A 60948-nucleotide genomic window follows, 5' to 3' on the forward strand; every position below is an offset into this window, starting at 1 on the left:
TTGAAAAATAACAAACATACCTTCCTTCCTGAAACACAAACAGAAAAGCATTATCAATTTAATTTCTTGGATAATTAGACCATGAAAACGTTTTACAATATCTTCCCTTATCAAAAAAGAACATTGAATTATTATTAATCAATCACCCTTCCTGCTAATGATACTTAAATATCCTAATTACAAACCAATAACTCATCACCCTTTCCAAATCAAAGTATACATTGAAACATTATAAACCATCTTTCATATAGTAATACATCATTTTGTCTTACTTAAACAATACCCTGAGACAGCTAACCACCATTTTCAATCAAAAAGGACAATAGATCACTTACCTTTCTTATCTAAACAGTAATTATAACATTATTCACATTTCATAATGTAAGTACGTTAAAAACTTTGTTCTTGGAAATAACAATTGATGATGAAAACATAAAGCAATAGGAAATAAACAAAAGAATTAATAAATATACTCAAACTTCAGTATACTACAACCTAAACTGTGAGGAAAAATGCACAACTGAAATACAGAACAATAATGTATGGCATCATCCTCAGACCTTATTATAATACATGTATCAGAAACATGGTTACCCACACCCAAAACCAGTTCACAGGTTCGTGCTGCTGAAATAGCATCACTGAGGCTAATCAGAGAAGCTACAAGAATGGAAAATATAAGAAATACCAGGAGGGGAGGATTCATATGTTACACCTGCAACACAAACAACTAAAAAGAGTAAACAAAGATGGTACATACATGAACGAAGACTGGAAGACACGAGATATACCTGAGAGTATTTGAACAAGCAGGACCCCTGGAGGGAAGACGGTCACGCCCTAGAGTCACCTGGACTGATAACATAAAGAGCTTGTCTACAACAACAACAACAACAACAACAACAACAACAAGGGACACCGAGGAGATTGGTGGTACCGAGATCTGGCCTACAACAGGGAAGAGACCGGAGGTGACTGAAGAAAACAAGAGTACAGGACGAGTGACGAATGGAGGAGATGAGTGACTGGGGTGGTCGACTTAGCCTAGTTAGAAAGCACAACAAAACATTAGTTACGACTTTTTCTTTGTTTTAATTAGACATCGTCATCAAACACCTCTCTTGATTAAATAAAATAACATTCATAATGCCATTTTTCCAAATTATTTAGTACTCTGAGACGGTAATGTACTGGTTAACTTCAGACAAAAAAGTGGTTCATTATGTCTCCCTTCTGACCCAAAATGTAGTTTCTTCATTATACATCTTCCGAAATTGAATGTCTCTCAACGGATTTCTGTTTTTTTTTCAGGAAAAGTATTACTGGCTCAGCGATAATATTATTTCTGACCTCAAGTCGCTTGCGGCGGTTCTCGAGAGCCCGACCCCCTCTACCAGAGATAAAAAACGGAGGGTGGAACGCGGTTTGCCTTGCGCGCGGCCTTGCTGCCCCACGCCTGCTGCCTCAGATAACTGCCGTCCCCAACAGACGGCGGGCAAACTGTGATTAACAGCACAGCATGAATTATTCATCTTCTAATAACACAGTCACAACATTATTTACAAGTCAAACTTGACAAAACAAAATAGAAAAATCATAGTGAGTACCTTATCATTCCAGGTAATTGAAGTAAAAAAATTACCGTATCATGCATTAATATTTCATGATGAAAAAAAATATACATCGTTAACTTAACCTTTTAAAGTATCACTGGAACATAATGTAAACTGTTACAGACTGATTCTTCATTTAACCATATTATACATCATTATTCGCTTTTAATCAAAATATTTCCGCCAATCAGAAAATTTAAGAACTGAACAATAAACCTTACATTTACGTTAATACTTCATAACATGAGATGAAATATACTTCTTTGTAACTTTAATAATTTGCATTTTTATAATTTATTATGGCCTTAGTTAATACCTCTTAACATATATATTCATAATTTCTTCAACTTAAGTAATTTGCAATTTCTATAATCAGTGATAGCATTAATAAGGTTACTTACAATTTTCTATTTTTTGCTTTCAAATACAAATTTCATTTTTTACTCTACATGCACTGTATACTTAAAAGATAAAATTGGACATTCACGTTAACCAGTAATATATATATATATATATATATATATATATATATATATATATATATATATATATATATCATACTTTAGTGCCGTTCCTCGCGTTCGCGGGGTAGCGCCAGGAACAGAAAGGCAGCATCCGCTCACCGTTCTCTTGCTGTCAGGTGTAAGGCACCGAAACCATAGCTCCCTATCCACAATCAGGCCTTGCAGACTTTTCCATGGTCTACCTTACGCTTCAACTGCCCTGGTTCAGTCCAATGGCAGCATGTCGACCCTTGTGTACCACATAGTTCCAATTTACTCCATTCCGTGCACGTTTCAGCCTCCCGCATTTCAGGCCCCAATCGCTCAACATCATTTTCATTCCATCCTTCCATCTTCAATTAGTTCTCCCCGTTTTCGTTGTTCCCTTCACTTCTAAAACATATATCCTTTGTAAACCTTTCCTCTCTCATTTTCTCGTATGCCCAACCCGTTTCAACACACCCTCTTCTGCTCTCATGATTTACGTAATTCAGTAGCATAATGGCCAAGCTATTGAAAAAATAAATCAACTGTCAATATTACTTTTAGTGAAGTAATCATATCCTAGTAATTTAATCGCGCCTCACCGGCGTACCAACCTCTCCTTCAGGAAACAATGTCTTCTCACGGAGCGTAGACCCGCCATCAGGCTGGGTTGCCCATATGCTGCTAACTGATCATGCTCTACCCACAGTGCACTGCAAGGACTTTAAGATGCTGGCTGTCTCCTCCTTTAGAGGAATATAAATGTTATGTATTTCTTGTGGATTCCATCTCGTGTCGGTGTAACAGACGGTAAGACTACAGACCTTCTGGCTAGGGATACCTGAGGACTGGCCCTCCCCGATGCTTGGGAATACACCCTTCCCTCCTCTGTTGCCGCCAAGGGTTACTATCATCCGCTCTGCTCCATACAACCCATGGTAGGGATAATGAATGAGGACGAGAGGATATCCATCCAACACTATGATCACTTCTACCTTACAGGTCGATGTGAACCTGCGGTGAGCAGACTATAACGTCGTTGGGTGCCCTCGTTAGGTTAGGACACAAACCTGTCAGGCAAAGGATGATAACCTGCAGTTTCTCTAACTGTTCCAACGGTAATATCCTTCAACATTATTCCCTCGAGTGTCCCACTGCATGAGACTCATACCACAGGAAGAGTTACTAATTGCTTTTTGGTCACCATCTACTTCCACATGATAATTCAGATGCAATGCTCGAGCGCCACCCACGCTGTTCCATTGTCCTGAGCCTACCTCAAATACCTCCGCATCATGAGTCACATCGTGTCCTGCGAGACACGAGTCCTCATGTACTTAGCGGCTGGCCACATTGTTCCATGACTAGGCTTAACATCCCCCCTGGGGCGTATTTAATCAATTGAATTATATAAATAACATGGTCACAAAGGTGAATTTTAATTATTGGCCTGAAATACAAATAACCGTAAAATGTATATGCTACTGATGTCCTGTAAGTGAACGAAGTATAATGTACTACACTTAGTGTTGTCTTCTTCATAACAGATGGAGTCATAACTCTACACCTGTGTAAATATAAAGGTCCCCATATATTTCTCTGTTCTCGATCTCTTCTAATGTAATAAACAGCTTCCAATGGACCCTGTCTGTATCTTTGCATTCCCTCGTACGTAGAATAACTTCTCCTTTATATTCAAGGTGAATGTTGTGTACTTTGTTTTGAAAACTTGTATGATTCCCCATCACTACATTCTTTACAATTCAGGGAAATCACAATAAATGTAAGAGATGGGCCGTCTAGATGGCTCCATTAGCTTTTCAAAAAAAAACTAGATCGTCTCCTAACCTGAATTTCTCCCGGACTCTAAGTTTCCATTCTTCTTTTGTTCATTAGTTCAACCTCATACTTTTTCAGTATTAACTGAAGATACAAAGTGCGGATTCCATGTAATCTGATAACTGCCGCTTTATTACAATAATCCTCTGGTGATAAGAACTAGATTTTTTTCATACCATTAGCAATGACAAAGATTATAACAATAACATACCAAACCATGTAGTATAATAATAATGACAGAACAGGCAACATGATATCAGCACTAGCGATATAATGACCAAAAATATAATATTTGTGATACAAGTTTAATGTCGGGGACAGAATTCCTTATATCAATAATCATCATCAGTGCTGAAATGATATTTCACAGCTCACTTAGTCGACAATAAAGTCAAGGATAACCAAAAATAAAGTTAGAATCAAGTGCCATTCTTTTGCGTTTCATATTGAAATAGATGAAGCAACACTTTCGAGACATCTAAACTCCCACTCACATGACTGACACGGGTAAACAGCATATCAAACCTCCACTTTACAGGCAGGTCACCTGGAATGAGCAGACTTTATCTACAAAAAAAACTATCAGGATGACAGTATAAAATAGGCACCATCAAGCTATCTGTTCTTTGGCCATAACGTTATGGAAGCTAGACACCGTATCACCTGCAATTTATGTATGTTTGAAGTTCCAACAGCCAGTTCCTTAGTCAGAGGGAAGAATTCCTGTTTTCTCTTTTGTTACTTTGTACTGAATGCGTGCTTTGAAGAGTGACATCAAAGAAAGTCGACAGTGTGGTGGCCGCCATGCTGGGTAGGTGAAACTGGCGAGCAAATTATGCGCACCTTGTCCACATTAGTGTTGCCATCTGGAGCGCAGCCTGCTGCTCCTCTCCAGCTTTCAGTTCCCAGCTAAACCAACCACCTCGCCATGTGAAACGCTTCGTGCACCCCGAGAGTAAAGATGACATGTGATACGTTAAAGAAAATATATGAATAATAAAAGGAATTAACTCTGCTGACACCAGTGTTCCAGGTTAGAAGCAGACACAGTTATCAGCACTGTGAAAGCTTAAATGAAAAAGAAATACAAATAATACGTCATGCATTACACTAGCAGGGTAGGCAAGACCAGCAAGTTAGGCGCACTATGCAGAGAGGGCGAAGGGTGGCGCTGGGTTGAGTACGCATTATTGTCTTGGTGTGATGAGATGGGAAGATTTTCGATGCCCATGAAGATGACATAGATACTTTGTGATATGTGAATACAGATATAAATCTGAATACGCGATTACATGGAAAGTGGTCCACATGGCAATTATGCAAACCTTCATAAATAAGACGAAGATAATGGGTATTACATAACCAGCAGTCTTGCTTGTATCCTGACTGGCCGCGCCCCAGTAGACGACACAGGACCACGCGGATATATATTTGATACCTGTCTCATTTTATCATTAATAACAACTTACAATTCTAACCCACGTTTCTCTTTTTATCAAGCATACAAATGTTTCTTGATATTTTTAATGTGAAACATTTTGTAACATGTAAAGATCTAATTTGCATTACACTCTGCATATGTACAAAAAGCTAAGACTTAGCTGATGAGCCACAGACATTAATTTTAGTCATTCGGAGCGACGGTAAGATCGAAGAGCATGATGGTAGAACTCGTCAGTGAAGCATTACTAATAATGGTCATGAGATGATGGATGCTGTTGTAACCAACCTCAACCACAGTTTCATCGTTCATTAACGTATAGGAAACGAATTCATCCCCAAACCTTGCCTGTGTCACAGTAAGTGATAACTATAAATCACTATAAATAACTATAATCAACGCCTATCACATTCATCATTATTGCTCCAACCATTTTTCTCCACTCCCACTCCCATTTATATATATATATATATATATATATATATATATATATATATATATATATATATATATATATATATATATATATATATAAGTAAGATTATTAGTGAAAGAGAAGAGAGAGGCATTTGGACGATTTTTGCAGGGAAAAAATGCAATTGAATGGGAGATGTATAAAAGAAAAAGACAGGTCAAGAGAAAGGTGCAAGAGGTGAAAAAGAGGGCAAATGAGAGTTGGGGTGAGAGAGTATCATTAAATTTTAGGGAGAATAAAAAGATGTTCTGGAAGGAGGTAAATAAAGTGCGTAAGACAAGGGAGCAAATGGGAACTTCAGTGAAGGGCGCAAATGGGGAGGTGATAACAAGTAGTGGTGATGTGAGGAGATGGAGTGAGTATTTTGAAGGTTTGTTGAATGTGTTTGATGATATAGAGTGGCAGGTATAGGGTGTTTTGGTCGAGGTGGTGTGCAAAGTGAGAGGGTTAGGGAAAATGATTTGGTAAACAGAGAAGAGATAGTAAAAGCTTTGCGGAAGATGAAAGCCGGCAAGGCAGCAGGTTTGGATGGTATTGCAGTGGAATTTATTAAAAAAGGGGGTGACTGTATTATTGACTGGTTGGTAAGGTTATTTAATGTATGTATGACTCATGGTGAGGTGCCTGAGGATTGGCGGAATGCGTGCATACTGCCATTGTACAAAGGCAAAGGGGATAAGAGTGTCTGCTCAAATTACAGAGGTATAAGTTTGTTGAGTATTCCTGGTAAATTATATGGGAGGGTATTGACTGAGAGGGTGAAGGCATGTACAGAGCATCAGATTGGGGAAGAGCAGTGTGGTTTCAGAAGAGGTAGAGGATGTGTGGATCAGGTGTTTGCTTTGAAGAATGTATGTGAGAAATACTTAGAAAAACAAATGGATTTGTATGTAGCATTTATGGATCTGGAGAAGGCATATGATAGAGTTGATAGAGATGCTCTGTGGAAGGTATTAAGAATATATGGTGTGGGAGGCAAGTTGTTAGAAGCAGTGAAAAGTTTTTATCGAGGATGTAAGGCATGTGTACGTGTAGGAAGAGAGGAAAGTGATTGGTTCTCAGTGAATGTAGGTTTGCGGCAGGGGTGTGTGATGTCTCCATGGTTGTTTAATTTGTTTATGGATGGGGTTGTTAGGGAGGTGAATGCAAGAGTTTTGGAAAGAGGGGCAAGTATGCAGTCTGTTGGGGATGAGAGAACTTGGGAAGTGAGTCAGTTGTTGTTCGCTGATGATACAGCGCTGGTGGCTGATTCATATGAGAAACTGCAGAAGCTGGTGACTGAGTGTGGTAAAGTGTGTGAAAGAAGAAAGTTAAGAGTAAATGTGAATAAGAGCAAGGTTATTAGGTACAGTAGGGGTGAGGGTCAAGTCAAGTGGGAGGTAAGTTTGAATGGAGAAAAACTGGAGGAAGTAAAGTGTTTTAGATATCTGGGAGTGGATCTGGCAGCGGATGGAACCATGGAAGCGGAAGTGGATCATAGGGTGGGGGAGGGGGCGAAAATTCTGGGAGCCTTGAAGAATGTGTGGAAGTCGAGAACATTATCTCGGAAAGCAAAAATGGGTATGTTTGAAGGAATAGTGGTTCCAACAATGTTGTATGGTTGCGAGGCGTGGGCTATGGATAGAGTTGTGCGCAGGAGGATGGATGTGCTGGAAATGAGATGTTTGAGGACAATGTGTGGTGTGAGGTGGTTTGATCGAGTAAGTAACGTAAGGGTAAGAGGGATGTGTGGAAATAAAAAGAGCGTGGTTGAGAGAGCAGAAGAGGGTGTTTTGAAATGGTTTGGGCACATGGAGAGAATGAGTGAGGAAAGATTGACCAAGAGGATATATGTGTCGGAGGTGGAGGGAACGAGGAGAAGTGGGAGACCAAATTGGAGGTGGAAAGATGGAGTGAAAAAGATTTTGTGTGATCGGGGCCTGAACATGCAAGAGGGTGAAAGGAGGGCAAGGAATAGAGTGAATTGGATCGATGTGGTATACCGGGGTTGACGTGCTGTCAGTGAATTGAATCAGGGCATGTGAAGCGTCTGGGGTAAACCATGGAAAGCTGTATAGGTATGTATATTTGCGTGTGTGGACGTATGTATATACATGTGTATGGGGGTGGGTTGGGCCATTTCTTTCGTCTGTTTCCTTGCGCTACCTCGCAAACGCGGGAGACAGCGAAAAAAAAAGAAAAAAAAAAAAAAAAATATATATATATATATATATATATATATATATATATATATATATATATATGTGTGTGTGTGTGTGTGTGTGTGTGTGTGTGTGTGTGTGTGTGTGTGTGTAGATAGATAGATAGATAGATATAGATATACTTCTAACACTATCTATACATGTAACTCAGGCGTGTCGGAAAAGGCAACTAAGAGGAATGGAAGGGGGGCTGGAAATCCTTCCCTGCTGTATTATTGCTTTCCAAAAGAAGCATAAGAAGGGAAGGCAAGCGTGGATTTATCCTCTGAGATTCATTTGTCTATTCCTGACGCTACCTTGCTAAGGCGAGAAATGGTGAAGTAGGGCACAAAATATAATCATATGGACAAATGTGCGTACATACCCGTGTACGTTGTTCCCAATCATGTACATTTATCTTCTGCAAGGCAAAACATATCCAAACATGGTGGTGCCGGCGAGTCAGGTAACGCACTACAGATCAATATCTATGGCTAGAAATGAACGTTGCCCAGCACCTGAAGATGCACTGGCTACCATAGCCCCACCATGGGCTCCTCATGCACGTTTGGTGCTTTCACAGCTGGGAACACACATGACGAGCTGAGGCAAGGCGACATGTCCATGAGAAGCAGGGTGTTGCTATCAAATGAACGTTTATATATATATATATATATATATATATATATATATATATATATATATATATATATATATATATATATATATTATTTTCTTTATTATTTTGCACTGTCGCTGTCTCCCTGTTTGCGAGGTAGCGCAAGGAAACAGACGGAAATGGCCCAACCCACCCCCATACACATGTATATACATACACGTCCACAAACGCAAATATACATACCTATACATCTCAATGTACACATATATATATATATATATATATATATATATATATATATATATATATATATATATATATATATATATATATATATACACACACAGACATATACATAAATACATATGTACATAATTCATAGTCTGCCCTTATTTATTCCCATCGCCACCTCGCCACACACGGAATAACATATATATATATATATATATATATATATATATATATATATATATATATATATATATATATATGTACACCATAATCCCTTTCATATGGTACTTACAGAGAGAGCTTCCCGTGCGCGGAGCTAAAGTGTGCATCAGGCCGAGCCTATATCAAAGATCCTCTTTGGTCTATATGTACCTTTCTATGGAAATACTACAGCGCTCAGGAAGCCAGCCACGTCCACCGGGCGGGATCATCAATGTAGGAGATTGGCGATGCGTGTCTGCTTGGGTTAAGTGGAGAACAATTTAAATGTTCAGTGTCCTCAGTATGGCACTCGCATCGTGGGTGAGTGGGGACTTGTAACACGCTGAATCGGTGTTTGTAATGTTGTAGAGTTGGGTGGTATCAAGAGCAACAAGGAGAAAATGTTACTCATATGTAGTAGGATAAATTTACATAGAATTTTCAACATTTTCCTTGAGGGAAGATTGGAGACGGGGGAAGCGGTAGCAAGTCATGCTTTGGCCTCAGGCGAACAGCTCTAACTGTTTAGCGTTTACTTTACCTAATCCCACATAGGCATTTTTTTTCAGATTTCTTGCGATATTCAAATCCTGAATCATGAAGTGTTACCGCAGGAAGGAAATATCTTTATACAGGAACAGCACCACAGTTTAAGCCAACAATAAACAGGTTACGCTCTTAAGACAGGCAAAGGAATAAACCTGATAGTATGTGGGCTTGTGCCAGCTCATGGAATTTGTAACTCCAGGAGCCTCTTTCATTAACATCATTTTCAATATTTTCAGGCTGGGGGCACAGGTTTCTCTTTATATACTACAACTCCTTGTGAAACTTGAACCTGCTCAGGGAAACGTTGCCTAAGAGGCGGATTTGACTGGATTGGGTTTTCAAGTCCGCTATTTGTACTCCGCTCACCTTGGGTATAAAAATTTTGTGGTCTGACTTGTTCTGCAGGAATGTCGAGTTGCTCCCACTCGTCTGATCTCTGACGGGATTCATGATGGCTTGTGGCCTGCAGTGTTATCTGTAAATATTTGTCGCATAGGTTTGCCTCCGAGAATACAGACCAACTGTGCGGAATATCGATTTATCGCATCATACAACCCACACAACTCATTAATTTCATCGATTACTGTATTACATGCAACACTTGTAACAAAATGACATTCAAATCAATTATAAAACGAGTAAATATCAACAGATGATGTTTGGTCTAGTTACTTATAAATGACAGTAATCTGCATTAGTTGTAATTGAATTTCATAAAATTTTTCATTCGTAAATGATCTTATTCTATAAGTAATCAGATTCATAAAATCATGGTGGAGTTTCTACATGAAACCATAAAGCTATTAAATAACAAAATGATGAAACTGCATAGATAAACTTCAAATCATAAATTACCGACCTCAGAACGCCATAGACATGAAAATTTAGTTCAGGATAATAAAAGGTATGATATCTACAACAGTTTCGGATAATAAAAGGTATAAAATATACAAGAGTTTTGGATAATAAAGAAATGATATCAACAATAGTTTTGGATAATAAAGGGTATGATATCACATGCTTTCCTATGCGTCTCGGTGAGTGGTGTCAATCTCTAGCAGTAGAAAGGCCAAGAGCTATTGAGGACGGTGTGCCCTACCGATGAAGTTATGGCACGAATGTTTAGTGACATTATTATAATTACTGATTAGTCCGACAGCCATGACGACCACAGAGGTGCATGGCTCTCTCGTTAAACTGCATTTATTCTTCCATTACCGGTGAAAGTTTTTGCCATTAAAATGATTAATAGCTGTTACAATCCTCGTGTAAGAAATTATTTAAAAATCGCGTAACCGTTCACTATGTACGCAAACACATAGCAAACCATAGCTGCTTCGTACAGAGGATGGCTATAAGTTTGCGGAACCAAGTGTGATGTTGATTCAAATAACTTTGATAAGTAATGGCACCTGATGAGGTGGATTGTTTCCACGAAACATGTGCCATATGTACAGAAAAATTACGTTATATGAAATATTTTGAACTACTGAATCGCGATTTCACCATATATATATATATATATATATATATATATATATATATATATATATATATATATATATATATATATATATATATAATTCCACGCTATATATAAAAAAAAGTCAAGTGAACACAATGTAATAAATGTTAGTTTTATATTTCCAGACGTGATCAAAATATGTCGCCAAATCTAAACTTCATGAATTATCTTTAGCCTAACATAGTATCTGACTGGAAATAAATATTCGTGAACTATAACTTTCCCGGCCGAACATATTACGACCATATTAGCGGAAGGAAGTGATCCTCCTCGCTCTTAATACGCTGGCGACAATCTCAGCCATGACCAAGCCTTCTCGGTCGCCATAATATGCCATATATTCCTCACAAAGTCCAAACCTGCTGTGTCAAGAAAATATGAATGAGTAAAGACCTCTTCCCAGGCGCATGGCTAGAATATCCATTTCTCTGTTTGTGCACAGCATAAGCGATTATAAGTAATCAGTAACAAAACCTTATCAAATAAAATCAAAATTCTTGGCTGTCGTTTCTTCGACTTTTCAGGTTGGTGACGACGTAACCGTCATGTAATTAGGTATCACTCCTCAAAGGTCAGATAATAGTTGTTTTTTTTTTTTACCAATTGTGTAAACTATCTATTATAATCTCATGAACACAATAAGGCATTTTGCCACACAGGCAGAGGGAATAAAGTGGTTATCAGTGTCTCCACAGTAAGAGCGAAGCTATGAATATTATAGACTGATGCATCAATCAACCATGACAGTATGCAAGTTACCGAAGTAGTCCTTGAATGGCTACGCAATTCTTGACTAGCATTTTACTTCCTACACATAGATGTTCTTATGGTCAAAATCATGAAAAGAGTAATTTGTTGCGTTGGGGAAGTTCAGTGTGAGATCGCCCATCTTAATCCATGCTGAATTTTGCTGGCGGCTATATCATTCAAAAACAAAACCCTTAACTTAAAATATTCAAACTTGCTATACCCACATCAACAATCTTGATAGATGTTCTAGACCCGACTACGACAAACTACTGACTGAAAAGTTCACCAGCAGGTCTTTATTCACTGCTTTCATAACAAAGCCAAAATCATCACGAGCTAAATAATACATAAAACTGAATTAGCAATGATTGTATTTTTCTTCCCAAAGGAATGAAATTAGGCCACAGAAACATAAGCTATAACGGTAAGGCAGTTACATGTATGTCTATAATACATGTTTTATCAGCCTTTTAATCATCGAATGCTTAGCTAATAAATTTTCTAAAGATGTTACAAAACATTACCTGCCACTCACCTGCAGCGTACACTTTTCCCACCCGTCTCTTGGGCCTCTCATTCCAAGCTCTCTCGTTTTTCCCTTAACCCTCAACAATTTTTGAAGTATAGTCTGGCTCACAAACACATTAGAAAACACATCACAAAAAAAATATACGTTAACTAAACACAGATAAGCTATTTTAAGACAAACACAGAGCGTCTAGCCAGCAGCGTCACAAACAGGAGCAACAATGTACCATCGGAGCGGACACTGCCTGGCCCTAAAAGTAACATCTGGCAATGAGGAGTCTTCCTTGATTCGTCGTCAATAGATGGCGCAGCGATACGTCTTCTCTCAAAATCTTCATACTATGTGTGTGTGTGTGTATATATATATATATATATATATATATATATATATATATATATATATATATATATATATATATATATATATACATATATATATATATTTCTTTCTTTCATACTATTTGCCATTTCCCATATTAGCGAGGTAGCGTTAAGAACAGAGGACTGGGCCTTTAAGGGAATATCCTCACCTGGTATGTCATATTTATGCAATACTGAGAACCAAAGATGATTACATGCAATTTTTCAATTAACTTTTACACTTCAGAAGTTAACAACCTGATTATAAAGGGACTGTTATTACGTCAAGAAGCACTAGACAAAGTTAAAGGAATACAGTATTTTTCAAATCAATGCTTATATCATGTATATAAATTGAAATCATGACTAAATTTCCTTATACATATAGTTCAAAGAAGAGTTCCTCGTACAATCAATCATAACCCTCAGCCCTTATATAAGGTAAAGCACTATACAGATGGCTATCAACATGCTTCGGTTTCTATAATCGTTAGTTTCATGGCACCCAGCTTGATGGAACTGCACACACGACTCTCGGCACAATACTGTTTTTTAGCTTCACTTCCTTTACTTCTCTTGGTTTGCCAAAAAAGCGCGCCAAGACAGTAATTCAGACGTCTAGTACATGATACAAAAGCTAGTCAATCTAAACTCATTAAAAATTATCGACAGCAAATCTATTGTTTCACAAACTCGTAATTGATAGTCAGTTACAGAATGTAGCTTTTCTAATGATTTAGGAAAATACATACTGTACAGCAGTCTCACAACCATTACTGTACAGCAGCCTCACTACCATTACTGTACAGCAGCCTCACAACCATTACTGTACAGCAGCCTCACTACCATTACTGTACAGCAGCCTCACTACCATTACTGTACAGCAGCCTCACAACCATTACTGTACAGCAGTCTCACTACCATTACTGTACAGCAGCCTCACAACCATTACTGTACAGCAGTCTCACTACCATTACTGTACAGCAGCCTCTCAACCATTACTGTACAGCAGTCTCACTACCATTACTGTACAGCAGCCTCACAACCATTACTGTACAGCAGTCTCACTACCATTACTGTACAGCAGCCTCACAACCATTACTGTACAGCAGTCTCACTACCATTACTGTACAGCAGCCTCACAACCATTACTGTACAGCAGTCTCACTACCATTACTGTACAGCAGCCTCACAACCATTACTGTACAGCAGTCTCACTACCATTACTGTACAGCAGCCTCACAACCATTACTGTACAGCAGCCTCACTACCATTCCTGTACAGCAGCCTCACAACCATTACTGTACAGCAGCCTCACTACCACTACTGTACAGCAGCCTCACAACCATTACTGTACAGCAGTCTCACTACCATTACTGTACAGCAGCCTCACAACCATTACTGTACAGCAGTCTCACTACCATTACTGTACAGCAGCCTCACAACCATTACTGTACAGCAGTCTCACTACCATTACTGTACAGCAGCCTCACAACCATTACTGTACAGCAGTCTCATTACCATTATACGAATGCTTACAAAAACTCGTCTAAGCACAAAGTGAAAATATTCATGGCCCTCCATAATGGTTCTTTACCTCTTGAGTTTTAGCCCATCATTAAAGTATATAACCTTCTGGTCTAGTAAAAACTAATTACCACTATAACCCAATAACATTGGTAAGCAACTTACAATATAAACTCGCTTCTAGCTGTAAGGCCACTTAATGTGAAACTCACACTTTCACAGAATATAATTTCAATGTTTCCACATCCCCTTTCCAGTAGTATATTAATTAAGGTAGACCACAGTCCATCATCTGATAATCTCTCAAAGGGCCGATTAATCGATTCTGACGAGTGACAATGTTGTCGAAAAGAGAAATGGCATATATAACTGGTTGTCTGAACATGTTTTAATTTCAAGTTAGAGGTTAATGCCAGAGAACCATTACATGAAACACTTGCTAAACTATATATTACATTGTTCGTCCCAACTGAAGGATCACTCTAATGGTGCAGATACAAACCATGTTGAGGTTTGTGAGAGCACGGTTGGCACAATTTGAAGTGTCGACAATTATGGAGTGTTTGTTTACTTGTATCAAATAATGGGCTTATAATACCAAGTAGTGTTTACTTCCTGTCCACCAGCTACCCTGTCTAAAAAGGGGGGAGGGGATAAATTAGGCATAAAACTTACCTAAGAATTTCCCCAGGTGCATGAGTGACAATGAAGGAAATAAAACAAGATTTTCAAATCATGTATTCGATAAAAATTGGTAACAATCGTGTGTCGTGAGGTTGCAAAATCATCAAAGAAAAAACGAGTTCAGTTTCGCTGGTTAGTCTCACTCCAGAATATCATCATCTCCAAGTTTCTAAACTGAGTAAACCCTTACAGTTGAAGGAAGCTAAAACTAAAGTGTCCTGGGTATATATATATATATATATATATATATATATATATATATATATAAGATGACAAGTAGGATAAACATTTTCTAAACGAATTGTTAACAACACCATACTTACATGACCATGTTACCTTACAATCTGAAAAATATCTTTACAAATACCCTTCTTTCATCAGGAATACAGATGGTTGATAAGTTGAACATTACAGGTGGCTGGCAGGTTGAACATTACTGATGGGTGGCAGGTTGAACATTCCTGATGGTTGGCAGGTTGGACAATATCACAATTTCTTATAAATAATTAACAGCAAATGCTGAAATACTCCTGTAATTATTAGAAGTAAATAAACTTATTAAAAGTGATTTGGATCCTGTGATTCAGCCGCTAATCAAATTCGAGTACTCTAAGAGAGAGTTTCATGTCATACTGTGGACTGAGGCCTCAAGCAACGACCACTTTCAAAACTGTTCATAAATTCTACCATCTACATAAACTTACAAGCTATAAGCATAAATCAATGTAAAACTACCATATTGTCGTAAGCCTAATCACTCATTTCCTTGTTCCTAACTTTACCTGTTTGATTACAATATATTATACCAAATTGGTATATATGTGCATATCCAGAATGCTAGACACTGATTTCTTTTATATGTGCTGGAGAAACGTAAGTCACCGAGCCATGTAATATCTGTTTTTCCTGGTAACATTTGTGCTAGGATGTAGTGCAAGCTAACTACTGCACCTTACTTCACAGAAAGGAAGCTTATTATCTTCATACGGCTAAAGGGTTCCTGGATTTACAATGGTACTGTGGTATCTGTGATGATATTCATATGATCACCTGGATCCTGATTTGCAGTAAGAAATCGCTTGTATCGCGAAACTTACGCCAAACCGAGTCAGTTGTCCTTCCCGTCATCCATTCGTGTTGCGAACACCAACGAATCTGAGAACGCCGTGCCAGTCCTGCATGTACATCTATACCGGTTCGAGAACCAAGACCAGCCTTAAAACTAACTGCCACAAAACAGCTACAGTAGCAGCCTATCTCATACCTCCGACTTATACATAAGTTTTTTGTTTTTTTTTAAAAGCTAAACTAAATGAGGGCAAATTAAAGCTTGAAATACAAATATAAACTACGAAACAAAGACAGGCGAGAGGCCAGCTCCAGGCCAGCTGGGCTGACCACATCATAACTCCAGCGTCTTACTTGTCTGACACTACTGTCACAACATGACAGACGAAGAAATGAACGAGGTGGAAAGGTCAAATTTAATGTGGATAAATGAAATGCTTAGAACATCTCGCACCCTGAAAAGCTGACACAATCCTAGTTTCATCATATACAGAACGTCGTCAATATGAAATAAAAGCTTGCGAAAAGATGAAGTCAATAACCGACGTAAATCATTGCCATCTAATGCACCAGCAACTGCTGCTCAAGAAAGGTAATATCATACTGATGTCAAACGTTACTAGGTAGGAGTGATGTGTCAGACCTACAATGTACGTAATCTTTTTTTTTTTTTTTTCTAGTACATCAAAATATAAAAAAGAAACTTTTCACATGTTATCCCAAGTCTAGCAATACAGTGAATGTTCTGTACCTGTTCACGTCTACTACTGTAAATGTATTCGTCTTTTCGTTGTATCATTATAGAAAACTCGTCTACCTTCGTCCTGAAAAACACGGACCTCGTCAAAGTAACTCTCCTGGTCACTCTGACTTATAGCATCAAGAACAATGAACTCATCTTCCTTCTGTGCGATCGACTGTCGTAAGTCCTCTGCTCCTGTGTAGGGATTCAGCTCAGCTTCAATGTCTAACCCGTCTGGCCTAATAATAGGAACATGTAATTCCATGGCAGAGTTGCTGATGGGATTCTTCGTCCTAGATCTTCTACTCCTTAAATCCTTCGGTCTATAGGATTCTCTGTAGTACTCTGCAGGATACGAGGGATCATTAATGATTTCTTTAATCTCGTCGATATTGTCCGGGTAGTCATGAACGTCGCCATGGTTAGGTTTAAGAACTGGTGATGGGTTGTGATGGTGAAGAGGGGTCAACGCATGGCTACAGGCCACGTATGGCTGAGGGCCGGGAATGTAGACACGATCAACAGATCCCGATCGACCACTTCTACAAAGTCTGGGGCGACGGTGAGGCGGACTGGGTCTCCCTGAATGGCGGTGGAGGTAGTCCAGGGGTTCAGGTGTATACTTGGGCTGGTCGCTGGGGTAGTCTTGTCCAGTTGACCGTCAAGGTGTGGGGTGCTGACGACGAGCCAGTCTTCAGCAGATACGTCACTATGGTCAAGATGGTCAATACTGAAATGGCTTTCAATGTAATTTTCGTGGCTGTGGGGTGAGGGTGGCTGTGGTGGGCCTCCCTTGTGTAGTGGCGGGCTGCCATGGCGGACAGGTGGGTGGCTTGGGCCACTGTAGTGCATGGGTGGGATTGGATAGCCTCCGGTACGGGTGTGTGGATAGTGTGGGCCCCCATAATAGCTGGGAAGGGTGTGGCGCCTACTGTCAGCGTGGGTGTAGGGCGCGAGGAAGGCAGGTGGAGGGTCTTGGCCGTCAGGAAGGCGTCTGGCCAATACATTAGTGTCGATGCCCAGACCCACCACGGGAAGCAGACTGCCCGGGTACCTGGAAGACAAGTCGAAGCGTACGCCAAACTGAAATAAAAATAACAACTATGAACAAATAAGCGACAACTGTATCTACTGCATAACTACAGCATAGCTCCCTATACAGTCCCATTTTCATCCGCTGGGTTGGAGTACCAAGCACAAATGACTAACGAGGGAAACGGCAAAGCAAGCCGGCATCCGCTCACTACCATTTTCTTGCTGTCGTGTGTAATACATCGAAACCACAGCTCCCTATCCACAACCAGGCCCCACAGGCCTTTCCACGGTTTACCCTAGACATTTCACATGCTCGTCGACCCCTGTATATCACATCCTCCCAATTCACACTATCCCGTACACGCCTTTCACCCTCCTGCATGTTCAGGACCCGATCGCTCAAAAATCTTTTTCACTCCATCCCTTCCATCTCTAATCTGGTCTCCCCGCTCTCCTTGTTCCCTCCACTTTTGACACATATATCCTCTTTGTCAACATCTCACTTTCTCTCCGTATGTCCAAACCATTTCATCACACTCTCTTTAGCTCTCTCAACCATACTCTTTTTATTACCACAGATCTCTCTTACCCATTCATTACTAAGTCGATCAAACCACCTCACACCACATAATGTCCTCAAACATTTCATTTCTAACACATCCACCCTCCTCACAGCCTTATCTGTAGCCAATGCCTCGCATCCATATAATATCACTGAGACTACAATACCTTCAAACACCCATTTTTGCTCTCCTAGTTGATCTCTCTTTCCACATATTCTTCAGTACCCCGTCACCCACTCTATGACTCACTTCCCATTCCATGGTTCCATTCGCTGCCATGTCTACTCTTAGATATCTAAAACACCACTTCTAACTTTTCTTCATCCAAACTCACATCAAATCTATCCTGACCCTCAATCCTGCTAAACTTAATAATCTTGCTTTTATCCACAATTACTCTCAATTTCCTCCTTTCACACTCTTCCAAACTCAAGTCACTACTGCGGTTTCTCATTCGAATCAGCCACCAACGCTGTATCATCAGCAAACAACAACTGACTCTATTCGCAGGCCTTCTCATCCCTATAGACTGCGTAATCGCTACTCACCAAGACTTGCATTTACTTCCTTTATCACCCAAAGCATAAACAAATCAATCGTGTGTGTGTGTGTGTTTGAATCACAGGTATTGCCACTGGCATGTAATGAAAAAATAATGTATTGCGAAAATGTTTATCCTGCCTCAGCGAGGAAGCAGCAGTTAAAGACGAAAACGACCTCTTTTACTCTCATCCACTCTCTAACCGTCATATATAATGCATCAAAGTATAGGGTCCATCATTCATAGAAAAATCTTAAACTATTCCATGGTTTACCTTGACAACTTTATATATTATGACCTGAGCCTTATACTTCTGCATGGGGATCGGTGCCTGGTTGTGAAGTGGTAAAGAGTTAGAGCTGCTTCAAAGAACTGGGTGCCGAGCATGTTAAAGTCGGACTAATGAAAGTTGTTTTATTCGTTGTGCGGGTGTCAAATATTTGTAGTTGCTAATAAGCCTCGTACTTCAACAACTTCCATTCAAAGATTCCCCCCTCCCAAGCTACAACCACCACAATACACGACAAATTCACAATGAGCTAGTCAGACAAGCCCTAAACATACATCCTATAAACCAGTCTTATACCCCACTAGACAATCTGCCCAGACACGAACAAGTTATACCATCTCACGTCCGGTCTGGACACCGTCCATCTCTATATTTCAAACAAGTTACTAAATACAAACCAACTGACAATATACAACCCTCCAACTTAGTTCTTTTTATGTCACTTACATTACAGCCAAGTAAAAGTGCCATGTGTAGGGAATTTTGACTTCAGCCGTCCAAACACCAACCTGCTGGGCCCAAGGATGAACTCAACACCTGCATTCTAAGGGCCTTCCACCACAGATAAAGAACTTCATTTGTTCCTCAGCCGTCCACATCATATGAACTGAAATCTGAACTGTTCACTTTGCTGCATTTTTCCCAAAGGTTTCAATTTTCAATGGCTATTCATCTGTTTGTGGATTTTCAAAATTGTCCTTTTCTTAAAAAAAAAAGAATTAAATAACTTTTAAAACCACACCAAAGATTATACAAGTAACTGTACCTAAATTGTTACTCACAAATCATGAAAGGGAAAAAGCAATCCAGGAAAATTAAAAGTTCTACACAAAAAAAAAATGGTAATTTACCTATGTTAACACTTCCTATGTTAAAACTTCCTTCTGAGAACCTACCACATTTTCGACGTCACATATTTATCATTTGTTGCATGAAACACAGGCGTTGTGAGTCACGACCAAGTACAGGCACCACAACTTACTCCAACTGTAGACTACCCAGACTGCTCCGTCCGTGACCTGTGGCGACCACCACCACCACCACCATCCTCCGCCCAGTAGCCTAGCCTGTCAACCACACGGCGCGGCGACCTACCCTGTGCTGGGTGACATGATCCTCGTGGGGTACAGTAAGCTCCAGGCCGCTGGCGAAGGTGTGGGTCTCGTAGGAGGGAGGACCTTCAGCATGCTTAGACATCGCCTGCACCACAAGAGGAACCAAAATACAAGCAGGTTGTTAGTTTATTGCAAGGCTATATACACTTTGTCCCGGAATCAATCGAGAGTTGGCTTTGGTTAGGTTACGTAAGATAAGATCAAGTTAGATTATGTACAGTATTAGGTTAGGTGAAAGAGAATTGGGTTATTCATATTACATTAATTATATTATAGCTGGTTTAAATATCAGGCAAGATGTGGCTAGTTTGTGTAAGATAAAACGTAGTTGGCTTACGTATTGGGTCAGGTTAGTTAAAATTGTTTGATTATTTATGACATTAGGTTAGTTAATATGTGGTTGGACTATAAATTACATTTGGTTAGTTTAGGTTACAACCCCACAGGATGGACCTTATAGCCATGCTCCCAGGAAACAAGGGCTTCAGAAGTGCACATACTGGAGGAATCAGGGATCAGCAAGAAAAATGTGACGTCACACAGAGATCTTCGACCATCAGAAGCTGGTCATTAAGCAATACTACAAGAGTTACATCACTTCACAATGGTACACCCGCCGTTCACTTCCGGGATTACCAAATTTTGCAATAATGAAACATTCAACTGTTGTGTTATGGTGAAGGAATTCAGTGTTGGTTAAATTACATTACTTTTACAATTGGTGGGTTCTATTGTGATGATCATGCAATGCATGTGAACGACCAAAGAATGTATATACCTTAAGTGACAATGTCTGGCGTCATCCATAACAACACTGCTACTGTATATGGTCATTCTTACACTCACCAGCCAGTAATGTACCAATGAACTATACTGTCATGATATAAAGTGGCTGGTGCACAAGTTGGAAATATGACGTCTTCAGCGGCTATAACCATGTGTTGGGTATGAGATTGTGATCTACCTCGTTAAGCATTCTTTTCCTACCAGGCAGTTAATTCCATCAAAAAACACATGATTTTAATGGATATCTTATGAAATGTAAGCATATTCTCAAAATGAAATAAAAGATCTTAGGTTTCATGCTTGCTCAGTGAAAGGTAAGTTGTGCAATAATAATTCTTCAGTGCAAGTTATGTTAGGATACTATACGATCCTAGCTAGGCGTTGGAGTTCAAGTGGTGTTTGTGTTCATGCATGTGTGCGAGGCTGCGTAACTGTGGTTAGCGTCAGTGTTCTCTCCTGGGTTAAGATCTCGGCTGCATCCCAGCTATAACTTTGTCATGAGAGCTTCTCTCTCCTTCCATGTCCATTTCCTTCATAAAATCTTCCATTCAGAATATACAATCTGCCTCTGTGTTACAACGGCAACATCGTCCACACTATGCATCACCTGATCATCGTTCGAAAAGATGGTTCTTCACATGAATAAACGGGATCTCTAAATTGAACATCTCTGACAGATTACAGCATGAGGTTTACGTATTTAATACATACACAACTAACTCCAGCCACACTGACTGCTGGACGAAAGTTCGAGTTTTGTGATCTGGGGCAGAAATAAAGGAAAATCATAAAATTTGATATATGAAAAAGGACGAATGGAAGTAATAAATGATATAACTAAAATCTGTCGCCAAAACCATCAAAAGATTGCTACTGTCTTTGGAAAATGCTCTATATTTGTGAACACAAGCAAGAAGTGAGGTTAACTTTTATGTAAACTGGTCCACTGATCTTGGAGTAACATGCACGGGATGTAATGCAATGGTGTGGTGTGCTACCAAGGGTAGCATCAAGGATGTCGGAGTGGAAGGTGTGACCAGGGTGTGGTGTGGGTGTGGTAACAAAGCAGTGTCATGCATCTCACCTGGCCGAGGGCTTGGCCTGCCTGGCCAGCAGCCACAACACCCGCCCCCAGCAATTCGCCAGCCACCTGCCCCACCAGAGAGGCTCGAGCCGCCGCCCCGCCCACCAACCGTTTCAGCCTCTTCTGCACCTTCCGGCCCACACTGTCCAGCCCTAACGACCGCGGCAGCTTGTTCCTCAGTGTCTCTACAACACCAGGTCGACTACCTTTCCTAACAGCTCTGGAATGTTGTTTCGAGCTGTTTCGAACACCTTCCTGACCCCTGACCAGGTCTGAATGCGAGAACTCGATTATATCAGACTTCTCTACAAAGTCATGGATGAAACTAGGAACTTTGGTGAATTCTACGATGGAGGTGGGAGAGAGGTGGTTAATATCAAGAGCTTTTTCTCGACCCTCTTCCTTCCTCCTAGCTACCACTTCACCTGAGGACAAGGACGAGGTGTGGGCGACGTCATGCGATGGACGTCTGGAGGGGAGCACCCTAGCCTCTCCTGGCGGCTGCTGCACCTCAGGCCTGGCTGCTAATGGACTTCTAATCTGCCTGCTGTCCCGAGACGATGGTGCCTGGTGAAGGAGAAGACTGTTAGCTAGAGACATTGAATATGGTACAGTGAACAGGTAAGTCTATAAAAATCAAGAAGTGTATCAGCACAGATATGATACCCTTCCTCTACATCTCATGCCTTCCAAATATGTTGATGCGTCTATTACTATCTTATAACCTTATAGTCCTAAGTGTACATTCTTAATCATGAAGCATTTTACAGTATCATAATCACGTTATTACCAAGATCATCATCACATAACTATCAATCATTTCTGGAACAGCTTCTCTTCATGGACATTAAACAGCTCATCACCTGTGGCAGTCGAGGCCCTCTGAAATGGTTTCTTGTGCGATGAGGTGTTCTTCCCGGCCTCAAAGGACGGGTTCCCCGGAGCGGGCGCCTGAGGAGGACCTGGGGACCTAGAGGAGGACCCCTTGGGACACGAGGACCCCTTGGAATCCTATGAACTTGTGAACCCTGGGGTTGAGGAGCGGCCTGTGGGCCTTGGACAATCTGGAAGTTTTCAGGAGCCTGGAAAACTGAGGATACCTGGGGGGATGTCAGGCCTTCAGGAGGCTGGGGGGCTGTCAGACCCTCTGCCAGCTGGGGAGGTGAGACAACATGAAGGGCCTGAGTATCTGGGGGAACTCTGTGAGACTGGGAAGTTGCGAAACTGTGCGGAGCTCTGTGAGGTTGAAGTCCCTGGGGAGCTGAGGAAATCTGAGGTGCTCTTTCTCCCAAGATTGCTTGATGGGTACCTGGCAACTGGAGAGCCTGAGGACCCCGCTGAGTCTGGGAAACGTGTGGAGGCTGGGAACTGGACGGAGCCTGGGAGGCTGGGGTAAAGGAGGGCTCTGCTGAACACGGGAAGCTTGGAACTGTGGAGAAATCTGGGGTGGTGGGAGGGTAGTGGAAGCTCCCTGCTGAGGAGGAAATGGAGGGAAGGAATCAATGTAGGGAGGGAACCTCTCCCCTGGCCAGTCATTGGCTCCATCGTGGTCCTGCAAAGAGGATCAGACGTCTGGTAATGGTGAGCTAAGCCAAAAATCATTGTCAAAAGTGTGCAACAAAAATACAAACATATACACAGGGCAAACATAAACAAACTCGATTTCTTGAAGAGAATAAATAACCTATTAAAGGGAAAACGAAGAGTCCAAGTAAAACACTTTTACAGTATACATGTAACACATTTTGAGCTTCTGAACATACTATCTTCGAAGTGAAGGGTAAAGTAAATCTGAAGCGGTTCAAAACTAAGCTCGGTTACATACCCACAGTGACACGGAAGCGTGACTAAATACAAGACATACAAGATCTTATTGGCTGACACACAATCAGGTGTTATGAAGCATACCATATAAACCATACTCTTCATCTTTCAATGTGACCAGTTCTTAAATTATGGGAACACATATACATGTTGCTCCATCAGGTCATACAGACTAATGACAAGGCTGAGCTGTGGGCATTCAGGAAAGATGAAAATGGAAGAACTGAGAGTGAAAATGCCAGGAAAATAATCATCTCTACGAACACAACTTTTATCTAAATAAAAAAGTGCTGTTACTTCTAGAAATTCATTAAACTTTGAAGGTATGGACCAATTTCAAAGTCATCTGTTTTCCAAAAGAATTTCAACATCCAGGCGAGTTCAGGCCCGAGATGTCTCTGTTGAGTTATGAAGCAGCAGACGAAGCAACATCTCTTACTCCCGTGCAAGAAAGTGTATCATAAAAGCTCCCCTGCTACTGAATGTAATCCAGCCTTGAAGCTGCAGGAAACCACGGAAAAGTTCTTGGTGTCATATAATACCGATAATAATTATAAATAATAATAATAATGAAATAATTCTTAAGTAAACAAGTGATCACACACTGTGCATGTAAATATATATAAAGTTTAGGTGATCAAAACTTGACTTCAACCCAAAGCTTGACTTCCTCAACTTCTAGAATGACCAGGTTACTATCAGTTCTGTAGAAATATTACAACACGAGCAAGTCGCAGTCTGAGAATATAGCCTCTGGAGTAACACGTTACCACCCTTTAACACTGATGACTCGACCCTTGGACAGTGTGGTGGCGTGACCCAAGCTTGACCTGGTCCTTAAGAGTTACGTCATAGATCACGCCATCAACCATTAAGGGTCGTTTCGTCGTGTTCAAGGGGTACACATCTGCCAGCGACGACACAGCTGCTGCTAACTTTTCAAAGCAATACATGAGCCAGGCTCTGGTGGGGCTTCTCACCTCCAGCGGCTGCAGGGGGATAACGCTAATGTCTGGGTGGGAGGGTGTGAGCTGTGGGCGTGGCTGCTGCTGCTGCTGCTGCAGCTGCTGCTGAAGCTGCTGCTGAAGCTGCCGCTGGACGTCCTGATCCTCCCGCTGCTGCTGTGGCTGCTGCTGTCGAGCCCTAGATGGAAGTGTCCTCGAGCCATCAGGTGGTCGCGGACGACCTCGGCTTGCTTCACGACCTGGGACTCTGTCTTGCAGGGGTCGTGCAACACTGTCCTGGCGCTCCTGAAGCCCTGACCCCTGGCCGCCGGACGGCCGGTGCTGGGAGAAGTGATCGTCGAACTCGGAGACAAAGTTGTCGTGACTGCTGGGAACCAAGTCGTCCAGCGCCCCGTGCAGGAGGCCCGGCGGAGGCGATGTGTCAGGGTGGCTATAGTTGCCATCCACACCTGCGGGGACCACCAGCTCTAGCACCTGTACCGGGAAAAATACATCATTTACCACAAACGAACATCAAATCTACGCCCTGCACCACCCATGACTGATCCGTACCAGCTGCAATAATGACGTTACAAACTCTACTGTAAACCAGCTGTAGGTTTACCAAGTATGAATACCGTGTTCATCAATGGGTCTCCGCGAGTCCTAGGCTAGCTAAAATGTCTAATAATATCTGGCGGGAAACATATCCACAGTGCTTGCGTGCCCTGTTACACAAATTACGTAAAAAAAGTCATGATATACTGACCAGTCCCATACAAGGGCATGACATTCCCTATATAAACAACAAGCTTGACCAAACCTACATATACATGAACTCTGAGGCCCTTCGGGGCCACAGGAAAGTCTAGCCAAGTGAACATGGTGGCAACAATATCCCTCTGTCAACAATGTATAAGCGAACACTAAACTGAATTTATGTACACGTTTCTGAACTCAAAACCTCACGTACCTTGACCTCGTTGAGGCTGGAGGTGGGCAATCTGAAACACGAGATTTATCATATCATCAATGTTTTAAAAAACACTGGATATTACTTCTACCAATTTTGAGGTTAAAGGAATTTCAAATTTGGTTCAAAGTATCATCTGAATAAATGCATTCCATGGCTCACTAATAATAAAAAATGCACCGTGATAAATACTTACTCGTGAGATGTGTCTGGTGTTGCAAGTCCGGTGAAATCAGGTAAGATCATAGACCCTGGCGGTGTGTCTGGCTGCGGGTGGCTACCAGACACGATGCACAGCACCGCAGAAAACGGGAGAACTGCCGCCTGAGGCAACATCTGTAAAAAGGGAGACCATGACAATTTATTTCTACTGAGTGGACGAAAGACGAAAGATTATATCTATAATCACTTCTACGGAGTACGTGGAACAGGAGTCCGGACAGTCACGGGCACCGATCGAAACCACTGGTCCAGTACTGAGGTAATGTCGTGTATGTCTTTAATGCGGGAGGAAGACAAGTTAGGAAGAAATGTTAACGTCTTCAATATGAAAGCTGCATCTCGGACACGAAGGAATCTTGTGATGAGATGAATCGGTGTCCCTCTGCAACAACAAGTTACTAAACGAAACTGTACACATTTCTGTCCACTGGCGATGATACAGCCTTGCCGAAGATGACCTTATCGAGGCGGTAACCATTTGCAGGTGGAGTTGTGTAACACCTACCCATGTAAACATCTACCTAACAATTGTAATGGAAATCTGTAATTACCTGTTTGTACAGAACGGGTAGAGTGGCCCTATATCTTCTGAGCATTCTCTACATTAGTAACACTTTTACAACTTTTCTATGTGGTTCAAATTCATGATCTCAATTCACCCATTAAGCTTACTCTTTAAAAGAACTTTTTTAAATCTTTTCTAATAAGTTTGTTGTTTACCTGCACCTTAAGTTCTTTAACACTTCTAACACCGAATCTTTCTTCCACCTCAAGTGTAGAAAAACTGTATGGTCCTCACCTCTCACTCTTCTCTCTTTCGTGGTAAGAAATTTAAGGTCTTTGGCCTTTCCCTATAACGCTGTGTACGTGTATAAATATTGATCTGTATCTAACTATATGTACAGCACGGGATGTCTACAATCGAGAAGAACCAAGCGTATATGTTTCATTGTCTACCTACACTTACAAGACCTCATCTCTTGCAATTTATTATAAAACATTTGAACTTTCTGCATGTTGTCAATATTCACAATTTCATTTATCAGTTCATTTCAATCGTCTACCACTGGTATACTATAATTCTTTCTCATTAATAACAAGATTCCTGCTTTGGGATATTAGCACAGTTAAACTAAGAACTAGAGACGGAAAAAAAAAAAAATAGATTGGGAATTAAACTAAAAACTCCAGAGTTGACTTTCTCACCCACACACATCCATAGATCGTATCTACGAATGATGCATGTAACAAATCTTCCTCAAACATTTCATCCCGCCTCTGCATGTTTCACCCAGACCCACCAGCAAATCTACACTTATTCTTCACATGGTATTGGTTGGCCCCACTATATGCCTTGTGCCTGAGCTATAAACAGTCTACCATGCTGCAGTAAAAATAAATCGCAGCACTTCAACTAGTGTATAAATACATTATTCATATTTATTATACTTTGTCGCTGTCTCCCGCGTTAGCGAGGTAGCGCAAGGAAACAGACGAAAGAATGGCCCAACCCACCCATATAAACATGTATATACATACACACCCACACACGCACATATACATACATACACACTTACAATGCACACACACACACACACACACACACACACACACACACACACATATATATATATATATATATATATATATATATATATATATACATATATATATATATATATATATATATATATATATATATATATATATATATATATATATATATATATATATATATACATATATATATATATACATATATATATATATATATATATATATATATATATATATATATATATATATATATATATATATATATATATATATATATATATGTATTATCCCTGAGGATAGGGGATTAAGAATACTTCCCACGTATTCCCTGCGTGTCGTAGAAGGCGACTAAAAGGGGAGGGAGCGGGGGGCTGGAAATCCTCCCCTCTCTTTTTTTTTTTTTTTAATTTTCCAAAAGAAGGAACAGAGAGGGCCAGGTGAGGATATTCCAAAAAAGGCCCAGTCCTCTGTTCTTAACGCTACCTCGCTAACGCGGGAAATGGCGAATAGTTAAAAAAAAAGAAAATATACATATATATATATATATATATATATATATATATATATATATATATATATATATATATATATATATATATGTATCATTTATGGATCTGGAGAAGGCATATGATAGAGTTGATAGAGATGCTCTGTGGAAGGTATTAAGAATATATGGTGTGGGAGGCAAGTTGTTAGAAGCAGTGAAAAGTTTTTATCGAGGATGTAAGGCATGTGTACGTGTAGGAAGAGAGGAAAGTGATTGGTTCTCAGTGAATGTAGGTTTGCGGCAGGGGTGTGTGATGTCTCCATGGTTGTTTAATTTGTTTATGGATGGGGTTGTTAGGGAGGTGAATGTAAGAGTTTTGGAAAGAGGGGCAAGTATGAAGTCTGTTGGGGATGATAGAGCTTGGGAAGTGAGTCAGTTGTTGTTCGCTGATGATACATCGCTGGTGGCTGATTCATGTGAGAAACTGCAGAAGCTGGTGACTGAGTTTGGTAAAGTGTGTGAAAGAAGAAAGTTAAGAGTAAATGTGAATAAGAGCAAGGTTATTAGGTACAGTAGGGTTGAGGGTCAAGTCAATTGGGAGGTGAGTTTGAATGGAGAAAAACCGGAGGAAGTGAAGAGTTTTAGATATCTGGGAGTGGATCTGGCAGCGGATGGAACCATGGAAGCGGAAGTGGATCATAGGGTAGGGGAGGGGGCGAAAATTCTGGGAGCCTTGAAGAATGTGTGGAAGTCGAGAACATTATCTCGGAAAGCAAAAATGGGTATGTTTGAAGGAATAGTGGTTCCAACAATGTTGTATGGTTGCGAGGCGTGGGCTATGGATAGAGTTGTGTGCAGGAGGATGGATGTGCTGGAAATGAGATGTTTGAGGACAATGTGTGGTGTGAGGTGGTTTGATCGAGTAAGTAACGTAAGGGTAAGAGAGATGTGTGGAAATAAAAGAGCGTGGTTGAGAGAGCAGAAGAGGGTGTTTTGAAATGGTTTGGGCACATGGAGAGAATGAGTGAGGAAAGATTGACCAAGAGGATATATGTGTCGGAGGTGGAGGGAACGAGGAGAAGAGGGAGACCAAATTGGAGGTGGAAAGATGGAGTGAAAAAGATTTTGTGTGATCGGGGCCTGAACATGCAGGAGGGTGAAAGGAGGGCAAGGAATAGAGTGAATTGGAGCGATGTGGTATACCGGGGTTGACGTGCTGTCAGTGGATTGAATCAAGGCATGTGAAGCGTCTGGGGTAAACCATGGAAAGCTGTGTAGGTATGTATATTTGCGTGTGTGGACGTATGTATATACATGTGTATGGGGGTGGGTTGGGCCATTTCTTTCGTCTGTTTCCTTGCGCTACCTCGCAAACGCGGGAGACAGCGACAAAAAAAAAAAAAAAAAAAAAAATCTTTCTTTTTCTTTCTTTCAAACTATTTGCCGTTTCCCGCATTAGCGAGGTAGTGTTAAGAACAGAGGACTAGGCCTTTGAGGGAATACCCTCACCTGGCCCAATTCTCTGTTCCTTCATTTGGAAAATTAAAAAAAAACGAGAGGGGAGGATTTCCAGCTCCCCGCTCCCTCCCCTTTTAGTCGCCTTCTACGACACGCAGGGAATACATGGGAAGTATTCTTTCTCCCCTATCCCCAGGGATATATATATATAAATATATATATATATATATATATATATATATATATATATATATATATATATATATATATATATATATATATATATATATGGTCAGGCCACAGGTCATGTAATCTTACACTCAGCGTTCAGATAAAACCCACGTTTTCAGGTCTTATTGATAGGTGCTGTATATACGTATATTTCCCTTGTGGCAACAGTACAGTTGCAGCTCGTATCCTGTTTGTATTTTATCTTCCTGCATAAGGGAAAAAGTGTTTTTTTATTTAGTTTCTTCTCTTTACTCTTTCGAATAATCAGCCCCGTTAACTTAGCCCTAGCGGGAAAACCGTAAGGCTCAGGTCAAAGGTCATTATTGATAAAGGTGTGGTGAATATATCTGTACTGACCTGTAAGTTGGGTTAAAAAAAAACGATGTTGGAAGTTTAGTGAAGATACGCTTGACCTCACATTTACAGTCAAATACAGGCAAGTGGTGTCGAAGTTCAGGTGAAGATAGCCTTTGACCTGACCTATAAGGATGAAGTCAAAGTTCATTGGTGTAAAGCGTGTATTGAAGCATAGTCAAGAAGAATTTTAAAGGTGTTGAGAGTGTAGTAAATGTTAGACTTATCGAGGGCGTAAGGAAGATGTGTGTTGTGGTGTCTGCCACCAGCGGAATGGGGACATGAGGGTGAGGGATGGTGCGGATTAAGACATTACAGTATTCCCTCAAGAATGTTCGTGTTTCTATGTTGTTTACTTTATTCTTGTAATCATATATATATATATATATATATATATATATATATATATATATATATATATATTTTTTTTTTCTCTCTTTTTTTTTGCTTTGTCGCTGTCTCCCGCGTTTGCGAGGTAGCGCAAGGAAACAGACGAAAGAAATGGCCCAACCCACCCCCATACACATGTATATACATACGTCCACACACGCAAATATACATACCTACACAGCTTTCCATGGTTTACCCCAGACGCTTCACATGCCCTGATTCAATCCAGTGACAGCACGTCAACCCCGGTATACCACATCGATCCAATTCACTCTATTCCTTGCCCTCCTTTCACCCTCCTGCATGTTCAGGCCCCGATCACTCAAAATCTTTTTCACTCCATCTTTCCACCTCCAATTTGGTCTCCCACTTCTCCTCGTTCCCTCCACCTCTGACACATATATCCTCTTGGTCAATCTTTCCTCACTCATTCTCTCCATGTGCCCAAACCATTTCAAAACACCCTCTTCTGCTCTCTCAACAACGCTCTTTTTATTTCCACACATCTCTCTTACCCTTACATTACTTACTCGATCAAACCATCTCACACCACACATTGTCCTCAAACATCTCATTTCCAGCACATCCACTCTCCTGCGCACAACTCTATCCATAGCCCACGCCTCGCAACCATACAACATTGCTGGAACCACTATTCCTTCAAACATACCCATTTTTGCTTTCCGAGATAATGTTCTCGACTTCCACACATTCTTCAAGGCTCCCAGAATTTTCGCCCCCTCCCCCACCCTATGATCCACTTCCGCTTCCATGGTTCCATCCGCTGCCAGATCCATTCCCAGATATCTAAAACACTTTATTTCCTCCAGTTTTTCTCCATTCAAACTTACCTCCCAGTTGACTTGACCCTCAACCCTACTGTACCTAATAACCTTGCTCTTATTCACATTTACTCTCAACTTTCTTCTTTCACACACTTTACCAAACTCAGTCACCAGCTTCTGCAGTTTCTCACATGAATCAGCCACCAGCGATGTATCATCAGCGAACAACAACTGACTCACTTCCCAAGCTCTCTCATCCCCAACAGACTTCATACTTGCCCCTCTTTCCAAAACTCTTGCATTCACCTCCCTAACAACCCCATCCATAAACAAATTAAACAACCATGGAGACATCACACACCCCTGCCACAAACATACATTCACTGAGAAGCAATCACTTTCCTCTCTTCCTACACGTACACATGCCTTACATCCTCGATAAAAACTTTTCACTGCTTCTAACAACTTGCCTCCCACACCATATATTCTTAATACCTTCCACTAGCAATATATTTATTCATATTTATTTTGCTTTGTCGCTGTCTCCCGCGTTAGCGAGGTAGCGCAAGGAAACAGACGAAAGAATGGCTCAACCCGCCCACATACACATGTATATACATACACGTCCACACACGCAAATATATATACCTACACATCTCAATGTACACACACACATATATATATATATATATATATATATATATATATATATATATATATATATATATATATATATATATATATATATATATACACACAGACATATACATATATACACATGTACATAATTCATACTGTCTGCCTTTATTTGTTCCCATCGCCACCTCGCCACACATGGAATAACAACCCCCTCCCCCCTCATGTGTGCGAGGTAGCGCTAGGAAAAGACACCAAAGGCCCCATTCGTTCACACTCAGTCTCTAGCTGTCATGTAATAATGCACCGAAACCACAGCTCCCTTTCCACATCCAGGCCCCACACAACTTTCCATGGTTTACCCCAGACGCTTCACATGCCCGGGTTCAATCTATTGACAGCACGTCAACCCCGGTATACCACATCGTTCCAATTCACTCTATTCCTTGCACGCCTTTCACTCTGCTGCATGTTCAGGCCCCGATCACTCAAAATCTTTTTCACTCCATCATTCCACCTCCAATTTGGTTTCCCACTTCTCCTCGTTCCCTCCACCTCCGACACATATATCCTCTTGGTCAATCTTTCCTCACTCATTCTCTCCATGTGCCTGAACCATTTCAAAACACCCTCTTCTGCTCTCTCAACCACACTCTTTATATTTCCACACATCTCTCTCACCCTTACATTACTTACTCGATCAAACCACCTCACACCACATATTGTCCTCAAACATCTCATTTCCAGCACATCCACCCTCCTGCGCACAACTCTATCTATAGCCCACGCCTCGCAACCATACAACATTGTTGGAACCACTATTCCTTCAAACATACCCATTTTTGCTGTCCGAGATAATGTTCTCGACTTCCACACATTCTTCAAGGCTCCCAGAATTTTCGCCCCCTCCCCCACCATATGATTCACTTCCGCTTCCATGGTTCCATCCGCTGCCAGATCCACTCCCAGATATCTAAAACACTTTACTTCCTCCAGTTTTTCTCCATTCAAACTTACCTCCCAATTGACTTGACCCTCAACCCTACTGTACCTAATAACCTTGCTCTTATTCACATTTACTCTTAACTTTCTTTTCACACACTTTACCAAACTCAGTCACCAGCTTCTGCAGTTTCTTACATGAATCAGCCACCAGCGCTGTATCATCAGCGAACAACTGACTCACTTCCTAAGCTCTCTCATTCACAACAGACTGCATACTTGCCCCTCTTTCCAAAACTCTTGCATTCACCTCCCTAACAACCCCATCCATAAACAAATTAAACAACCATGGAGACATCACACACCCCTGCCGCAAACCTACATTCACTGAGAACCAATCACTTTCCTCTCTTCCTACACGTACACATGCCTTACATCCTCGATAAAAACTTTTCACTGCTTCTAACAACTTGCCTCCCACACCATATATTCTTAAAACCTTCCACAGAGCATCTCTATCAACTTTAGCATATGCCTTCTCCAGATTCATAAATGCTACATACAAATCCATTTGTTTTTCTAAGTATTTCACACATACATTCTTCAAAGCAAACACCTGATCCACACATCCTCTACCACCTCTGAAACCACACTGCTTTTCCCCAATCTGATGCTCTGTACATGCCTTCACCCTCTCAATCAATACCCTCCCATATAATTTACCAGGAATACTCAACAAACTTATACCTCTGTAATTTGAGCACTCTTTATCCCCTTTGCCTTTGTACAATGGCACTATGCAAGCATTGCGCCAATCCTCAGGCACCTCACCATGAATCATACATACATTAAATTACCTTTCCAACCAGTCAATAATACAGTCACCCCCTTTTTTAATAAATTCTACTGCAATACCATCCAAACCTGCTGCCTTGCCGGCTTTCATCTTCCGCAAAGCTTTTACTACCTCTTCTCTATTTACCAAATCATTTTCCCTAACCCTCTCACTTTGCACACCACCTCGACCAAAACACCCTATATCTGCCACTCTATCATCAAACACATTCAACAAACCTTCAAAATACTCACTCCATCTCCTTTTCACATCACCACTACTTGTTATCACCACCCCATTAGCCCCCTTCACTGAAGTTCCCATTTGCTCTCTTGTCTTACTAGCAATATATATATATATATATATATATATATATATATATATATATATATATATATATATATATATATATCAATAGTTCACAGTGTTGCCAGTAATCTAGTATTTGCTGATAATCACGAGAAAAATGAAACAATAAAGTTCCCAAGTGCACTTTCGTGTAATGATCACATCGTCAGGGGAGATATAATAATGTGATAGCAGACTTAGAACAGTCAAATGATATACAAACAAGTACCAATGGCGTCTTACCTACGTCTCTTCCTTGTATATCAACTGAATATTCTCAGGTGTTGACGTCAACAGCGTTACGTCGCTAGCAACAATATCTCTAACAATATCGTTATTTAGCTGTTTTCACCAAATGACGGGAAGGCTAAAGTGATAATTCATCGCTGGGGAGCTTTCACCGCTTATTAAAGGTGTTCAATCTATAACGGTTTAACGTAGGAGCTTCGTTTCAGACGAGTTCGTGTTATTTAGCTTGACCGTAACGATCAAAGTAGGTTTGTTCTAACGTTTGAGGAGACAGCAATCTAAGATAATTATTGCATGTCTTTAAGTTCGGATTAGAGGACGACGATTGCAAAAGCATGTAAACGCCACTACTGATTTACTGAATCTGATCTTGTGAAAAAAAATTTTTTTTAATGCATTACAAGTTACACTTTAAAAAAAAAAGTCAAACTTTATCTTGCGACTGAATTTGCAATCAACAAATAGAGATGTCATACATTATGGAAGGGTGAATGTGCTTCTTACAAACAAATTTCACGAATACATTAAAACTTCTCGTTCCGTAGCGCGTAACACTTACGATCCCACGACAGTGAAAGATATATTAGCCGTAACAAAGCCACAACAGCCGTGACAAAGCTATACTTTAAAAAGTCAAGCCATTCTCAGCGTGACAAAGACTTACTCAGAGATAGCTAACTCGGTTTTTCTATTCCTTGCTTCTAATAATGTCGATTACATATACTCAAGAGAAGTTCAAATCATTCTTAATATCTCTGGGAAGATTTTCTTATCAATTATGCGTATCAACGTACAAAAGACTCGACCATCTCACGTCGCGTTCACCATAGGAGAAATCGAGGAGCATGTGGGCGGACTTTCTCTTTCTGTGGCCGAGGGACTTTACTATTATTTTACACTGTCAGTATAGGCAAGGAGAGGGCTGATAACGAGGCAATTACATCATCTCGCTTAGTATGGTGGATTTCTGCAAAAAGATAAGAGAACAGGACGGCGTGTTTGTGGTAAATGTGTGAGAGGAAAGGAACGGTTTTCCCTTCAATATACTATGTAAGTGAGTGAGAAGCCCTTCCCACCCATCACAACAATTCCGATACTTCTATAAAGACGTCTACCTATATAAAGATCTAGTGACATCATTCCAAAAGTCTCATATATCTGCAGCTTTCCTTCTGCAAATTAGAGCGTTTGTATAACAAAGAGAACTGCATGCTTCCTACGCCATACGATATAGCTAATGTTTACACCCAATCATTATTAGTAATGTATTTTACTAACATCAGTCTAAGACTAACGTAACGACATCTCACATTTTTTTTTTTTTTTTAGCAAACTGTTCCATTAATTTACAACGAGTTCCATAATATCTAACCACTTTTTTTCTTGATTTCCTTTATCCAATATTTCTTCTTGGCATAGTCCTTATTACTTAACTCCATTTTCCAACGGTATACCAGAGTCTCACTTCGCCCTTCACTCTCCGGCTCTCGAGAGGATGTTTGTCTCGCCAGAATGTATAACTGGTGCGACAGCACGGCGGCTTAGGTAAAATCTTCACTTTCACCGGAACACTTCATGCATCTACAGGGTGACACATCTTGGAATGTTTAAAACTTTCGTTTGCATTACCGTCACTATGATATAATTGCACTATGTATTAATTCTATAATATATATATATATATATATATATATATATATATATATATATATATATATATATATATATATATTTTTTTTCTTTCTTTCAAACTATTCGCCATTTCCCGCGTTAGCGAGGTAGCGTTAAGAACAGAGAACTGGGCCTTTGAGGGAATATCCTCACCTGGCCCCCTTCTCTGTTCCTACTTTTGGAAAAAAAAAAGAGAGAGAGAGAGAGAGAGAGAGACGGGACCCGGCGCGTGAAAAACTACTTACTCCATAATACAGACACAATCACACACAGGTTCCCACACCATCAGTAACACCAACACATCACTGAGAGGCGTCATGATAGTGAGAATGGCGCTCACGTATAATGTACGTACGTGCACACGAGAAACGAGCGCAATTATTGGTGGGAGTCAGCTGGATGCTCAAGCAGGCGGTTATAGCGCGTCACTCATGACACTCCTGACTACACGGCTTTCTTTGGTTACTTGTAAATACTGCAACACAGTAAAACTGATCCACAACTTATACAGATTTCACTTTCGTACGATAATAGAGATTCACTATCACGACAAGTGAGACAAGGCCTCATATTTCGTAAGAAACTTTCGCCTCGATTTCTAGCTATAAAATCGTCTGAGAAAATGATTGTTCATCTTCCACCGCCGAAATTTATAAAGAATTACAAATAGTATTGTAATGATAAACTCTGCTGTATTATGAGTACAGCTTGCGTTTTTTCATGCAATACGCTAAGCCGATGAAATATATTCCTGCATTTCTAATTTCAATATAGCTAAGTTCATATTTATACTTGAGTTTTATCTGAATATTTATACTTGAGTTTTATCTGAACTTTGTGACTCCATAGTTCTTAAATCTTCAGCATGATTAAAACGAGCAGCGAGGCTCCAAACCTATCTCTACGCCCTGGTAACCACCTCAGACAACGGTCAGTCCTCGTTACTTCTCTCTATAAAAACTATCCATAAATAGAATTCATAATCTTCAACTAATCAACACTAATTCTTATGATAACATAAAGGAAATCAAAAATACATACATAAGTATAGCTTTACATTCACACCCAAAACTTCCCTTGTTACCTAGTATTATTGGTTCTAGATCTATCATCCCGTGCAATTTCCTTCGCAAACAGTCCGACAGTTTCATAGTCTAACCTAACTGTAAAATTATACTGTCATAAGTAAATCACTATGTACACTGCGTCACTTTGAGAAAACATACTATATATATCGCGTAAACTTCCTGTATGGTAAGTATTCTCCTGTGACATTTTGTCAGCTGTACACCAACCTCATGTAGTCTCATCACAATATTCAAATGAGACTTTTTACATAATTTCTGTGATTAGTCGCTAAAACTTCCACCATAAATATTATGTATGAAACACCTTCGGTGAACATCTTGCAACTGATGATTAGGAGTCGATCTTACCACAGGATATTATCTGTTTTCTTGTAACACCAAATTTCATTTTAAATCAAATTTGGTTCTGGCAAGTCCTCGTACATTCTGATATTCCCCCATTGCCCATATTAACACCCAACACTAGATGTGCCTGAGCTACGGTCAGAATTTGACCGACCGAGTTAACCTGCAACAAAATTAAGAATTTTGTGACTATGATCACTTGGGGGGAAAATGAAAAATACCATTATTCTGTACCTTGTAAATCGAGATACTAAGCCTCAGAAGACTAACTGAACCCCCCATCCCCCTCTACAATAGGTCAGATTAGGTTTGGTGTACCAACCTAACAACGTAAAAAGGAGTGGGAAGGTGGCCTGTCTTCAGGTGATCCATTCCAATATACAGTGTGGCCAACGCGAGAAAACAATCTAACACATCCTAAGCAAAACAGAAAAAGCACCAAATCTCATCTTCCTTGTCCCACCTTGTCCATTCCAAATGACCACTTTTTAAAGTTTTGAGTTAAAATCCACTTATTGAAAATGTATGAATTAATGCAACTAAAATCGAAGCTGAATCAAATAGTTATAAAACATATCTGAACAAAATTTTTGGTATATCGTTACGTAAGCCATACCGGTACTTACCACTGTACAAAGATGATGTTAATGCAGGTTGCAGTAAGGCCCCTCCTGTACAATTAGGGTGATAATTAAAATCAGGAGATTAATTTCAACATCTGAATAGTAGGCGCCGATAACCAAAGAAATTTATAACGAACACGCAACTCATAACATATGAGAGGAGCTTATCAAACACATGCAAACGCAACGTACGCTAGTGACTGACTGCCAACTGGAACACATGGCATGGTTGCATGGAAGTTGCCAGATTCGACATTCGGAACATTCCACGAATATACTGAACAAAAACATCATTCCACATAACTCTCCTCAACCTTACTTGGTATATATATATATATATATATATATATATATATATATATATATATATATATATATATATATATATATGAAGCTCCAGCACTTCGAGGCTGCGCTATGGCAGGAACAGGAAAATGATGGACCGAGAGGAAAAATCCAGCCTTGTGATGATGACTTCTCGCTCGCGACTTAACCAACCATAAGCATAGTCCGGTAACACGCATTATATATATATATATATATATATATATATATATATATAGTGAAAAGTTTTTTATCGAGGATGTAAGGCATGTGTACGTGTAGGAAGAGAGGAAAGTGATTGGTTCTCAGTGAATGTAGGTTTGCGGCAGGGGTGTGTGATGTCTCCATGGTTGTTTAATTTGTTTATGGATGGGGTTGTTAGGGAGGTAAATGCAAGAGTTTTGGAAAGAGGGGCAAGTATGAAGTCTGTTGGGGATGAGAGAGCTTGGGAAGTGAGTCAATTGTTGTTCGCTGATGATACAGCGCTGGTGGCTGATTCATGTGAGAAACTGCAGAAGCTGGTGACTGAGTTTGGAAAAGTGTGTGGAAGAAGAAAGTTAAGAGTAAATGTGAATAAGAGCAAGGTTATTAGGTACAGTAGGGTTGAGGGTCAAGTCAATTGGGAGGTGAGTTTGAATGGAGAAAAACTGGAGGAAGTGAAGTGTTTTAGATATCTGGGAGTGGATCTGGCAGCGGATGGAACCATGGAAGCGGAAGTGGATCATAGGGTGGGGGAGGGGGCGAAAATCCTGGGGGCCTTGAAAAATGTGTGGAAGTCGAGAACATTATCTCGGAGAGCAAAAATGGGTATGTTTGAAGGAATAGTGGTTCCAACAATGTTGTATGGTTGCGAGGCGTGGGCTATGGATAGAGTTGTGCGCAGGAGGATGGATGTGCTGGAAATGAGATGTTTGAGGACAATGTGTGGTGTGAGGTGGTTTGATCGAGTGAGTAACGTAAGGGTAAGAGAGATGTGTGGAAATAAAAAGAGCGTGGTTGAGAGAGCAGAAGAGGGTGTTTTGAAGTGGTTTGGGCACATGGAGAGGATGAGTGAGGAAAGATTGACCAAGAGGATATATGTGTCGGAGGTGAAGGGAACAAGGAGAAGAGGGAGACCAAATTGGAGGTGGAAAGATGGAGTGAAAAAGATTTTGTGTGATCGGGGCCTGAACATGCAGGAGGGTGAAAGGAGGGCAAGGAATAGAGTGAATTGGAGCGATGTGGTATACCGGGGTTGACGTGCTGTCAGTGGATTGAAGCAAGGCATGTGAAGCGTCTGGGGTAAACCATGGAAAGCTGTGTAGGTATGTATATTTGCGTGTGTGGACGTATGTATATACATGTGTATGGGGGGGGGTTGGGCCATTTCTTTCGTCTGTTTCCTTGCGCTACCTCGCAAACGCGGGAGACAGCGACAAAGTATAATAAAAAAAAAAAAATATATATATATATATATATATATATATGTATATATATATATATATATATATATATATATATATATATATATATATAATACTAACCTCCAACAGCCAGGATCAACCCCTGGTCCTCTGCGTAGGAGGCGAGAGTACTATTGCTAGGCTATAATCAACTTGCCCAAGCAATGGTATTGCCGCGTCCTACGCAGGAGACCCGGGTTCGATCCTGGCTGTTGGAGGTATGTTATATGGTAGTACACGTTCATATGCACTACTTACGTATATATATATATATATATATATATATATATATATATATATATATATATATATATATATAACTATATATATGAATAAACTAGCTGGAAAGTAACAAAAGATCCAAGCATTCAACTGTATTTCAAGGATACAGGTCACTATGAATAAGACTATAAACAAAATTAGACTTCACCACAACACTTGATCCAAGAAACATGGAAAGGCTCCAGAACGGTAAAGTTACCTATCCCTCTACCTGGCAAAGGACGTCACGTCAGTTACTGCTTTCTTAATTTTGCCACATTTCAAGGGAGGACTAGGGAGCCCCTCAGCGGTTGGGGCCCTACGGTCTGAGCGTTTAAGAAGGGCCAGTCAGAAACAAAAAAATATGGCTTCATGTGCCCACATCCCCACTCTAAAGAATACCTTGGTGCGCTGGGTACTTACTTGTATTTCTACAGTATGAACAGTGTTTTACGTTCTGGCGGTGGGGCCTCTGTGAGTGCTTGTTTGGCAACAGGTATAAATATGTATTCGTAATTAAAGATTCTCACATCTAACACAATCAAAACGAGGTTGCAACGAATAAGTATAAAGTGTCATATGGAAGGGTTATATTCCACTTTTAATAAACGTGTAAAAAGAGAGTTTTTCATTCAAGGGGGGGTACCTCATACTTATATGCTACTTACATATATTTTCTTTCAGCTCCTTTGGACTTACTACATGAGGGAGTGGGCTAGATACGAAAATGAGAAAACTTATATACCATCTCGTAAGTAAGGTTGCTGTAGACTGCAACTGGAGAATGTAGAACCTTTTCGGCTAGAGTCAACGTTCTTTAGAATCTGTAGCTCAAGCCTCAATGTTTTCAGACCCAAAGCTAGATACGGATTATATTGATTACTTCACTCAATATTCATCTAATAAAGATATATACAATATTCAGTATCTATACATTGTTATCCAAGAAAAATGATTAACCTTTGTATAGAAAATACACTTTTCAAAGATAAAGGGAAACAGTTATTCAGTATAACGTTTAAAGTCTCATATACTCTAGATTGTGAATGTTTCCACAGCGCCGACTTAGCTCATCACCACATGTTCCCTGTGAACACACACACGAGTGAGGAAAAAAGTAAATACCAACGGCAATGGATCTTGAAAGTCCTCTTGAGATAGATAAGGTTACTCTCAACAATTATGTAAGTATATAAAACAAGGTGGATTTGAGCACTTTCACGATAATGTAGAATGTTATTTACGGTGTTTTCATTTAACCAGAGCTCTTCGCGTGTTCTGTTCGAGTTAATTAGTCAGTTTTGGTGTAATTTTATAAAACAGTTAGCAGTATTCCTTGCATGTACACAGATTTTTCATGAAGAACAAGAAATCCAAATTTAGGCCCGAAATGAAATCAATTATAGACGGTTATCGCCCCATACGTTCAACAGTACAATCAACCTGTTTTGCAAATATCATTTTGACCGCTGTTCTCGTGAACTGGCAGCATGTTTCTCCTTTCTCAAGGCTAGTACCCTTGTCATAATGATTCCCAGTTTGTGTGCGGAAACTAGCCATTTGAAAGTTTGCCGCTTTCATGCCTTGTATATCATGGGTTACTGGTGAGCGAGGATCTTAAGCCACAGCAACAATGTATTAAAGTGTGTAATAAGGCTAATAGGATGCTAGGGGTCATTGATAGGTTTGTTAGGAATGAAACTCCCAGAGTATTATCGTAGTTTTATTTTGCATTGGAGACCACATTTGGATTTTGTGGTACAGTTTTGGTCTTCATACTATGCAGTTGGTATAAATTGTTTAGAGTATAAAGGCGAATGAGAAAAATGATCCATAGAATTAGAAACCTCACTTATGAAGAAAGACTGAATTTGCACTCAAGAGGAGGTAGGGTAAAGGGGATATGATTAAGATTTGTAAAAGGGTGAAGGGCATTAATAAAGGTAACATGAATAAAGTTCTTAGAATGCTTAGAATGGTTCCACTAGATAGGACAAGACATAAAGGATTTAAGTAAGAAAAGGATACATTCAGGTCGGATGTTGGTAAATATCGGATTGGGAATAAGGTAGGAGCTTTATGGAAAAAGCTGCTAAGTACAATAGTGGAAGCTAGATCTTTAGGTAGCTTTGAATGAAGGTTGGATGTGTTTATGGGTTCAAGCAGTTGTCCTCACTTCTCATGTTAAGCTGCAGAATTTTCTTTGTCCTCTTGTTTGTCTCACTGTTATAACCTTTCTTCCTTGAAGAGTCTGGTCTCCGAACACATACAGATCCCTGATTAATTTTGGTTTTCTGTTATCATTCCTGAAATGGCAATAATTGTGGCATCTTTTGCCTGTGCCATACTGGTTTAAATATATATATATATATATAAGGTTATTTAATGTATGTATGACTCTTGGTGAGGTGCCTGAGGATTGGCGGAATGCGTGCATAGTGCCGTTGTACAAAGGCAAAGGGATAAGAGTGAGTGCTCAAATTACAGAGGTATAAGTTTGTTGAGTATTCCTGGTAAATTGTATGGGAGGGTATTGATTGAGAGGGTGAAGGCATGTACAGAGCATCAGATTGGGGAAGAGCAGTGTGGTTTCAGAAGTGGTAGAGGATGTGTGGATCAGGTGTGTGCTTTGAAGAATGTATGTGAGAAATACTTAGAAAAGCAAATGGATTTGTATGTAGCATTTATGGATCTGGAGAGGGCATATGATAGAGTTGATAGAGATGCTCTGTGGAAGGTATTAAGAATATATGGTGTGGGAGGCAAGTTGTTAGAAGCAGTGAAAAGTTTTTATCGAGGATGTAAGGCATGTGTATGTGTAGGAGGAGAGAAAAGTGATTGGTTCTCAGTGAATGTAGGTTTGCGGCAGGGGTGTGTGATGTCTCCATGGTTGTTTAATTTGTTTATGGATGGGGATGTTAGGGAGGTGAATGCAAGAGTTTTGGAAAGATGGGCAAGTATGAAGTCTGTTGTGGATGAGAGAGCTTGGGAAGTGAGTCAGTTGTTGTTCGCTGATGAGACAGCGCTGGTGGCTGATTCATGTGAGAAACTGCAGAAGCTGGTGACTGAGTTTGGTAAAGTGTGTGAAAGAAGAAAGTTAAGAGTAAATGTGAATAAGAGCAAGGTTATTAGGTACAGTAGGGTTGAGGGTCAAGTCAATTGGGAGGTAAGTTTGAATGGAGAAAAACTGGAGGAAGTAAAGTGTTTTAGATATCTGGGAGTGGATCTGGCAGCGGATGGAACCATGGAAGCAGAAGTGGATCATAGGGTGGGGGAGGGGGCGAAAATCCTGGGAGCCTTGAAGAATGTGTGGAAGTCGAGAACATTATCTCGGAAAGCAAAAATGGGTATGTTTGAAGGAATAGTGGTTCCAACAATGTTGTATGGTTGCGAGGCGTGGGCTATGGATAGAGTTGTGCGCAGGAGGATGGATGTGCTGGAAATGAGATGTTTGAGGACAGTGTGTGGTGTGAGGTAGTTTGATCGAGTAAGTAACGTAAGGGCAAGAGAGATGTGTGGAAATAAAAAGAGCGTGGTTGAGAGAGCAGAAGAGGGTGTTTTGAAATGGTTTGGGCACATGGAGAGAATGAGTGAGGAAAGATTGACCAAGAGGATATATGTGTCGGAGGTGGAGGGAACGAGGAGAAGTGGGAGACCAAATTGGAGGTGGAAAGATGGAGTGAAAAAAGATTTTGTGTGATCGGGGCCTGAACATGCAGGAGGGTGAAAGGAGGGCAAGGAATAGAGTGAATTGGATCGATGTGGCATACCGGGGTTGACGTGCTGTCAGTGGATTGAATCAAGGCATGTGAAGCGTCTGGGATAAACCATGGAAAGCTGTGTAGGTATGTATATTTGCGTGTGTGGACGTATGTATATACATGTGTATGGGGGTGGGTTGGGCCATTTCTTTCGTCTGTTTCCTTGCGCTACCTCGCAAACGCGGGAGACAGCGACAAAGTATAATAAATAAAATAAATAAATAAATAATTTATTTATATATTTTGCTTTGTCGCTGGACTATGGATAGAGTTGTGCGCAGGAGGATGGATGTGCTGAAAATGAGGTGTTTGAGGACAATGTGTGGTGTGAGGTGGTTTGATCGAGTAAGTAACGTAAGGGTAAGAGAGATGTGTGGAAATAAAAAGAGCGTGGTTGAGAGAGCAGAAGAGGGTGTTTTGAAATGGTGTGGTCACATGGAGAGAATGAGTGAGGAAAGATCGACCAAGAGGATATATGTGTCGGAGGTGGAGGGAACGAGGAGAAGAGGGAGACCAAATTGGAGGTGGAAACATGGAGTGAAAAAGATTTTGTGTGATCGGGGCCTGAACATGCAGGAGGGTGAAAGGAGGGCAAGGAATAGAGTGAATTGGAACGATGTGGTATACCGGGGTTGACGTGCTGTCAGTGGATTGAATCAAGGCATGTGAAGCGTCTGGGGTAAACCATGGAAAGCTGTGTAGGTATGTATATTTGCGTGTGTGGATGTATGTATATACATGTGTATGGGGGTGGGTTGGGCCATTTCTTTCGTCTGTTTCCTTGCGCTACCTCGCAAACGCGGGAGACCGGAAAAAAAAAAAATATGTATGTAAGTAGGAGAGATGGCCAGAGAGCGTTATTGGATTACATGTTAATTGATAGGCGTGCAAGAGAGACTTTTGGATGTTAATGTGCTGAGAGGTGCAAGTGGAGGGATGTCTGATCATTATCTTGTGGAGGCGAAGGTGAAGATTTGTAGAGGTTTTCAGAAAAGAAGAGAGAATGATGGGGTGAAGAGAGTGGTTAGAGTAAGTGAGCTTGGTAAGGAGACTTATGTGAGGAAGTACCAGGAGAGACTGAGTACAGAATGGAAAAAGGTGAGAACAAAGGAGGTAAGGGGAGTGGGGGAGGAATGGGATGTATTTAGGTAAGCAGTGAAGGCTTGCGCAAAAGTTGCTTGTGGCATGAGAAGCGTGGGAGGTGGGCAGATTAGAAAGGGTAGTGAGTGGTGGGATGAAGAAGTAAGATTATTATTGAAAGAGAACAGAGAGGCATTTGGATGATTTTTTGCAGGGAAATAATGCAAATGACTCAGAGATGTATAAAAGAAAGAGGCAGGAAGTTAAGAGAAAGGTGCAAGAGGTGAAAAAGAGGGCAAATGAGAGTTGGGGTGAGAGAGTTTCATTAAATTTTAGGGAGAATAAAAAGATGTTTTGGAAGGTGGCAAATAAAGTGTGCAAGGCAAGGGAACAAACGGGAACATCAGTGAAGGGGGCTAATGGGGAAGTGATAACAAGTAGTGGTGATGTGAGAAGATGGAGTGAGTATTTTGAAGGTTTGTTGAATGTGTTTGATGATAGAGTGGCAGATATGGGTGTTTTGGTCAAGGTGGTGTGCAAAGTTTGAGGGTTAGGGAGAGTGATTTAGTAAACAGAGAAGAGGTAGTAAAAGCTTTGTGGAAGATGAAAGCCGGCAAGGCAGCAGGTTTGGATGGTATTGTAGTGGAATTTTTTAAAAAAGTGGGTGACTGTATTGATGACTGGTTGGTAAGGTTATTTAATGTATGTATGACTCATGGTGAGGTGCCTGAGGATTGGCAGAATGCTTGCATAGTGCCATTGTACAAAGGCAAAGGGGATAAAAGTGAGTGCTCAAATTACAGAGGTATAAGTTTGTTGAGTATTTCTTGGAAATTATATGGGAGGGTATTGATTGAGAGAGTGAAGGCATGTACAGAGCATCAGATTGGGGAAGAGCAGTGTGGTTTCAGAATTGGTAGAGGATGTGTGGATCAGGTGTTTGCTTTGAAGAATGTATGAGAAATACTTAGAAAAGCAAATGGATTTGTATGTAGCATTTATGGATCTGGAGAAGGCATATGATACAGATGCTCTGTGGAACATGCACGAATACCTACATATATATACATATCAACTTATTTACATACACATATATATGTAGGAAGAGAGGAAAGTGATTGGTTCTCTGTGAATGTAGGTTTGCGGCAGGGGTGTGTGATGTCTCCATGGTTGTTTAATTTGTTTATGGATGGGGTTGTTAGGGAGGTAAATGCAAGAGTTTTGGAAAGAGGGGCAAGTATGAAGTCTGTTGGGGATGAGAGAGCTTGGGAAGTGAGTCAGTTGTTGTTCGCTGATGATACAGCACTGGTGGCTGATTCATGTGAGAAACTGCAGAAGCTGGTGACTGAGTTTGGTAAAGTGTGTGAAAGAAGAAAGTTAAGAGTAAATGTGAATAAGAGCAAGGTTATTAGGTACAGTAGGGTTGAGGATCAAGTCAATTGGGAGGTGAGTTTGAATGGAGAAAAACTGGAGGAAGTGAAGTGTTTTAGATATCTGGGAGTGGATCTGGCAGCGGATGGAACCATGGAAGCGGAAGTGGATCATAGGGTGGGGGAGGGGGCGAAAATTCTGGGGGCCTTGAAGAATGTGTGGAAGTGGAGAACATTATCTCAGAAAGCAAAAATGGGTATGTTTGAAGGAATAGTGGTTCCAACAATGTTGTATGGTTGCGAGGCGTGGGCTATGGATAGAGTTGTGCACAGGAGGATGGATGTGCTGGAAATGAGATGTTTGAGGACAATGTGTGGTGTGAGGTGGTTTGATCGAGTGAGTAACGTAAGGGTAAGAGAGATGTGTGGAAATAAAAAGAGCGTGGTTGAGAGAGCAGAAGAGGGTGTTTTGAAGTGGTTTGGGCACATGGAGAGAATGAGTGAGGAAAGATTGACCAAGAGGATATATGTGTCGGAGGTGGAGGGAACGAGGAGAAGAGGGAGACCAAATTGGAGGTGAAAAGATGGAGTGAAAATGATTTTGTGTGATCGGGGCCTGAACATGCAGGAGGGTGAAAGGAGGGCAAGGAATAGAGTGAATTGGAGCGATGTGGTATACCGGGGTTGACGTGCTGTCAGTGGATTGAATCAAGGCATGTGAAGCGTCTGGGGTAAACCATGGAAAGCTGTGTAGGTATGTATATTTGCGTGTGTGGACGTATGTATATACATGTGTATGGGGGGGGTTGGGTCATTTCTTTCGTCTGTTTCCTTGCGCTACCTCGCAAACGCGGGAGACATCTCAATGTACACATATATATACACACACAGACACATACATATATACCCATGCACACAATTCACACTGTCTGCCTTTATTCATTCCCATCGCCACCTTGCCACACATGGAATACCATCCCCCTCCCCCCCTCATGTGTGCGAGGTAGCGCTAGGAAAAGACCACAGAGGCCCCATTCTTTTCACACTCAGTCTCTAGCTGTCATGCAATAATGCCCAAAACCACAGCTCCCTTTCCACATCCAGGTCCCACACAACTTTCCATGGTTTACCCCAGACGTTTCACATGCCCTGATTCAATCCACTGACAGCACATCAACCCCGGTATACCACATCGATCCAATTCACTCTATTCCTTGCCCGCCTTTCACCCTCCTGCATGTTCAGGCCCCTATCACTCAAAATCTTTTTCACTCCATCTTTCCACCTCCAATTTGGTCTCCCACTTCTCTCGTTCCCTCCACCTCCGACACATATATCCTCTTAGTCAATCTTTCCTCACTCATTCTCTCGATGTGCCCAAACCATTTCAAAACACCCTCTTCTGCTCTCTCAACAACGCTCTTTTTATTTCCACACATCTCTCTTACCCTTACATTACTTACTCGATCAAACCACCTCACACCACACATTGTCCTCAAACATCTCATTTCCAGCACATCCACCCTCCTGCGCACAACTCTATCCATAGCCCACGCCTCACAACCATACAACATTGTTGGTACCACTATTCCTTCAAACATACCCATTTTTGCTTTCTGAGATAATGTTCTCGACTTCCACACATTTTTTTTTTTTTGTCGGTCTCCTGCGTTTGCAAGGTAGTGCAAGGAAACAGACGAAAGAAACGGCCCAACCCACCCCTATACACATGTATATGCATACACGTCCACACACGCAAATATACATACCTACACAGCTTTCCATGGTTTACCCCAGACGCTTCACATGCCCTGATTCAATCCACTGACAGCACGTCAACCCCGGTATACCACATCGATCCAATTCACTCTATTCCTTGCCCTCCTTTCACCCTCCTGCATGTTCAGGCCCCAATCACACAAAATCTTTTTCACTCCATCTTTCCACCTCCAATTTGGTCTCCCACTTCTCCTCGTACCCTCCACCTCCAACACATATATCCTCTTGGTCAATCTTTCCTCACTCATTCTCTCCATGTGCCCAAACCATTTCAAAACACCCTCTTCTGCTCTCTCAACCACGCTCTTTTTATTTCCACACATCTCTCTTACCCTTACGTTACTTACTCGATCAAACCACCTCACACCACACATTGTCCTCAGACATCTCATTTCCAGCACATCCACCCTCCTGCGCACAACTCTATCCATAGCCCACGCCTCGCAACCATACAAAATTGTTGGAACCACTATTCCTTCAAACATACCCATTTTTGCTTTCCGAGATAATGTTCTCGACTTCCACACATTCTTCAAGGCTCCCAGGATTTTCGCCCCCTCCCCCACTCTATGATCCACTTCCGCTTCCATGGTTCCATCCGCTGCCAGATCCACTCCCAGATATCTAAAACACTTTACTTCCTCCAGTTTTTCTCCATTCAAACTTACCTCCCAATTGACTTGACCCTCAACCCTACTGTACCTAATAACCTTGCTCTTATTCACATTTACTCTTAACTTTCTTCTTTCACACACTTTACCAAACTCAGTCACCAGCTTCTGCAGTTTCTCACATGAATCAGCCACCAGCGCTGTATCATCAGCGAACAACAACTGACTCACTTCCCAAGCTCTCTCATCCACAACAGACTTCATACTTGCCCCTCTTTCCAAAACTCTTGCATTCACCTCCCTAACAACCCCATCCATAAACACATATATATACATATATACACATGTACATATTCATACTTGCTGCCTTCATGCATTCCTGGTGCTACTCCATCCCACAGGCAACAGCATTGCTACCCCCTGCTTCAGCGAGGTAGCACTAGGAAAACAGACAAAAAAGGCCACATTCATTCACACTCAGTCTCTAGTTGTCATGTGTAATGTACTGATACCACCCCTATCCACATCCAGGCCCCACAGACCTTTCCATGGTTTACCCCAAACATTTCACATGCCCTGGTTCTGTCCATTGACAGCACATGGACCCCAGTATACCACATCATTGCAATTCACTCTTTTCCATGCACACTTCTCACCCTTCTGTATGTTCAGGCCTTGATCTCTCAAAATCTTTTTCACTCCATCCTTTCACTTCCAATTTGGTCTCCCACTTCTCCTCGTTTCTTCCGCCTCTGACACATATATCCTCTCTGTCATTCTTTCCTCACTCATTCTCTCCATGTGTCCAAACCATTTCAAGGGAAATATAAGAGCAAAAGAATTTGTAATGTAAAGATTCGTTATTTAATGTGTTGTAGTAGTTTAAAGACAGTGATTTTAACTTATTAATATCCACAAACATCACATGAATGTATTTGCCATGGTAGAGTTGTAGTTTAGTGCTGTGGCCTTGTTAACTGGAATCAGTAGAATTTCTTTTGGAATGGTCTGATTTATCATGGTGAATACATCAACCAGGGGAGTGTGACAGATTTTTTTTTCTATTTCGTAATTGAATAGATTTTACTTTAGGGGCTGCTTTGAAGATCAGAGAAGACGTATGGGGTTACTAGCATAAGTGTGGGTGAAGCAGTTATAAGAATTACAGAACCTGTGGAAACCTTGCCTAACTTTCCTTGGCCGCCAAGTTTACACTACTTTTCATTATTGTAGTTGAATATTCATAACATAACATTCTAACATTCCTAAATATATGAATTTCTCAGACATTTCTAATTTTTCTTTGTTTCAAAAAAAATATTCCTTTTAGAGTCTAGTTAAATAAGCTAACATTTGTTAATTCCATTTCCTCACAGATGGTGATGAATAGACCTCTAGCACGCCAAGGAAAGGATCATGTGATCAAAAGACTTATAAGGGTTTCCAAGAAGCTACGTGAAAAGAAGACAGACGATGATAAACAAAAGGAAAGGTTTCAGCGTAAGGCTGACAGACTCTTGAAGGAAGTTAAGTTTTTGAAGGTATAGTGGCCTGAAAAAAGAGCAAAGGCTTATTGAACTGTTTATCTTATTTTCATTTTGAGTTATATCCAAGCATAAATAAAGTTGGAAAATTGTTGATTTTTAGAGAAGCCACCAGTCATGGCAGTTCCAGTGGATCACAGACTTGCTCATATACCTTACCCATATTGCATTTCTGAAAGTTGTTCTTTTCATTGTTAGAAATTCATTATAGCATCATCACATACAGTATTTTTCTTTCAGCAATTGCATCCAGATAATGTGTTGAAGTTTGCACTCCTGAATAAGAAGTCATTTGCTGCTGTTGGCAATAATGTGAGTGAAATGTACTTTTTGTGTTGAAGATTTGTTTCATTACAATGGTTAGGATGCAAGGGTGTGGGGTAAATGTGAATGAATCTTGTCTAAAGTACTAGAAAATTGTAGAATATTACTTTTATGAAAGAATTCATACTAATTTAAATACACTGATTCCCTATTTAGATGCAAGATCTACCAATTCTTTATATATTCCTGTTTCCTTTAGAATTGAGTTTAGGTGTAAACAAAGTGCAGGTTTCATCATGATTTTAACTTAATTGAGATGTTCTTGTAAGTCATTAAGGATTGGGACTTTTTGTTTTACAAAAAAATTGTACATAATATTGTCATATTGTCATAATAGTAGATGTCTCTGAAAAGAGCATTATGACATTGAAGAATAGTGTTTAACTTTAACTCAGCAATTATGATTGCAGTTTTTTCCACCAATTTTTTTTTTAGCTGTGCAATACTTACATATCAGGAAAATTGCAGTCGTTTAATTAGACTGATTCTCTTTGTACACAAACTACTCAGCAAAAGACTTACCTGAAAATATATATGTACCTCATATGGCATCTTTCTTTCAAAAATGTGCAGTACTGGAGAATAAGATTATGTGCTGTAAGACTGGAATTTATACTGAAGGTTAATTCCAAATTGAGCTATTATTCTTTTCACGGTAAATATACTTTGTTTGTAACTGAGAGCCAGCTTGTAACACTTTAGTTACAAGCAGAATTATTTGGTCATCATGCTCTTTCATAACAGGCATTTGTATTACAGGCTGAATGACATAACAGGTAGATTTTGATGATAGTATTATTTTATAGTACAAACACACACATTTTTGCACAAGTGACAATCAAAATAACAAATTCCTCTTTCCTCAAACACCATCAACACTGAAAGCAGTATACTAATTGAGCTAAAGAGACTACATATTTCAACATTCAGAATATATTAGTTAGGTTTTCCTTATTGTAATTCACCGAAGATTTTTTATTGTTTCTTACACAGCCAAAGGCAAAGATAGAGGAGAGAGCACTGTGTCGTGTAGCAGAACATAAAGGCATTAATACTAGCATCAGCAAACTCCGGGACCGGTATACAAATTGGTCAGAAGATATTCCAGTCTTTATCAAGGTTAGTTATAGCTAATCAAAAGGTTTGTGTAGTCTTTGTTGATCTAAACGTCTATTTCTGACACCCATTCCCTCTGGGAACTCTCTCTCGAGAGAGAGAGAATGGCCAAGGCAAAAGAGTCTCCATAATTAGTGAACTCCAGTGCTGCATCTTAGCCTTTATTTATTTCATTTATGTTTTAATATTGTACTTTGTCGCTGTCTCCTGTGTTAGCGAGGTAGCACAAGGAAACTGACGTAAGGATGGCCCAATCCACCCACATACACATGTATATACATAAACGCCCACACATACACATATACATACCTATACACTTTAACATATACATACATATACTTACACAGACACATACATATATGCACATGTACATATTCATACATGCTGCCTTCATCCATTCCTGTCGCCATCCCACCACACATGAAATGGCACCCCCCTCCCCCTGCATGCGTGCGAGGAAGTGCTAGGAAAAGACAACAAAGGCCACATTCGTTCACACTCAGTCTCTAACTGTCATGTGTAATGCACTGAGACCACAGTCTCCTTTCCACATCCAGGCCCCACAAAACTTTCCAGATGCTTCACATTCCCTGTTTCAATCCATTGACAGCACGTTGACCCAGGTATACCACATCGTTCCAATTCACTCTTTTCCTTGCACGCCTTTCACCCTCCTGTATGTTCAGGCCCCGATCGCTCAAAATCCTTTTCATTCCATCCTTCCACCTCCAATTTGGTCTCCCACATCTCATTCTCTCCTCCTCTTACACATATATCTTCTTTGTCAATCTTTCCTCATTCATTCTCTCCATGTGACCAAACCATTTTAAAACACCCTCTTCTGTTCTCTCAACTACACTCTATTACCACACACCTCTCTTACCCTTTCATTACTTACTCGATCAAACCACCTCGCACCACCCTCCTCCACACAGCCCTATCTCTAGCCCATGCCTCAACCATATAACATTGTTTGAACCGCTATTCCTTCAAACATATCCATTTTTGCTTTGCGAGATAATATTCTCGTCTTCCACACATTCTTCACTGCTCCCAGAACCTTCACCCCCTCCCCTACCCTGTGATGCACTTCCACTTCCTTGGTTCCATCTGCTGCTAATTCCACTCCCAGATATTCAAAACACTTCCCTTCCTCCAGTTTTTCTCCATTCAAACTTACTTCCCAATTTACTTGTCCCTCAACCCTACTGAACTTAATAACCTTGCTCTTATTCACATTTACTCTCAACTTTCCTCTTTCACACACTTTACCAAATTTAGTCACCAACTTATGCAGTTTCTCACCCAAATCAATCACCAGCACTGTATCATCAGCAAACAATAACTGGCTCACTTCCCAAGCCCTATCATAGACAACAAACTGTATACTTGCCCCTCTCTCCAAAACTGTTGCATTCACCTCCCTAACCACCCAATCCATAAACAAACAACCATGGAGACATCACGCACCCCTGCTGCAAACCAACATTCCCTAGGAACCAATCACTGTCCTCTCTTCATACTTGGACTTATGCCTTACATCCTTGGTAAAAACTTTTCACTGCTTCTAGCAACTTATTTCCCACACCATATACTCATAATACCTTCCTCAAAGCATCTCTATCAACCCTATCATGTGCCTTCTCCAGATCAATAAATGTTACGTACAAATTCATCTGTTTTTCTAAGTATTTCTCACATACATTCTTCAAAGCAAATACCTGATTCACACATCCTCTACCACTTCTGAAATCACACTGCTCTTCCCCAATCTGATGCTCTGTACATGCCTTTACCCTCTCAATCAATACCTTCCCATGTAATTTCCCAGGAATACTCAACAAACTTATACATACCTCTGTAATTTGAACACTCACCTTTATCCCCTTTGCCTTTGTACAGTGGCACTATGCAAGCATTCTGCCAATCCTCTGTCACTTCACCATGAACCATACATACATTGAATAGCCTTACCAACCAGTCAACAGCACAGTCACCATCTTTTGTAATAAATTCCACTGCAATACCATCCAAACCCGCTGCCTTGCTGGCTTTCATCTTCCGCAAAGCTTTCACCACCTCTTCTCTGTTTACCAAACCATTCTTCTGTACTCTCTCACTTCGCACACCACCTCAACCAAAACACCCTATATCTGCCACTCTATCATCAAACATATTCAACAAACCTTCAAAATACTCACTCCCTCTCCTTCTCACATCACCACAACTTGTTATTACCTCCCCATTTGCCCACTTCACCAATGTTCCCATTCGTTCTCTTGTCTTACGCAATATATTTACCTCCTTCCAAAACATCTTATTATTCTCCCTAAGATTTAATGATACTCTCTCACCCCAACTCTCATTTACCCTCTATTTCACCTCTTACACCTTTCTCTTGACCCCCTGCCGCTTTCTTTTATACATCTCCCAGTCATTTGCACTACTTCCTTGCAAAAATCGCCTCTCTCTTCTCTTTCACTAACAATCTTACTTCTTCATCCCACCACTCACTACCCTTTCTAATCTGCCTGCCTCCAACCTTTCTCGTGCGACAATCATCTTTTGTGCAAGCCATCACTGCTTCCCTAAATACATCCCATTTCTCCCCACTCCCCTTATGTCATTTGCTCTCACTTTTTGCCATTCTGCACTCAATCTCTCCTGGTACTTCCTCACACAAATCTCCTTTCCAAGCTCACTTATTCTCACCACTCTCTTCACCCTACCATTATCTCTTCTTTTCTGAAAACCTCTACATATCTTCACCTCCACCTCCACCTCCACCTCCACAAGATAATGATTAGACTTCCCTCCAGCTGCCCCTCTCAGTGCATTGACATCCAAAAGTCTCTCTTTCACATGCCTATCATGCCTTAGGGAACTTCCTGTGAATGGCAGAAGCTTTTCTTCGATGGCTTAGTATGCCCATGACATGCTTTAGCATTTATTTAAAATCACACTACCTAGGTGTATTTCAGTTTATTTGAACCACTTTCTATTTGTGCTGTTTGATCTTACACATGATCTGTTTCCTCAGAAGTTCAGCTGGCTCTATGAAGTATGTCTTACAGCTGTAATTCTTCTTGAGAAAGCACATGTCACAATTATATATATCAAATGCCTAGTTGTAGTAAAGTACTAGAAGAGCTACCAGCATATTCACCTTGTCAACCATCCTTTCACATGAACAGAAGACACATTTACATGCTGTTTGGGAAACTGTATCTTTGTAAAGCACCTCTGCCTGATACAGTATCTAAGACAATTGCTTCAAACCTATCAAAATAATAAACCTCTTAGAAATTTTTAGTGGTGCATTAAACATAATATTATATTATCTCAGATATCATAAGAAGTCATATGTTGATTTTTTTTTCTATCATACAGTCTGCAAAAGGCCTTGTCGGCCCCCATATATTTTCTAAAGCTATAGATAGCTAAGATTTATTGTGGATACAATCATATTTTGCTCTCAGGGTGAAATCATCATACATTTGGTCGCACAGACTAGTGTTTTTAACTAGGAACACCAGCAACCCACCTCATTGTACATCAAGCTACTTTGAGGAAATGTTCTTTCTTTAGTCTTCCAGGCTGCCACTTCACTTTGGAAATTTTGCTTTTGGGTGCTGTATTTCTCTCATATGAGCTTTGAGATGGTTGTCTCTTATCTTTCTAAGGAAGAGAAAGCCCAAATTCTTTCCTGGAAGCAAGAAAATGTGGGTAATGTCGAGATTTTTAGGCATACTGGATGCTCAGAATACACAGTCAGGCAGTTGCTTCCAGCAGTGCCCCGTCAGTGCCTTGCCTCATTTAGATCAAGACCCTGTGGACCCAAAACATGGAAGTAGAGTATAAAAAGAAGAACTGCTAGTTCCATGGCCAGATGTTTGTATATAGTACTCAAGGCCAAAGGAGAGATAACAGAGTAATATAAGACTGACTGCCTCTGAAAGTATATGGGGAGGCGGACAAGGTTTGTTGTGGACACTGCATGTGGTAGCTCAAATCCAAAAGGCTGCTGCATTGTTATCGTGTATCCTATAATGTTATGTTCATCATCATCTTATGGCATAAGCACCTTTTTCTTGATGAACTTAGTCTTTCTGGGATTAATAAAGGGACAGTTTTTTACAGGTCAGTTTTTCTGTGTGTTCCAGGGCCTTGGTGTTCGTCATCGAAATGAGAAACTGAAGAAATTAAAGAGGTTAGGCAAACTGGAGAGTTTTCTTAAAAAAGAGCGACAATATCTCAGCCTTCTACAAGAGTTCACTGATATAGACATAGACCCAAACATCCTTAGGAATTCTACCAGTGCCACTAAGGAAATAGAAGAAAAACAGACTAGTAGCGTAAATGGAAAGAGGAAGGAGAAAATGAATTCTAAATCTTTGAAGGTAGTGAAAAGAAGGAAGGCAGAGAAAAATGTGGATCAGGTGGGTAAAGAGAATGACTCAGGAGTAGGAGAAAGTGGAAAAGGAGAGGATAATGACAAGGTTAATGTTGCCATGGGAAGTAAAGGGAATGAAAAAGTTGAAAAAATGACAGAAGAAAAAATTAAAGAAAGCACCATGAGTTATCATGGTAGTCATGAGATAGAGAATATTGACTCGGAAAATGATATCTGTGCTGATGATAGTGAGAGTGAGCACAGAGATAATGAAGCAAGTACCATAAATGGTGAAAATGATAGTGATAATGAGGATAGTAATGAAAGTGACAGTAAAGATCAACCAGACTGTAGTGATGATGGGAGCAAAAAAATACTAGTAAGGAAAAGCAATGTGAGCTCAAAGTGCTATATTGTTAGCAAAGTTGGCAAATCCTCAGGCACTGCAGAAGTGAAACAGTTAGACCTTAAAAATATTAATGGATCAATTCAGGGAAATGAGGATCATGAGGTCATGGATTCTGATGATGATTTCTTTTTTGGCAAAACAGAACCAGGAAAAACTAAAATGACCAGAAAAAGTAGTTTTTTCCTGAGATCAGGTAAAGATGAAGTAGGAACAGATGACTATGAGTCAGATAATAGAGAAAGTGCCCAAAGTAGCTTCGACAAGGATGCTGTGGATTCGGATGATAATCTTGCTGTAGATTCTAGCAAATTCTTCAAAAGAAATTTATACAGGAATTTTGATGGACAGGGTGAAAATAGGGGACGAGGTGGAAATAGGGGACAAATTGGAAATAGGGGACGAATTGGAAATAGGGGACGAATTGGAAATAGGGGACGAATTGGAAATAGGGGACGAGGTGGAAATCGGGGACGAGGTGACAGAGGACAGGGAAGAAGCAGAGGACAACAATGGGACAGAGGGCATAGAGGACAGAGAGGAGATAGGAGCTACAGAGGGCACAGAGAAAGAGGAGGTGGTAAGAGAAATTATGGAAAAGGGGAGGGAGAAGATAGTGGAGAAAAGCCCCTCAAAAGTGAAAATGTTAATAAAGATATGGGTTATATGAAAGACAACATAGAATATGGAGGAGGAGGTAGGAGAGGTGAAAGCCAAAGACCAGGAACTGAAAGAGGCAGAAGTCAAGTGGACAGAGTGCACAGCAGAGGATATCCAAGAGGAAAGCAGTTTAGCAGGGGTTCTAATCGGGGTTGTCAAGGTCAGAGATCTCGCACCAGATCCAGAAGTAGAATGAGGAGGCAGAGGTAAAATACTTAGAGTTCTGTTTTGAGATTGCTTGGATTTTTTGTTTCATGGAACTATTTTGTGAACTATCTAGCATGCAATATTTTGATTAAGAGATTGAAGATATTCCCTGAGAAATATGGTATGTTACTGCTTAGTGCCTCTAATGTAGCAGTGTATGCTGTTCTGATTTATTTTACATTATTTTTGTTTCAGTGATGGCGGTAATCCTAACCTGATTCCTCTGGCAGTGAAAGGTGAGAAAACTTAATTTCTAACAAACACAAAACATTTTGAAGGTTTGTTGAATGTGTCTGATGACAGAGTGGCAGATATAGGGTGTTTTGGTCGAGGTGGTGTGCAAAGTGAGAGGGTTAGGGAAAATGATTTGGTAAACAGAGAAGAGGTAGTAAAAGCTTTGCGGAAGATGAAAGCCGGCAAGGCAGCAGGTTTGGATGGTATTGCAGTGGAATTTATTAAAAAAGGGGGTGACTGTATTGCTGACTGGTTGGTAAGGTTATTTAATGTATGTATGACTCATGGTGAGGTGCCTGAGGATTGGCGGAATGCGTGCATAGTGCCATTGTACAAAGGCAAAGGGGATAAGAGTGAGTGCTCAAATTACAGAGGTATAAGTTTGTTGAGTATTCCTGGTAAATTATATGGGAGGGTATTGATTGAGAGGGTGAAGGCATGTACAGAGCATCAGATTGGGGAAGAGCAGTGCGGTTTCAGAAGTGGTAGAGGATGTGTGGATCAGGTGTTTGCTTTGAAGAATGTATGTGAGAAATACTTAGAAAAGCAAATGGATTTGTATGTAGCATTTATGGATCTGGAGAAGGCATATGATAGAGTTGATAGAGATGCTCTGTGGAAGGTATTAAGAATATATGGTGTGGGAGGCAAGTTGTTAGAAGCAGTGAAAAGTTTTTATCGAGGATGTAAGGCATGTGTACGTGTAGGAAGAGAGGAAAGTGATTGGTTCTCAGTGAATGTAGGTTTGCGGCAGGGATGTGTGATGTCTCCATGGTTGTTTAATTTGTTTATGGATGGGGTTGTAAGGGAGGTAAATGCAAGAGTCCTGGAAAGAGGGGCAAGTATGAAGTCTGTTGGGGATGAGAGAGCTTGGGAAGTGAGTCAGTTGTTGTTCGCTGATGATACAGCGCTGGTGGCTGATTCATGTGAGAAACTGCAGAAGCTGGTGACTGAGTTTGGTAAAGTGTGTGGAAGAAGAAAGTTGAGAGTAAATGTGAATAAGAGCAAGGTTATTAGGTACAGTAGGGGTGAGGGTCAAGTCAATTGGGAGGTGAGTTTGAATGGAGAAAAACTGGAGGAAGTGAAGTGTTTTAGATATCTGGGAGTGGATCTGTCAGCGGATGGAACCATGGAAGCGGAAGTGGATCATAGGGTGGGGGAGGGGGCGAAAATTTTGGGAGCCTTGAAAAATGTGTGGAAGTCGAGAACATTATCTCGGAAAGCAAAAATGGGTATGTTTGAGGGAATAGTGGTTCCAACAATGTTGTATGGTTGCGAGGCGTGGGCTATGGATAGAGATGTGCGCAGGAGGATGGATGTGCTGGAAATGAGATGTTTGAGGACAATGTGTGGTGTGAGGTGGTTTGATCGAGTAAGTAACGTAAGGGTGAGAGAGATGTGTGGAAATAAAAAGAGCGTGGTTGAGAGAGCAGAAGAGGGTGTTTTGAAATGGTTTGGGCACATGGAGAGAATGAGTGAGGAGAGATTGACCAAGAGGATATATGTGTCGGAGGTGGAGGGAACGAGGAGAAGAGGGAGACCAAATTGGAGGTGGAAAGATGGAGTGAAAAAGATTTTGTGTGATCGGGGCCTGAACATGCAGGAGGGTGAAAGGAGGGCAAGAAATAGAGTGAATTGGAGTCATGTGGTATACAGGGGTTGACGTGCTGTCAGTGGATTGAAGCAAGGCATGTGAAGCGTCTGGGGTAAACCATGGAAAGCTGTGTAGGTATGTATATTTGCGTGTGTGGACGAGTGTATGTACATGTGTATGGGGGGGGGGGGTTGGGCCATTTCTTTCGTCTGTTTCCTTGCGCTACCTCGCAAACGCGGGAGACAGCGACAAAGTATAAAAAAAAGAAAAAAAAAAAAAAAAACATCCAGTGTTTTTCAAAGTTTGAAGGTCTTCATGATATTGTTTATATTCCCAAAGAACTGAAATGGATTCATGTTTTGCAAAATAGTTGGGGCCTAAGCTTAATTCTATGCCTGCATGGTAATTTAGTGAACTTTATTTATTTTAATTACACATTTGATAACCTTTTATTATGATCAGAATCATTTCCATCCCAGCCATCTTTGGTTATTCTCTAGTGAGAAAGTCCATTTATCCTGTGTTTTACACACACTTACAGAGATATTGGCCATAAATGAGTTTTCATTGTTTGTTTTGAACCAAATATATCCATGTGCTCTTAACTCCATGCTCACTTCCATGAAGTAGAGTTACTGAATAATTACTCCATGCTCACTTCCATGAAGTAGAGTTACTGAATAATTATTCCTTTGGTTGCTTTTCCATGCAACAAGAAATAGCTTAATTGATATTATTTTTAAGATTGAGTGTGAATTCATAAAAGATGCAGATTAGGATATCTGCAAAGATGTATATGCCATAAGAGCTTGTGTGAATCACCTCAATGTAGAGTCAAGAGGTACTTTACTTTATATTAATGGAGTTTTGTTCTGTTTGGATACTATAAATAGGATGACAGCTGTTTTCTTTGGATGTTTTTAAAGGTGAAACAGCACCAGCACCAAGTGGACACCTGTTGTCTCTCCATCCATCATGGCAAGCCAAATTACATGAGAAGCAACAGTCAGCTTCCATCCACCAGTTTTCCGGTAAACATATGGTATTTGACAACAATTAATTATGCTTTAATAACCATCAATTTTAAAGGTTCTGGGTTTTTGTGGATATTACCTTCACATAAAATTGGTTTTAAGATATTATCATATACCTTGTAAACTCATCATAACTTTACCGATCATATTAGTGCTTTAAAATATTACAAAGAATTTTTGTTTGAAAAGTATTTAGAGAAGAACAGAAATTAAGCAATGTACTGTATTACTTGAATACACTGGTTAGTAATTGTATTTTCTTACTCGATAGATTTTGTTAATATAAATGGTATGTTGTAAGAATAGCAAAGATTTTACTGTTGTGTCTGTGATGACAAGAGACTGTTTTTTATGTAAAAATAGTTAGCCAAAATTTTGGAATACCATAGTAATAAATATCAAGAAAAAGCAGTATTTCAAAATCCCATGAAGAAGTTTAGAATCACTTGGAAAAGGTAGGATATAGTAATATAGCATTGGTGGCTGGAAAAGGTGGATATAGTAACATAGCACTGGTGGGATGATGACTGGAGAATCTTGGACTGTAATAATAAGTTGAGTGACTGACACATTTGTAAACTAGTTTCCACAGTACTCAGCTTATCACTACATC

General features: G+C 40.5%; 2 protein-coding genes across 2 annotated transcripts; one reads left to right on the top strand and one right to left on the bottom strand.

Annotated features, from left to right (window-relative positions):
• Positions 1-15047: 15047 nt before the first annotated feature.
• LOC139759707 (uncharacterized) lies at positions 15048-41061 on the bottom strand. The gene is given in 9 exon segments (XM_071682103.1): positions 15048-17445; positions 17448-17903; positions 20344-20448; positions 22234-22800; positions 23378-23785; positions 25038-25496; positions 25975-26005; positions 26171-26310; positions 40968-41061. Coding segments are annotated over 9 exon segments (2772 nt in total). The 5' UTR covers positions 40971-41061; the 3' UTR covers positions 15048-16842.
• Positions 41062-41251: 190 nt separating this feature from the next.
• On the top strand, positions 41252-60743 carry LOC139759744 (uncharacterized). Its single transcript, XM_071682172.1, has 7 exons — positions 41252-41406; positions 50200-50364; positions 50608-50679; positions 51685-51810; positions 55971-57472; positions 57669-57709; positions 60228-60743. The coding sequence occupies exons 1-7, from the start codon at positions 41356-41358 to the stop codon at positions 60359-60361; spliced, it is 2091 nt and encodes a 696-aa protein (XP_071538273.1). The 5' UTR covers positions 41252-41355; the 3' UTR covers positions 60362-60743.
• The last annotated feature ends 205 nt before the right edge of the window (positions 60744-60948 follow it).

This window comes from Panulirus ornatus, chromosome 34 (genome assembly GCF_036320965.1).
Source record: "Panulirus ornatus isolate Po-2019 chromosome 34, ASM3632096v1, whole genome shotgun sequence".
Taxonomy (NCBI): domain Eukaryota; kingdom Metazoa; phylum Arthropoda; class Malacostraca; order Decapoda; family Palinuridae; genus Panulirus; species Panulirus ornatus.

Coding starts and splice junctions, on each gene's coding strand:
- LOC139759744 (XM_071682172.1), top strand. CDS start 41,356: ATGGATCTTGAAAGTCCTCTTGAGATAGATAAGGTTACTCTCAACAAT. Junction 51,811..55,970: donor ATATTCCAGTCTTTATCAAG/GTTAGTTATAGC, acceptor TGTGTGTTCCAG/GGCCTTGGTGTTCGTCATCG. Junction 57,473..57,668: donor AGTAGAATGAGGAGGCAGAG/GTAAAATACTTA, acceptor TTTTTGTTTCAG/TGATGGCGGTAATCCTAACC.